At 44.1% G+C, this 72,089-nt stretch overlaps 2 protein-coding genes and 1 pseudogene across 2 annotated transcripts; 1 reads left to right on the forward strand and 2 right to left on the reverse strand.

The window, feature by feature from the left end:
• Positions 1 to 1,751: 1,751 nt before the first annotated feature.
• Positions 1,752 to 3,092, reverse strand: LOC134383634 (voltage-dependent anion-selective channel protein 3-like). Its single transcript, XM_063104892.1, has one exon. It carries the CDS (start codon positions 3,035 to 3,037, stop codon positions 2,186 to 2,188), a length of 852 nt encoding a protein of 283 aa, XP_062960962.1. The 5' UTR covers positions 3,038 to 3,092; the 3' UTR covers positions 1,752 to 2,185.
• A 14,074-nt stretch (positions 3,093 to 17,166) lies between these two features.
• Positions 17,167 to 18,151, forward strand: LOC134383282 (transcription factor JunD-like; annotated as a pseudogene).
• Positions 18,152 to 24,039: 5,888 nt separating this feature from the next.
• Positions 24,040 to 33,661, reverse strand: CD244 (CD244 molecule). The gene is made up of 8 exons (XM_063105890.1): positions 33,349 to 33,661; positions 32,989 to 33,279; positions 31,476 to 31,580; positions 30,924 to 30,991; positions 28,504 to 28,563; positions 26,618 to 26,683; positions 25,182 to 25,238; positions 24,040 to 24,120 (listed from the first exon to the last, which is right to left on the reverse strand). The coding sequence occupies exons 1-8, from the start codon at positions 33,659 to 33,661 to the stop codon at positions 24,040 to 24,042; spliced, it is 1,041 nt and encodes a 346-aa protein (XP_062961960.1).
• Positions 33,662 to 72,089: the final 38,428 nt, after the last annotated feature.

Consider the following 72,089-nt stretch of genomic DNA (forward strand, 5'->3'; position numbering starts at 1 on the left):
GGGTTTGCATCTGGTGATGAGGGGTTCCTGATAGGCCAGGAGGGTGGGCCGTGGTAGCCAGGTGTCTCCTCCCTACTGTCCTTGTGGATGCCCTCCCGAGGTTGTCATGTGTCCCAGCCAGCCTTGTGTGGAGCATCTCAGGAATCCTGTTCCTGGACTCAGTTCCTCCTCGGGTTTCTCTTTCAAGGACTGCTTTTCTACCTGTCCTAGTGAAGTGGAGAATCAGACTCACAAAGTCTGATCGTTCCCACATTTTTAGAGCCCCAGATGCCATCCCCCAAGAATGGAAGGAAGCTAGGATATCTGAGGCTGGGGGTGGGAGGTCAACAGTTCTCTGTATGAAGTGTTGGTTATCTGAATCCTCTCTCCTTACACACTATCAAGATGAGGATAAGTTAGGTCCTGGGTGAGCTGGAAATCATCTGAGGCAGCAGCGAGGAGAACCAGCACTGGCCTGGGGGGTAAGAGGTATGACCTCTAGGTTTTGCTCCCCCACTGACCCACTGTGTGGCATTAGGCTAGTCCCCTCTCTCTCTGAGTTCCAGTTTCCCTTCTGTCCAGTGAGGGAAGAGGACTTCGTGTTCTTAAAGGATCCTGCCAACGCTGACCTTCCGGAACTTCGTGACTTCGCTAACACTCCTCGTGGACACCTTTGCTCACCATGTTCCCTGCTTCTGGCCCCTGGGGATGACTTCTTTTGCTTTATGAAATTCTCTTTAAAATGCTGACCTATCCCACTTTGCTGATGAAAAGAGGCTTTCCAGAGGCCAGGATGGCTCCAGCAGCTAAGCTCCTGCAGGCTTCTGGTGAAGACATTTGTCTTCTCCATGACCTCCCCTGTGTATGTTGTTGGGACAGGAGTGGAGGGCAGTGTGTGCCTTGCCCTGAGACTGATTGTCCTGGCTGTGGGAACCCTTAGAGGGGAGCCTCAGATCTTGGATCCCACTAGTTGGGACCATCTGGGAAAACAGGCAGCCACTGTTGGCACTTGATCCAACAGAAACATGCCGAAGAGAGAAGCCTCAATAAGACGTAGAGTGTGAGAGCCCCTCAGCAGGAGCAGGACCCCTTTCTTTTTATGGAACCATCAAAGGACAATGGATGAACAGGAGGCCTGTGCATATCCCATCTTGCCTCATACCAGGGTCCTTTGATTGGGAGCTTCACAGGGCAATCTTGGTGTGAGGCAGAGCCTTTGTAATGCTGTGAAGGAAGGTGCCTGCATCTGTACAGAGCGAGGTCAGGGAAGTCTTTATCTGGCCAGGTCTCTGGGTCCTTGGTCAAAGCATGAAGGAACATCTGGCATAGGGACCAGGTGTGGGAGAGGTTCAGCCCTAGTGATGTTGCCATCTGTGGGCAAGGGCGGGAAGGCGCGTAGTGGGGGGTACACAGGCTTTGACACAGGCCTGGGGCAGGCCCGCAGGAGACTGGTTCACTGCCACAGCAGAAGCCCGGAAGGAATTTCTCCTGGGAGCTGTGGGTCAGCCCTGTGTCCCCCAGGGAAGCCAGCCTTGAACTCTGACCTGAGGGGATGGTGGGGTGAAGGGGCAGCGTGCTTTAGCACAACCTGTCTGCCCTGCTAGCAACTAGCAGGGCACACCTCCTCTCGCTTAATCTTCCCAAGTCATGTAAAGTAGGCTCTCTATTCTGTGGATTTCAGATGTGTACATGAAGCTGTCTCTGGTAGTGGATTTGGACTGAGGTCTCCCTGGTCTCCATCTCTTTCTTCATTTTCTTTTTTTTTTTTTTTTTTTTATGTTCCAAATGTGATGGGTTTATTTTATTTTACTCTGATGCAAAACCAAAGATTCCACTACAGCACAGAGACCAATATATTAAAAGGTCATGAAAAAGGTGTGGGACATGCAGGACGTGATGTACAACTGGAGAGTCGGGTTGTTTCCTTTAACATGACACTACATTGTTGCTGAGGAACACATTTAAATTAACACTGCAGAACTGAACTGAAATGTGGCACAAACATGACAACTTCCAGGCAGCCTTCAAGTACCTCCCTTAGGATGGACTTGCAATCTCTAGACTTCAGTGTGGGGAGGATTACAATTCTTTGGAAGCATAAAAAGTTCACACTTTTGAAATTTCACAGAAGAATTTTAAGGCTAAAACAGTGGGTTCATTTCTCTTCACTTCCAGGGACAAACCTGATGCTTTACTCAAAACCACATTAAGCTTCCAGTTCAAATCCCAACCCAACTTTGTGGCCTCCTGCATTGAAGTTCTTTCCATCAATTAAAGCTGATAAGGTCAGTTTGACTCCTGGTCGAAGGGTCTGAGTATAACCCAGTCCAATCAGGCTGGCATTATTTACTTTAGCAGATAGAGAAGTTCTACAGTCCAGCTTGTATTTAGCAGCAATGCCAAAACGGGTGTTGTTACTGCCAGCTGTCCAAGCAAGGTTTATTGATGTTTCAATCTTCTCATTCACCTTCTGGTAGATAGAACCTCCAAATTCAGTGCCATCATTCACATGAGTGTGCAGCTGGAAGTCTGCAGCCTTGTAACCCAGGGCAAAATTATTCTGTGACAGTTTGGATTTGGCCGTGTCAAAACTCATCTGATATCCTGCAAGCCAACCTTCAAAGGCCAACACAGCCCAACCATAGATGGTTGGTCCTGCAAAATCTATATCAACGTTACTGCCAAGACTGAAACAATCCCTTCTATAGGAGGCCTTCAATTTCCCACTCTTCTTTCCTGTATTCGGTACAAATATGGTATCAAGAGTCAGTTTCAACCCTTCAGCCAACTTATTCTCCCAAGAGATTTCTGTCCCAAGAGTATTGTCTGTGTTCCATTTTTGGGTGAAGGTAAGTCCATAGTTACAGATCTTATATTTGGTCTCTAGGTTGCCTGATGCTTTTCCTGTATCAGTGTAAGCATGACCAGATGTAGAAAATTCCACTCCACTACAAGACTTGGTTCTCAGATCTATTTCGACCATGCCAAACCCATATCCTTTGTTGAAGACATCCTTGGCAGCCTTTCCTAGGTCACAGTAAGTCGGTGTGTTACACATAGCTCCAGTCGCAGGGCCCGCGTCCGCTCCGCCCCGGCGCCGCCGAAGGTCTCCTCCACCCTCTTTCTTCATTTTCTGATGTGCTTGTTCACTCAATAAATGTTCCTTGTGTCCCAGCACTGGGCCAGGCACTGTGCTGGGTCTTGGAGTATCAGCAGAAGACCAGACAGAGATGGCCTCTGCTCTCAGGGGTTTAGGAATTGGGGAGGGAGCAAGGTAGCAATAACCCAGAAAACATCCCTAGATGGTGGGGGAAAGGGAGTAGGTAGGGCCTTGGGAGCCCAGCTCAGCAGCCTAACGGGGTCAGGGAAGGCTCCCTGGAGGAAGGACTGTCTAAGCTACCATCTATGAGCTTCTGTCAAAAGCCTACAAATAAGATGAATCTGGATATTGACAAGGTCTAGAAAGAAGACAAAAAAGTCCCAAGTGTGCCTGTAGCTGCAGGTCCAGGTGCCATATAGATCAGGGCCACCCCCTCCTAGCCCCTGACTTGGGCTGGTGAGTGGCACACCTGCACTGCTAGCACTTGGGCAGGTGGGTCCCTTGTGAATGCCCACTAGGTAGACCCAGACTCCACCTGAGACTTCTGGACTGGTAGCAAGAAGGCCTGGCTCTTTGGAAAATAGCCACAATGCCTCTGCCATTGGCTGGAAAGCTCTGCTGCTGCCTGGTGTGCAAGTGTTAGGGCATGCCCAAGTGACAAGGAGGACCTTGGGTCTTCCACCACCTCCTCGGGTGTGTTTCCAGGTTGGGCACAGCAGGGAAGGGAGGAAGGCCCTCCTGCAGTGAGACCTGTGGCACAGGCTTCTCCCTTTAGGACAGTGAGTCATTTCTCAGTACCTGGCCCATTTGGCTCAGGCAACTTTTGCTCTGAAGCTGGCAGGCATGGCCCTGGCGTGACCAAACAAAACTGCTTCCCAGTCAAGGGGTTGGGGACATCCATCTAGGCCACAAGCAGTTTTGCAGTCCTTTATGAAAGCCCTTCTAGAGATTGGAGTCTGTTATCAATCTTCCACAAATGGCTGGATTTCCCTCCACATGTGCTTTGATTTCTAACTCTGAAGGGCCATTCCCCAGGGGGCCAGCAGTGCTTGTCTCAGGGAGACCAGGAGGCCAAGTGCTATCTTCTTCTTATCTCCCTATTCTGCTTTTTTTGTAGTGACTGTATGCTGCTTTTGTTATTAGGAAAAATGATAAAAGAAAAATTAAAATTATAAAATTATTATTGTCATGGAAAAAATTAAATAAATAAATGGGTGATGCTTTTGTGCTTCCAGGGAGTCATTTCAGGAACCCAGAAAATTAGCTACCTTGGTCAAGTGCTGGATTCCTGGAATCCTTGGCAACGAAGTTTATCAGGCATATGGGTCTTCCCTGAGATGAGAAAACCAGGAACAGAATCAATGCTACCAGCCCCAAACCTGGCTAAGCCAAACTTAGTCTTTGTCCAGAGATCCCCTGGACAATGAGGAGCAAGGTAAGGTATGATAAAGGTGGGATAGGCTCATTTTTTCCCCAACTCTTGTTATGAAAATTTTCAAACATTCAGAAAAACTGAAAGAATTTTACAGTGAACACTCGTTTGCCTACCACCCCGTTGCTACCATGAATGTTTTATTTTTTTATTTTACTTATTGTATCACCATCCTATCCATCTAGCCATCCCTCTAGCCATTTACCTATTCATCTTATTTTTTAAAAGATGCTTCTTTTTAATTCACTATTTTTTTTCTTTTTACAATTTGTGACAGCTTGCTTTTATTTAATCTTTACCATATTCCTTGAGAAAGATGGTGCAGGTATGAGCATCTCATTCTCATAGATAAGTGACCTGATTATCAGGATAATTCAGAAATTCACCCCAAAACACAAAGCTAATTCCCCTGTTGGAACAGAAACCTAGAAGATCTGTTTTACCAATTATTGTAGCTATTTTCATGGGAGTGAGTGTTTGGTGAATTAATTAATAACTTTGCTAGGCAATGGGCCTAGAAAACGGAGAGCAGGAATCTCATTTCATTTCTTAGCATCGGGCATTTATGCCCAATACATGTTTCTTGAGTGAATGAGTGAATGAAGCCTGGCTCGGAGTCCAGCTGTTCCTCCAAGGCCCTCCTTCTCTCTCTCTGCTGGACTAAGAGCCTCTGAAAAGAACTCAGCCCCAACAGTGGTGTCAGAGATCCTAGAGGGTTCCATGACTCTCTCACTAAACCTCTCAGTAGACACAGAGATTGAGCATGTCACCTGGATTGGTCCCCCAAATGCTCTTGCTTTAGCATGCCCCAAAGGAGATGTAACCTTTATGGTCAAAAGCTACTAAAGCTGACATCAGAACTTGACCCTGAAAGATGCAGGATCCTGCAAAGCCCAGATAAACCAAAAGAATTCTGAAGTCACCACTGAGGAGGAATCCACCCTGCACATCTATGGTGAGTTCCAGAGAGCTTGTGCAGACTTCGATCTCTTATTTTTTTCAGATTTAAAACAGATTTTCTTTTTCTCAAGGAATTTACCTCTCCAGGATATGACTACTACAGGTCATTTTCACCTAATTCCATATACACAGATGTCAAGTGGAAAACATAACCATAAAATCCTTACACATTATATAATTGCCATAATTGATATAACTAGTCTCCTACTTGTAGACATTTAGGTTGTCGCCAATATTTTCTCTCACAAACAATGCTGTAATGAATTTTCTTGTGCACCTATTTTTTTCACATGTATGTGAATAGGTTATATTCTGAAGGATAAATCTATAGAGTATATTCATGAAGTCGAGATGCTGAGTAAAAAAAGTGGATGCATTTTGGGGCTGGCCCCGTGGTTCACTCAGGAGAGTGCGGCGCTGGTAGTGCCGTGGCTGTGGATTCGGATCCTATTTAGGGATGACCAGTGTGCTCACTGGCTGAGCGTGGTGCTGACCACACTGTGCTGAGGGTTGCGATCCCTTTACCAGTCAAAAATAATAATAATAATAATAAAAGTATATGCATTTTTAATACAGCTAGATATTGGCAAATTTCCCTCCATGTTATTAAGTAACCCTCCCACCAGAAATGTTGAGTGCACATTTCCCCATATGATAATGGTGCATTATCTAATGTTTCTATCTTTGCTAACCTGATTAGGTTTAAAAAAAAAAAAAAAAAAGGTAAAAAAATAAACTGATTAGGTAAAATAGTATTTCATAGTTTAAATTTATATTTTTCTTATGAGTCAGGTAAGCGTCTTTTCATGCGTTTACATCCATTTGTATTCTTTCTATTCTATAACTCTCTGTTAATATCCTTTGCCTGTCTGTATTAGCTTGCTAGGTTTGCCATAACAAAATACCTCAGACTAAGGGATTAAACAACAGAAATTTATTTCTCACAATTCCGGAGGCTAGAAGTACAAGATCAAGGTGTTGGGAGGTTTGGTTTCTCCTGAGGCCTCTCTCCTTGCATTGTAGATGGCCACTTTCTCATTGTGTCCTCACGTGGTCATCTTTCCATCTGTGTTGTCTGTGTCCCAATCTCTTCTTATAAGCACGTCAGTCGTATTGTACTAGGGCCTGTATTAGTCCATTTCTGTTGCTTGTAATAAAATACATGGAACTGGGTGATTTTATAAAGAAAATGAAATTTATTGTTTACAGTTTCTGAGGCTAGGAAGTCCAAAGTCAAGGGAACACAGCTGGTGAAGGCTTTGGTGATGACAGTGATGGCAGAGTATTACATTGTGAAAATGGTAGAGCAGAGAAAGCAGAGAGAAAGACAGACTCTCCTCTCTCTTCTTCTAAAGCCCTAGAACCATGCCCCTGACCACCATTTTTAATCCATTCACTATGGCAAGGTCCTACAATCCAATCACCTCTTCAAGGCCCCATCTTTCAATTACCATAATAGGATTTCCCACCCTCAACAGTTACAGTGGGGATTAAGCTTCCAATATGTGAAATTTGGGGGACACAATTCAATCAATCTACAGCAGGGCCCACCCTAATAACCTCATTTTAACGTAATTACCACTTTCAAGGCCCTATTTCCAAATACAGTAACATTCTGGGGTACTGGGAGTTAGGATTTCAACATGTGAATTTGAGGAAGAACACAATTCAGCCCTAACACTCTGCCTCCCCTAAATTCATGTCCTTCTCAAATGCAAAATACATTTACCCCATCCCAACAGCCCCCAAAGTCTTAACCCATTCCAACATCAACTCTAAGTCCAAAATTCTCATCTAACTATCATGAAAACCAAGTATAGGTGAGACTCGGTGGTACAATTCATCATGAGGCAAAATTCCTCTCAGTTATGAACCTGTGAAACCAGACAAGTCATCTGCTTCCAAAATACAATGGTGGAAGAGGCATAGGAAAGAAGATAGGGGTCACAGGTCCCAAGCAAGTCTGAAACCTAGCAGGGCAAATTCTATTCAAATTTATATCTGAAGAGTAATCCTCTTTTGGCTCCATGCTCTATCCTCTGGGCCCACTGGGGTGGCAGTTCTGCCTCCTGGAACCAAAGAGGAAACCACTCCACCCTGCCCCACCTTTAATGTCCACATTTCTACCAACATTCTATTCATGATGATACATGTATATATCTCAGATAATAGAAGCTTTTTCTATGACTCTTCTATTTTCTTTCTCAGCCCTCGCCAGAATCGTCTTCAACATCCATATTTCTACCAACAGTCTCTTGAAAGCCATCTGAGCTTTTTCTAACATGCGTCTCAAAATTCTTCTAGTCTCTACCCATTAGCCGGTTCCAAAGCCAACCCACATTTTTAGGTATTTGTTACAACAGCACCCCACTTCTAGTATCAAAATCTGTACTTTGATTATTTGATATTTGATTATGGGCTGCCATAACAAAATGCCACAGACTGAGTAGCTTGAACAACGTAAATGTACTTTCTCCCACAGTACTTTCTCTTAACAGTAATTGCCTCCAGGAATAGTAATTCTTGGGGAGAAAATATAAGTAGGCAGCTGCGAACCAGAAAGCTTTTTTTTTTTTTTACTAAGTACCCTTCTGTATATTTTCAATTTTTTGTGTGTATCACCTATTCAAAAAAAAAGAAAAGAAAGAAAACTTAATTAAACATACACTCACACATACACACACACACAATGAACAGAGGAAATAAAACAAAAGCCATGGAGATGGCCAAGAAGAAGGTCTGAAATCACAATGGATCCTAAATGTAGACCAAATGTAGGGCATCTCAAGTTCCAGAAGTGGAGCTCCCTACTTCCTAGTGCTTGGGGCTGGGCATTCATCCATTTATTCACCAAACATTCATGAGTGTTTTTCATGGGCCAGGCTGAGTGTTAGATGTTCCTTGAGGAGTTCACATACTGGTGGGGGAGAGAAATAGTCAGAATATTAGTGACTTGGGGTCATGGTGATAACACATGTACATGTCATGAAAGGACATGTATGGAAATTATGGAAGTGTATGAACATGTACAACATTTTGGAAGCACAGAGAAGAGGCACTCAGTCTGCAGAGAAGACATCCTAGGTCATGCTGGCCTCTCCCGGCTGCTCCAGCTCCTCTATCATTGCCACCTTCTTCTTTCAGAACTTTCCTGCTGGAGAAGGGATCTGAGTGTCTTCCTAATGCCATTGTCCCTGCAAAGCATCTGCAGGCACCCTGAGTCACCATGAAGTCTGTGAAGCTGTATGAGAATGCCTCCTGTAAAATCAACCTGACATGCTTTATGAAAGAAGCAGGAAAAGCTGTTCTGTACAGTTGGACCCCAAGGGACCCCCATGCTTCTGAATGCTACAGAGGCTACAGTCTCACCATCTCCTGATGCCATGTGATCCAAAGCTGCCATACCCTTACTTGCACAGCCTGGAACCTGGTCAGTCCCAGCAACTCCCACCCTGTCCATGCCTGGAAGTTCTATACAGGTAACTGGCTCCACTTAGACCCTCCAGGGGATTCCAGAAAGTATGAGCAGCTGTGGGGTCTAAACCCCAGGGTTCTGTTAGGACACAGATCGGGTGAGGAAACAAGAGGACAGGACTGGAGACCCCTTGTTTTCTACTCCCAGGGGCCAGAGAGAGCCTGGCAGGACTTGAGAACTCCCAGGGTACCGTGAAATTGCAAGGGAGCAGAAGAAAGTATAGAGGGAGGGGTCCAAATTGATCTTTGCTTGGATGGAGGAATCCCCTGGGGTCTCCTTAGAAGGGCAGAGAGGGCAGGAGAGGCCAGTATGCAGTGGGCCAAGTGAGGTGGAACAGGTCATCATGGGAAAGCAGCAGGGATGCCTCCTCAAAGAGGAAGCTGGGGAGAAGAGAACTGGCTGAGGATCAAAGGAGTAGGGAACAGTGGCTGAAGCTGCAGTGTCTCTTCTCTGCAGACCCAGGAATGTGCAGAGGAGGAACAATGGGGGAGACGATGGTGGAGAACGCAGGAGAGCCAGTCACCCTGCTCCTGGCACTCCTGGCCAGTGAGGACATAGAGAATGCTGATCTGAATATTGAACACATCTATTACCCACAAAGAAAGTGCCTGAGTGTGAGCTAACAGTATAGTGCCCACCAAACTGAGAAGGTATCCTTAGACCAAAGAATGAAACAGACAACTCCATATGCTTTACAGGAGTTTACTATTATATTGTTGTTGCTGTTGACAGGTGATTACTTACAGGGATAGGGCAGAGTATCCATCCAAATGCTGTGCTGAAGAGTAGATGCACCCCCCAGCCTCACTGAGGCTTAATCCCCACTGTTGAGTGTTGATGGTGGGAAATTCTGTTATGGTAATTGAAAGGTGGGGCCTTGAAGTGGTGATTGGATTGTGGGACCATAATGTAGTGCATGGATTAATAATGATAGTCATGGGAGTAGTTCTGAGGTCTTTAAAAGGAGAGTACATGGTGAGCTATCTCTCTCTGCTCTCTCTGCTTCCACCATCTTGCAATGTGAGACCCCTGAGTCACTGTCACCACCACCAGATGGACTTTGGACTTCCCAGTCTCAGAAACTGTGAGCAATAAATTTCATTTTTCCTTATAAATCACCAAGTTTCAGGTATTTTGTTACAAGAAACAGAAATGGACCAATACATGCCACGTAGCTACTTTCCCTGCAACCCTGCAGGGAAGGAGTTGAAGCTTATGGGGGACTTAGGGACGAAAGTGGAGCTATGCCAAAGAGAGAGAGACCACAGAAGTGGAAGATTCCCAAGTGCCTCCCCTTGCTTATCCCTGGGGTTGCTGGCATCATTCCACTTATCCTCACAAGCATAGCATTCTGTTACTTTCCCTTCCTCAGTTGCTAAGCAACCTGTACAGGGGAAAGATCATAACTATTGAAAACAGAGCTCCAAAGGCCACAAGGATGGAGTGAGTTCTGACCAGCATTTATACAGAGTAGGAGGAAGCAGCAACAGCAGATCCGTTCATTAAAGCCAAGGATCCTGACAAGAACGGGGTGTGCATCTCTGGCCAGTACTACTCCTTGAAGACTGGCCAACCAAAGATGGAGGACGCTGGTCCTGCCATGCTTAGAGGACTCTAGAGTCACCAGCCCAAAACATATGACTCTACTCTGCTACCATGAGTCTCTGGACAGAGGACCCTTCATTAGATTCCTTCCTTGAAAGGTTTCTCCTCTGCTGACTTCCCCACCTCCCTCTTTTCTCAGGCCTCTCCTTGAACCAAAATGCTTCAGACCACTAGGACAGTTAGTTCATACCAGTCAATTCACAGGAGGAAACATTACAACTAGCAGCTGGGCAAAAATCTACCTGCCAAGGTGCCCCTTGCTCTAGGCTTCCAGTGAGGCCTTGACCACCCATTTTTCAGTACCTGCCCCTGTCCTTCTGCATTGATTTCCAAGTGGGACCAGGAACTCTCCAACCTGCATGTTATTGAACATTAAAACTCTGTGACACTAAGTAAGCCATAAACCTCTCTACCGTGTCTGCCTTATGTACTGCTATAACACCTTGCCTAGAACAATGCTTGCTCAAAAAATGGTTGTACAATGAATAAATGAAAAGAAATATTTTCTGAAAAATCATGGAACTTTAAGAGGCAGGTAGGATGGCCATTATGTTCTGTCCATTGTTTGCTCCAATCTCTTGTCATTGTTTGTATTAATATTATTCATTTCCTCTTCAAAGGGCCTGAAAGAAACATGAAGCTTTGGGTTGGGATCTCCCTGATGGTTTCCAACCTTCTCTGCTTAAAGCATATAAAAGGAGAACTATTCTGATGTAGGTTGGGGTGGAAGCTGAGATACCTGCTCTCACTCCCCCACGCCCATCCCACAGTGTCCTAAATTACTCCTTTGCACTCTGAAGCTCTGGAGTGCTAAGGAATTCCCAAACTCTGCCCACTCAAACAAAACCCTGCTTTAAAAAACCCTATGTCACCTGTCATGGAGGGGATTTCCCCGAGGAGATGGAATCAGAGGAGGAACTGGCGGGGAGGGGTGATGGGGGCTCAAATCACCTGACAATGAAGACTTTTTTTTTAACATAGCGAGATATCGAGTATGGGACCCAAGTGTAAACACGAAATTAATTTTGTTTTGTATGTACCTGTACACACGGACTGAAGGTAATTTTAAACAATATTTTAAATAAGTTTTTGCATGCAACACAGTTTGTAGGGAATCGATCTTGCCATGTGCAGAAAAGATATGTCTCAGCTGCAGGAAGGCTGAGAGGGACTTTTTCTCCTTGGGATGCTGAATAAACTGTGTTGTGTACTTGCATTTTAACTGCAATCCATCACGTGAGGTCAGGTGTGTAATTTTCCACATGCATGCAGTGTTGTCAATGCTCAAAAATTGGGGGACTTTGGAGCATTTCAGATTTCTGATTTTCAGATCAAGGATGCTCAACCTGTGCTCTACAAATTTGAATGAAATTTCCCATTTATTTGATTGCCAAAGTGGTATTTTATCTGTTACCTAGTAGCCTTTACTAATTTCAGGATTAAAGTATAAGTATTAAGTATAATATTTTGGAAATGTAATTTTTTTTCATCAATAGGCATAATCTCTTAAATTTCCAACACTGCAGTATAACCAAGAGAAAGGGGGCAAGAAATGGGAATGAGGCTGGATTACACAGTTTCCCATCAGCTCCCTCCTCACAGCTGGCAAGATGGAACCCTCATCTCTTCCAGCCTGAGCCCTCCTTCCCTGGGCCCCCGGCAGAGATGGCAGAGTAGAAAGGTTTTGGGGCCACCACCATCATACTGTCTCTCCTCCTTTCCTCAGCACCTCTCCTCAACTCCCAAGGCCTGCTTCTTTCATCTCTCTACTATCTCTCCAAGGTCTCCTCTTCTCTAGAGCCACTGCTATGGCCTTAGTTCATGCTGTCACCAGTTTTTACTTCAATTGAATAGGTTTTTTTTTTTAATTGAAAAGTCATATATTCACATGGTATACAGTTAAAAGTAAATCTCCTTCCAAACCCCAATCTCCAGGTTCCAGGTCTCTCCCTCCAGAGGCAACCATTGTTAAGATTTATGTATATCTAAATCCTTTCAGGGAATTTTAATATATTTACAGGCATAATAGGTGTGTGTGTGTGTGTGTTCTTTAATTTCACATACGGGAGCAATCTATAACACTTTTCTTAACTTTGCTTTTTAAACTTAACAGTATATCCCAGCATTACTAGCATATATGGATTAAAACTGACTACCATTTATTCCATTCTACAGATTAATTTAATTTATTTATTTAACCAGTGCTTATTAATAGACATTCCTACTCCTTGTTACTTCTTACCTAAAATACTATAAATATAGTCTCCTAACTGGCCATTTCTTCTCAAGTTTCTGTTTCTATCCTTTCTGTTCACCACTTTACAAAGCTCGACTCCTCTGACTGTTCTAAAGCCATCAATGGCTCCTCACAACCTTTGTCTGTTGTTCAAAAGGCAATATAACCTACTGGTAAGGTCTATGGGTTCTGATGTCAGACAATCCTGTGTTCAAACCTTAGCTCTCTTCCTTATTAATGATATGATCTTGAGCAATTCAGTCTCTAAGCCTCAGTGTCCTTACCTTGCAAAAGGGGGGTACCTACCTCTCAGGGTTGCTATGAGGACCACGTGGAGTAATGCCCACAGTGCTCATTCAATAGGTGGCAATTACTACTATCCCTCAGTACTACCCTTTGTCTACTCTCTTCCTACACAAAACCCATAGGGGGGCAGTATTGAGTCGTGGTTAAGACCATCAGGGACAGGCTACCTTCATTCAAATCCTGGCCCTACCACTTCCATGGGGAATTGCTTAAGCTTAACGTTCTCCAGTTTCCTCAACTGCAAAAAATAAATAAGGATAGTTATTGTCTATGCTTCCCCAAAGGAAGGATGCTCAGGTTTTACATCTGCCTTTAGTCATGCTGCTCCCTCCACCAAGAACACCCTTTTACTCATCAAACTCCTGCCCCTACTTCAAGGCCCACCTCAATTCAGTCACCTTCATAAGTTCCTCCATCTTCCTTACCAGAGGCCATCTCCTCTCACCTCTGTACTTTTGTCACACTTTCCACATGACACTGGCCAGAGCTGGCTTTACATTAATTGATTTATATGGATCTGACCTTCCCAGCTAGACAGTGTACTCCCTCAGGACCAGGTCTAGTTTAACTTTGTGTTTCCCCAGAATACCTGTCACAGTACTTGGCATGGTCTATCCAATGTGGCCAGTGCCGCTCCCGAGAGTTGTTGAATCCATCACATGTTGTACCAGATGAATGCTTATCAAATGAATGAATAAATGAATGCTCAAAAGGAAGGAGGGAGGGAGAGTGAAATGGAACCCCCTAAGAGAAGACAGGAAGAAACCTCTCCTCCAGTTCTCTAGGCTCATCTGGGTTAAGACCCAGAGCAGGTTGGGTCTATTAGGCTTCATGGCCAGTTTAAGGCAACTGGGCTGGGCTGGAAGAAATGCTTCAGAAGCCTATGCCCTAACTGACCAGACATTATCTGACCAAAAGGGCTGTGTCACCTTGCATACCACTGACTTTGAAATTGCCCACTACTCTGCCAGAACCCTCAAAGTCTTATAAACCTCTTGTTTTCCTTTGTTCGGGGGAACTGATCTGATTCAGTCTCCCCTCCATGTTGGTGGGATAAAGCTGCTTGGCAGAAATAGCACCTGGCTTGGGGGTCTCTCTCTCTCTCTCTCTCTCTCCCCATCCCTATCTCTATCTATCTCTATCTCTATCTCTCTCCCTTTCCTCTGTCTCGCTGAACCTAACAGGGTCCTTGTAGTGAAGCATGAGAGAGGTGGAGGCTGACACCCTTTTATCAACCCTGCACAATATGTTCCAGAACCCATGGCTGACCACACACTATACACCACACTTTCCCAAAGGTATGAAACTAGACATTGCCCCTATATTAGTCTGTTTCTTTTGCTTATAACAAAATATACTGTCAAGACTGGGTATTTTATAAAGAAAACAAAATTTATTGCTTACAGTTTCTGAGGCTAGGAAGTCCAAAAGTCCAAGGAACACAGCTGGTTAAGGTCTTGGTGGTGGTGACTGTGATGGCAGGGTATCACATTGTGAAAATGGTGGAGCAGAGAGAGCAGAGAGAGACAGACTCTCCTCTCTGTTCTTTTAAAGCCCTTACCACACCCCTGACCACCATTTTTAATCCATTCACTACTGCACGGTTCTAAAATCCAATCACCTCTTCAAGGCTCCACCTTTCAATTACCATAATAGGATTTCCCACCCTCTTAACAGTCACAGTGGGGGCCAAGTTTCTAATACATAAAACTCAGGGAACACAATTCAAGTGTTGGTGAGTTTTGGAGGGACATAATTCAATCCACTACAGCCTCTAAGACTGCCAGACAATGGCCCAGGCCCACCTCAGACAGCAGCTTTGACAGCAATGTCATAATTAAGGAGAGGATTGAGATACATAAGCCTGTCAGTGGACGAGATGAGGTGTGTGACCTGGTCTCTCAGGACACAAGACATGACTTGGCCTCTGAGGTGCAAGTAGAGTGTAAGCTCATCACTCCAGATGGCACAGTAGCTGAGTATGAGGTTGAGTGGGGCAGAAGGCTGGGCTCAGAACCTGGGGCATATTGACAGGGACTGGTGGTTCTATCCATGTTTACCAAACCTTGGGGGCCCTCCAAATGGAGGAACTCATCCCTCATCTCCCATTCTTGGGCCATTAATAACGGAGGTGTTGAGGAACCACAGGCACTGTCCCCACTGCACAAAGGCAGCTCCCCACCTTCCATGTGAGACTGGAACCTGGTGGGGTGTCCCCTCTCTTCAATGGTTAAGTGTGAAACTCTGGAAAGCTCTCATTTGGTGACTAAGGCTAGTCTGATGTTGATCTGTTACAGAGAAAGACCCTGAGGGAATTCAGGAGATTTCATATCGTTGGGAAAAATATAGGAAAATGGCCAGGGTCCCTCAGATGTTGAGAATCTTGCCTAGCGTTTGATGCAAATATGCAAGTGTGCCCAGGTGTTCTTTGGTTGTCTAATGTAATTAAACATGTGCACCCAAGTGTCCTGGGTTATGGACTTAAGCATAAAGGATGAGTGGCTCTGATCCATGGCGCCCCCCACCCCCGGGATGCCCCTGGGGGGCAGGCCATGGGGAGGCCGCTACTGCTGCTGGAGGCTGTTGCTGCCAGTGTCCCCAGGACCCTCCAAAAGTCCACCGCCACCGCCAGACCTGTAAGCTGCTGCTGCCATTGCTGAGGACTGAGCTAGTGTCATCTGCCAACAGCTCCCGGGATCTTTCCCAATTACCTAGCATGGACCTGTGTGCGAAGGGCTGGGAACTCAGCCTGGCATGTGAGGGGTCTGGGGAACCAGCCTGGTGTGTGAGGGGTCTGGGGACCAAGTCTGTACAATGGGTTTGATGGGTCTCAGCCCTAGCTCTGACAATACAAATGGAAACTTAGTATAACTAAAATAATGAAACATTTTGGCTTTAGTTATATGTTGCCTTACTCGACAACTGTTGTAGTCATGTAGCTTTACACGTCAAAATATGACATCATGGTATATTGAGTATCTCTAATTAAAGGCCCTTAATTAAGGTAGATGCCGGAAGAGACTTTTCCCTTATCTGCAGAGTGTGGGCCAAATTGATTTCCATCACCTCCCTGATATTCATTACCAATCACAGGAAAGGCTACTGAGGAATGTAGCCACATCTGGTCAGACCTTTTCACAAGTTAATGTCTGTTCTCAGGCTCATTCAATCCAAAGGAAACCATTTACAGGTTGATTTCTGCCCCCCCCCCCCCCATTCATTCTCCGTAATAATCACTTGTTGCCTCTCAAAGGAATTACCCACATCCCCATCTCTTCCCCTCCCCTGTAAAGACTTCTGTACCCCCACTGGGTTAGTAATTGCTCTTTTGTGACTTTTACCCCGTGTTAAAATAAACTGTGTTATTCCCTCTCTCCTATTAATCTTTTTTTGCCAGATGATTTCAGTGAACCTTCAGAGGACCAAGGGGAAGTTTTTTCCCTTGACCCCTGGAATCCCAGTTCCTCAGAATAGAGCTCAGCCACAATTTACTGCTTCATACAAAAATTTCAGACGGTGAGAACAATTTTCTCTGTATCCCAAGGCCCACAAGGTAAGAAACTATTTCCCAGACCATTCTAACTGAAAGTCGTAGGTTCCCATGGCTGAGGAGCTTAAATAATTCTACCCACTATACACCCCTCCACCTCCCCCATGCACTCCACGGTCAACAGAGATTCTTAAACAAGTATTCCTGACTTGCATCTGTGTGACCAAAGGCTGAACATTCTAATTGATTTACTAATCTCTTGTTCATTATTCTTAACACTAACCAGAATGAGAGGCCATAAACTCAAGCACTGTGTGGTACAGACGTATAGACAGATAGAATAATGTATTTCTACATCTATCTCTAACCCTAATCCTAATCCACCAAATTAGCGATTTCCCAAAACAAGTGGAAATTAGTCAACAACTTAATGTCAGGAATTTGAGGTCAGGAGCAGCCTCCAGAACAGAAATTCCCTTCTATGGCTATAAGACGCTGAGCGGCCTGGGAAGCGGGGCCAGCGGCAGCTCAGCGTCCCCGGGCCGCCTGTCACCCGGGCGCCCCCGACTGCGGCGCCGGTAGCATGATGAAGACGGACGTGCTGCTGCTGAGCCTGAGCGAGCAGGAGACGGCGTTGCTCAAGCCGGCGGCCGCTCCACCTCCGGCCCCCTGCTGGCTGACGGAGCCCGCAAAGCGGCGGCGCCCCGCCTGCCTGCTCCTCTCGCCAGACCTGGGGCTGCTTACGTTCGCCTTCCCCGAGCTCGAGCGCCTCATCGTCCAGTCCAACGGGGTGGCGGGTGGTCCACTCAGCACGCCGACGAGCACGCAGGTCCCTCTACTCCAGTGTGGCGGCCAGCGACGGGCAAGAGTTCGCAGAGGGCTCGGCCAAAACCCTGGTCGATCTGCACAAACAGAACCAGCTGGGCGCGGACGCGGCCGCAGCAGATGCTGACGCCGGCCGCGCTCAAGGACGAGCCACAGACTGTGGCCGACGTGGCGAGCTTCGGGGACAGCCCGCCGTCGTGGCCCGTCGACCCGGACACGCAGGACTACGTCTAGGCGGAGTGCGAGCGGCTGCGTAACCGCATCGCCGCCTGCAAGCGTCGCAAGCGCAAGCTGGACTGCATCCTGCGCTCAGGGGAGAAAGTGAAGACGCTCAAGAGCCAAAACACGGAGCTGGAGTCCACGGTGCGCCTGCTGCGCGAACAGGTGGCGCAGCGCAAACGGAAAGTCTGCGGCCACGTTTACCGCGGCTGCCCGCTTAGCACCAGCGGCGGCCGCACCCAGCCTGTGCGCGGGGCGCATGCGCGGTCTCCTGCCCGAGGGGCGGGCTCGCCGGGGGGATCGGAGGTGGGTGCCATGGACTCGGGGAGGGTGCGGCCCTGGGGACGTCCCCGAGGATACCCGGGACTCGGAGGCACCCCGGATTCCGCAAGCTGGACCCCCTGCCCCTGGGAAGGCGAGCAAATGACCTCACTCTGCCTCTGTCCCCCGCGCGCCGCCGCCCCTTTGCACGCATCTCCGCGGAAGGGGGCTCCGATGGGATGCAGCCTCGAGCCCTGCGTTAACTTTTCTTTCACTTTTTTTTTTTTTTTTTGCCTTTGGAAGAGAACAGTATTTCCATTCTGCACTAATTTTGTTTCTACTCGGGAACAAACGTTGGTTGTGTGCTTTCTTGTGTTGGTTGTGTTGGGGTTCGGGTTTTTTGTTTTAAGAAATGGGAAGAAAAAATCCTCCTCACCTTTGCTTGCTCTCGCTACCCGCATTTCTGTCCTCCGACATACGCCCCGCCCCTTGGTTCTGTTTGATTGTTTTGCTATGAGGCTGCATTCCTGTTTGTAAACCTTGGTTCTGCCGATTTTCTGTTTTCTCTAAAGGGTCCTTACGCCAAAAAAAGTAAAAATAAAGAATTTTTGAAAATATGCTGTTAACTACAGTGTTAGAAGATCTCTTAAGGGTAAATTTACCATTAAATAATAAGAATAACTAATTTTTATATGAAGTTTTACACTTGACAAAACATCGACAAACATATTCCCCTCTGAGCCTAGTAACACCTCTAGAAATGTGTTGTCATCCACATTTTATAGCTGAAGAAGCTGAGATTGGGAATCTCGCCTAAGTTCACATAGACAGTAGTTGGAAGTTCCAGTGTTAAGAACCACAAAGAGTTTTAAAATAATCCCCAATAATCCTAAACAATTAACCTTGATGTGAATCAGACTGTGCACTCCATTTTTACTTTCCCAAAAACATTGGGTCCATTCATACTTTGGTTTCCAAATCTCCCCCAGATTCTCTCCCTGTAACGCATTTAAAAAATATCTTTTTAAAATTCTCAGTGTTTTTCAATTTTGCTACTTCTCTGTGATTGATGAATCAACGAATAGATATTTATTGAACATATTTTGTTTGCCCCACACTATACTAAGTGCTTTGGTGATTCAGATATGTTTAAGGCACTGTCTCTGACCGTGAGAATTTGTTATCTATCTTGGTGGATGAGAGGTGAGTTGATTCAGTGACCAGGAAAGGGAGAGAAAACACTACATGACTTCTTAATATATTATGTATGCGGTTCCCAAGGATTTTTCAGATATAAGTGAGAGAATTCACTGCAGAGAGGAAAGACTTCATGAAAAAGGAATTTGAGTTGGACCTTAAAAGATGGATAGAATTTGCTCAATAATCACTTGTTCACATATGCTGTTCAGTTCAACCATCATCTGCCTGGTCCTGACTTCTAGATTGTGGTCTAATGTTTTGCCAGCTAGGGACTTCACCTTTGGACTTGAGGCCAAATCTGTACTGTTCACTGCCTTTCCAGAGCTGCTTTCTACTCCAGCCTGGGCCTTTGTGTTTGGGTGAGCACTGGTCAAATTCAAAGTCATGTATATCAGTCCCTGCTCTGAGTTTCAGAATGACCACAACATGTCTGGTCAGTCTTGCAAGGCATCCACACTACCCTGGGGACTTAAGACCCCTAAAGCCACCCTCACCTACACTGTAAGTGGAAATCAATGCATTTCCTCAGCCAAGCTCTTGACAGAATTTATCCCTTATTTTTAGAATTTTCAGAACCAGGAATTCTGGTTCAGGGTCTCTTAAGGCCATTATTGCCCACTCGATCAGGAAATTCTCAACCATACTTTAGTTGTTATTTTCTGACATACACCTCTGCACAGTATCTCAAAGACGGTTTATGCTATTCTCAAGCTGTTGCTGGTACCTAATCTTTCTCTCTTCTGTGTAACAGTTCTGGTCTCATCTGCTCTTTAGAACCTTCCTTGAATACAAGGAATCCTAAGAACCCTTGGAACGTGAAGGTCTAATGGTCTGGACCATTACTTTGTAACTTAACCACTACCATCTGAATTATCTGTATATAAATATTTGTCTTATTTCTCCAGCTAGGGCAGAGATTGGGATCACTCAACAGTAGCTTCTTGAGGGCAAGACTTTTCATTGTCACTTTTGTGTCCCCTGGATTTGATTCACTAAACTGTCTGGTATTGCCCAACGGCCTTTACCATTAGGTGACTCTCCATAAATGCTTGCCATCAGCTTGGTCAGCTGCTCAATTGCTAAGCCAGTCCACATGACCCTGCTTCTATAGGGTGGACCAGTCATAGCCAGGCCCCGCCTTCCTCTCTCTCACCAGCACAGAGCTGAAGAAACCTGAGTCTTTCAAAGCTTCGTTAATCATATTCTTGTGTGTTCTTTTGGCTCACAGGTGGCGCCACCACCACAACAGAATGATCTTGAGTTTCCTGAAATCCCTACCTATGAATATTTCACTTGAAAAGAAAAGCAGCCGCAATCTCTCTCCTGGGCCCCTGGGGTTGGAGAGGCAGCTGGACCTCGTAGGGCCTCCTGCAGACAGAAGCATGTGAGAATTTCCTTCAGGGTCTCAGAGTTGCCTGGATTTGACCCCTCCCCTTTTTTCACCCCCATATCCTCCCAAGCCCGTTAATAGTTCAGACACAGGCTCTTCTTGGAGCCTACGGGCTTCGGATATCATTGCTCTATTTGTCTATCTCCTTGCACAACCATATTGTTTCTTCCTCTCACTCATATGTGCTGCCTCAAAATTCTGCCAAGGCTGCTCAAGTGTTGTTGGAGGGCGCCCAGACTGACCATCCTTCACACCATCTTCTAAACAGCTTCTGAAATGAACCCAACAGATATTCTCACATGTGGACACAGAGATCTGTATAAAATGATGCCCGCTGCAGTATTATTTAAAATAAAAGGTGAGATATAACCTAAATGTCCATTTAGTGAGAATCCAGTTAAATATGTGATAGTCTATCCATGCAATGGCAAACCCTACCCCTTGCAAAGAAAGCAAAATGAAGAGTGATGTATGCTAATATGGGAATGAGCTCTAAGATTGCTGAGTGGAAAGAACAAAGTTCAGAATAGTGTATTGTATGCCACCAGTCAGATTAGAAAGAATGTATGTCTGTGTGCTTATCTAGCCATATAAAAGTTCCAAGAGGAAATACAAAAAAATTTATTAGTGGCTGCCTCCAGGGTGGAACTGGGAATCTCAAGTTAAAAAGGAGACAATTTTTATTGCATACATTTTTGTACTGCTGGATTTTTCAAAACTGTATGTGTCTATTACTCTTTTGATAGTTTTTAAAAGGTTTAAAATGCCTCTTTTCTATAAGCTTCCCATATTTACCCAAAATAACTTCCTTCCTCATTATCCAGTCTAGATACAGAAGAGCCGCAGTACCTCTCGTCCCCCGCCCCCTGCCAAAGTGTAGCTAGATCCCTGTCCCCCTGCCTGTAAGATGCACCATACTTGATTATATTCTGATCTTCTACTGTACACTGTGTTACATGCACTTTGCAGCCCATTTATGTCCTTCAACGTTGTGCTTTTATTATCGTCCCTTCCTACACATGGGCCTTGTAGTCAATATGGCTTCTGTGGCCTGCAGAGTACTACCAGGGAGTCAGGCAGTGCTTCATACACAGCAGGAGCTTAATTACTGCTTGTTCATTGACTAGATTGCATGGATAATTATCTTTGTGAGGCATTATCATGGAAGCTCAACAATCAGACACACAATATGATGATGCTGTACATACTCATATTACACTCCAAAACAGAGCAGCCCCAAAAGCCCTGGGTCCATAGGCCACTTCTGCTCCTTAAATAAATCTGGCCGGTTCAAGATCTACACAATGCAAGACACATGCAAGGCCAGCAGCAGTCAACGGTCAATGTCTCTGGTGCTCATCTGGACCGTTTCTGACCATCATTTCCTGTTGTCTCTGCTCACCAAACTCCTTGATTCTGCAACTCAGCCTCAATACCTGCCTCAGCCCCCCAGACTGCTCTTGAATATATTTACCCGGTTTTTACCCCTGACACTTGCTTTAAAATGTGATGTATCCACAGTTCTCTCAAGCAGGAAGCCAGCCTGGCCAACAACACAGTCTGCAGGGTAGAGGGACAAGGCAGGGCATTACTAAGGGCATGCCTTGGCTAGCCTTCATGAGACTGAATGGGCCCTGGTATCTGGTTGCCTGCTATCCCATTGTGAACAGGCTCAGTGACACTGACAGTTCACTGGCAAGCCCTCTCCAGCAAAATTTAAACAGACATGTATTTGTGGATGGCCCACAAGTGCCCTTTGGCTGCTATAGAGAGTAAAAATGCAGAGTATGGAAAAGATACGTGAATTTAATTCAGGCAAGAGGTTTACTTGTTTTAGCTGACACATTCTAATTGTACATACTCATGGGGTAAATCCAATGTTTTGATACACATATACGTTGTATAATGATCAGGTCAGAGTATTTAATATATCAGTGACCTCATTTATTTATCACTTCTTTGTGACAAAAACATTCAAAAGCCTCTCCTCTAGCTATTATGTAATATATGAAATTTAACTGTAATCCATAGTCACCCTACTGTGTATTAGAACACCAGAAATTATTCTCCTATCTAATTGTAATTTTGTACCCGTTAGCCAACCTCTCCCTGTTTTTCCTTCCCCACCTCCCTCCCCAGTTTCTGGTAACCAATGTTCTACTCTCCAGGCAAGGGATTTAGACTGCCTCTGTATAACACCACAATTTTATATTAAATTCATATGTTAAATACAGGGTGGGGCAATTGAAGAACCAGGCTTCCTGCAGTATCACCTTATAGGGTCTCTGAGTCCTCTCTCAGTTCACCCTCGTCCCTTTCCTGGGCTCAGCCAGAGTCTCAGCCCTGCTCCCGACAGCTTTGATGAAGGATCTGGGCTGAAGGCTCAGGGAACCCAGCCTAATGTCTAGTTACCAATTGCCTTATCCTCAGCACTCAGTTGTCAGAGCCCTCCCTCCTGATGAGTATACCATGGGGAGCACTCATCAGGACTCAGAACTTAAATAAAATATGGTTTTCGAGGGGCTGGCCGGTTAGTTCAGTTGGTTAGAGCATGGTGATGATAACACCAAGGTCCAGAATTTGATCGCTACACTGGCCAGCCAAAGGATTTAAAAAAATAAAAATAAAAATAAATATGGTTCTGAGAAGGCTCTTCTTCTATGAAGAAGCCAAAATATATTTTTAATGTGTCTTTGTAAATCAAACATCATACTGTGGACAAAGCTGGACTCACCAGCCAGTTGTCAGGATGGTGTGTGCTCTGGGTGATTTTTCTACTCAGAGATAGGCTTGCTTTGTACCATCTACTCTTGCTTCTGCCCAGTGTCCTGGAGACCAACTGTCCAGAGGTAAAGGAGTGAAATGTGGGGGAAAAGGTTTTCCTCTGTGTTTAAGTAAAGCCCAGGCCCTGGACCCTGTGGAGAACACAGCAGCCAGCTTACAGCCAGTTAGTCCAGCCTCACAGAGGAGGAGTGTTCCCTCTTCCTCTGAGTGACCATTATCATTTCTTCCTCTGGCTTTGGAAGATGGGCCTGAGCAAAATGATGGTCTAGAAATGCAGTCATCCCAGATCAAGGAGAAGGGGCAACAAGTAAGAGACAAGAAAACCAGGGATGGAAATCTTTCTGTTAATAACAACACCACCCTACATTTACATATCACTTTATAGGGCTGGCCGGTTAGCTCAGCTGGTTAGAGCACAGCCTTATAACACCAAGGTCATGGGTTTGGGTCCCTGTACCCATGAGCACAGTCACCAGCAACAACGACAAAAAACCACAATGTACCTGTCATTTTATAGATTGCAAGTACTTGGAATGTGGTCTTTTGTGTATGACCCAGCCTCTCCATCCATTTTTGTCTTGTCTGTAAGTTGGGAGATACTATTTAATAGCCTTGCTCTTATAATGGCTGTTAGAAATCATTTTCAAAATTAAATATAGACCTTGAGCAAACTTCTGTATCCTCTCCAGACTAGGAACTGTTCTAAGTAGCACCATCCACTGTGCCGATTCCCAAAGCAGAGGCTGAAGCTAAGAGAGGCAAGAATGGCTGCAGCAACTAGAGATGCACATAAAAACTCTCCAGCTCTTTGCGGCTCAGTCGAGCAGGGTTCTGGGCTTTGGGTTGTCTCTTGCCAACCTGCAGAAGAAGAGGAGAAACTTCAGACCCTCCCACTAGGAGATCCTTGTAATAATCTTGTGGGGTATGAATTATCTGCATTTTACATATTAAGAAATTGAAGCTTGGAGTCATAATACTCAGGGTCAATGACTAGTACAAAAGGAGGGACTTGGTCCAGTTCTTCTGATTTCAATTCCAGTGCTATTTTAACCACACAGCCTTCTTCATAACCCTCACACTGCCTTGGCCCACACCGTGTCCTCTACAACCCTGGACTGTCCAGTTGGCTTTAATGTTAGGCTACAGCTAAAGTGCCAGGAATCCCAGTGTGCACACACCCTCCCTCTCCCTTGTGACCAGTGGCAACATCCTTATCAGACCACAGGTAGAGGCTCAGGTGTAGTATGAGGCTAATGGGGGTACTCTCCATGATTTAATTTCTCTGGGTATAAATGGGAAGTATAATCATACTTACCTTACAGCATTCCGTGAGGATTAAATGAGATAATTCATGTGCAAACACTGGCAGGCTTCCTTATACATAGTAAGCCCCCAATAAATATTTGGTTCCTCCTTACACTCCCTAAATGGCCTGGTGGGAATCAATTCACTCACCAGGCTCAGTGGTCACCTTTGAACAGTGTCCTCTGCAGCAGAAGCTTAAGGCCATTCAGGTGTTTAGAATGGTTTTCAATGACTGCTAATTTTACAAAATCGTTTAGAGTGACTACCTGTCTGACCCCTCCCTCGACACACACACACACACCCTTAGAAAGGAGAGATGTCCAATTTGTGGCCCATAGTCTGGGAACTAGCTCAAGGACAGACCTCATTTAGAACTCAAGCTGGTTAATAAAAGTCAAACTTGAACATATGGTAGACCTCGGGTTAGACCCTCACGTTCCTTGGGCCTTAGTATATTCATCTCTAAAATGAAGATTTGGATTACAGAATTCCTAAAATCTCTACCACTCTGAGACTGTGCAGATGACTTTTTCATAAGTATACCCTTCCATGGCTGGACTTCAGGGCTGTGCTACAGACACTAAATCCACTCAGAAGGAATTTGAGCATCTTACCTCTTCATAGACAGTGCTATTGAAGGCAGGGCTGGGGTTCTTCTTCTTGGATATAGACTAGAAATTCAGAGGGTAAAGAATGCTTAACTTCAAGATAAGAGATGTTCCACTCCTAACTAATGTAAGAGGTCCCAAAAGATACTCAGGGCCCAAAATGCCCCTGATGTAGCCCCAGCCAGAAAGTGAATAATATCTCCTATGCCAGGAGTATACAGTGGTGTTTATGGTCTCCAGGGAAGGCACAGTATATACTTGCCTATGATATGACATTTCTAAACCAAAGTCAGAGTTTAGTATCCCTTACCGACATACCCCTAAAATCCACACATACCTACATTCCTAGTGCACACACACACCCTTACACATACACACATATCCCTCAGGCAATCCTAATACAAATACTACCCCAAACCATGTATCTCTTCAACACATAGCATACACACACCCCTAATGTAAACAATTCTAGCACATATATAAGTGCCAAACTTAGCATATACCCTAAACACAGTGCTTTTGTGAATCACTGGAATTAAGAAGCACTAGCAGCATGTACAGTTTTCATAACATAATATCAAAGCATGTGAACGTGGTACCTGTGAACATCTATTATGTCCTCATATTGTAGCATATAATTAAAAATAAATATCTCTCATAGTGGAATCCAAGTTGGTTGAATGACTTATTGGAAAGTTGAATGAAAAGTTTGAAAGTCTGCAAAATTCCCTTCAAACACATGGTCTCTGACCTACATGGACTTCCACAGTTTTGTGGATTCCCAACTTCTACCTACCATGTTAAGGCTTATGGCCTCACACTATTGCTCCAGTCTTGCGAATCCCATTCTTCCCATCCCCTCCCACACAAGGTAAAAAGGATGACCATGGGCACCAGGGTAGCCACCTCTGTGGTTCTAGGTACACAGGAGAGCTATAAGCTCAGCTTGGAGCAGAATTTCAGTGGACCCAGAGTCTGGAGGCCTCCACCAGCAGGTGATTGGCCAGAACTTTTGTCTGGTCCCTGAAAGTCAACACTGTGTCTCTCTAGGTCCTCCAGCTCCAGGCAATATGCTCCTGCCTTGGAACCCTCTCCAGTATCTCTTGTCATAGCCTCAGCTGGCCTTTTAAGGACCCTGTGGTCCCTCTGCACAAGCCACCTCCTTTCTATCTTTGACTGCCCTTTGCTTCCCACAGAAACTCCTGGCAACCCCTCTAATACATTGCTCTCTGAGTCTCAGAACTGTTATTTTTCTCTGGGCTGAAGCAGAAAGGTTTTTCTCATGGGGCCATTAATATTTAAATACAGTCATTTAAACAGATACACACAATGGAGGACAGCTAGTCGGGACATGCACACACACTCTCTGTAAACATGAGCCTGCACATGCAATGCAAAATACACATCTGCATCAAAAGCACCCCTGGGAGGAAGATACTCACCTTTCGAGAAGGCTGTATGTACGAATACAATGTATTTGCAGTTTGTCGTGATGTGGAAGCAGAAGACTAATGAGAAGAGAAATAAAACCACTTCAGAAGCATAGATCAGCACAACCCTAGGGAGGTCATCTCTCCATCTCTCTGCCTTAGCCCTGCCCAAATGGAAGCCTTAAGTGGTAATGAAAAGAACCCTGGTCTAACCAGGAAAACAGACAACTGAGTCCAGTCCCACTCTGTCAATGACAGCTACTATCTGTTGAGCATTATTTCACCCATGTATTCTCCCCTAACCCTTATTACACTCCTACAAGATGAGAGTGATCATAATTTGCCCTGTGCTACAGATGAGGCTCCAGGAGGGTCAACAGCCCAAGCCAGACAGTATGTACACAGTAGAAGTGGGATTCAAACCCAAGACTCTGCAGGGCTCTTTCCTCAGCCCCGATGCCTCCCTTTGGCAATGTGCTTTCCTTCTCCACCCCTGAACCAGGTGTCCTCTAAGGCAATAACCACCCTCCTTTAAGATGCTCCAGAGGAGGAATCTCATTCTCACTCAATACCCTAGTCTGAGAGGAGCTCTTTCTTGCACTTATTCAAATTCCTCTTATTGGACTTCAATGTGACTAAAGCCAGAGAACTGGAAGATATCAACCACTCTTACAATCATATTTTCTTTGCCCCATCCTTAGCCACCAAGCTGAGGATGTTTCTGCTTCAGGTCTTCATTCTCTTTTTCAAAAGGCCATTTTTATCAGAATTTTTTCACCATTGGCCATCAGGAGGCAATGTTTTCCTTGGGAGAGATCTCCCAGCCTGAGTTATCAATAATGTCATCTTAGCTGTCAATAATAGAGGATGCTTTTCTAAAGAAGAGGATATCTCTCCCCACAAAGCCCATTCCAGAATAACAGAAAAAGAATCTGCTCTACTATAATATTGGGGGACCTGAACACACCTCTCAGCACTGGACAGATATCTAGGCAACAAATAAACAGAGTAGCTGTTACTCTTTCAGAAGGAGAGAAGAAATCTAGGGTTATCAGAGGTGGGAGGGGGGAGAAAGGATGGATGGGGAGAAATTCAACCAAGGGCATAAAAAATAAGTACAATTTGTAATAATATATATGCTAATAATATTGATTTAATCAACATGTGTAAATGTTAAATTACAAAAATATGTACAATCAATTATGATTCAATAAAAAAAGGGGGGGATGCTTTTCTAGTTCATGGGTGAATTTCTATAATCCCAGAAAGTTAGAGGCAGGGGAGGGGGAGGGGAATGGGGACTCGGAAACAATTTGGCTCAGCTTTGCCACTGCTCAGCTATGTGGCCTTGACCACTTAGTCAACATGAGTCTCGGTTTCTTCATCTGTGATAGGAGACTTGGACCACATCTAAAGTATTAGACCTACTTCATAAGTCTGTTAGGTGAGATTTATTAAGAAAATAGACATTATCATTAAGTCACTCTAGTACAAAAAGGACCAATACAGATCTATTCTTTCCTGAAACAGGTATAATAGGGGATGGAGATAAAAAGTACAAGAGCCCCATGAAATAGAGCTGCAGGGAGGGAAAACAGAAGTTGAATCCCCTAACAGGTTCCTCCTCCTCTGAACTTTATCCGGGCGAGACCTTCTGCCAGGCATAGAAGGAGAAGAAATGACTCTATTGGGCTTTCCAGCTCTGCTAAGATGCACCAGAACCACAATGATCTTTTCAAATAACTTGTTAATGCAGCTGAGGCCAAGCTGTCTTCTGGACCCTAGGAGCATGAAGAGCTTATTCTGCCATTCAAGGTTGTTACTTCTGGGGGGTGACAGGGGATACTAAGAAGCCCCATATTCAGGTATGGAATGGATTAGAGAAACCAGAGTGGTACCTGGGACTGTATCGTGGAGTAGATGGTGCTCCCTTCTCCAGGGGAATTCTGCTCCTGCTTCTGCTCCTGCTGCTGCTCCTGAACAAGAAATAATAAAGGCACATGTGGTAACATGAACAGACAGCCAGGTCTGTCCAGATTTGGACTCAGTAGGGAAAGACAGCACAAAGAAGAGGAGCTCCCGGGAGCCTGGGAGGGAGGTGGCAGAACTGGGCAGAGCCTCATCATTGGTCACCCCAGGATGCGGAGAGACAGGAAGAAGATCGGTTCAATTCACAGCGGAACAGCTAGTGGGGCGGGGGGAACCACCCAGGTGGAAAGGAATTGAGCAACCTTGCCCAAGGGGGCTCCTGTCACTTCCTTCACTTTGGTAACTTAGAAACCCTTCCTTGCCTTTGCTGACTTCTCTACTAAATGTGCTGCATAACCACTGAAATGAGCAGAACTCTGTGTAGGGCTGTGATACAGCCTTACCTCAAAGCACTGAGATTCAGAAGGTTTAAATATTTTAAAGGCTGACCACATTTAAGTCCCCTCTCTAGATCCAGCCTTTGTGGCCAGCTTGCCCTTAGCTTCAAGCCAGTCCCCTGGGCACTTGCGATGCAGGGTGGAGCCCTAGACCCAAGGCCAAAGGCACAAGACCCTTCCAGTTTCCCTCCTCTCATTCCTGCCCCACAGGAGATTGGGGGTGGAGGTATTTCATGCTGCTCAACCTTAAGCACAGATTGCCAGTTTGGGCTCTGGTGGACAGCCAGAGGTGGCCAGCAGGGTTCATTAGACAAGGTGGAAGCTGAATTCTCAGGAAGCAAGAAGAAGCCAAGAGGAGCAGAGAAATGTTAGCTGTTCTCAGAGGCTGGTGAGTCAGGGGCATCTGTCAAGAAACAGGAGTTTCTTGCTTTTCTCTCCCATCCAGACCCATGTGAAGTACCTCCAGAAAGGTTAGAACTCACCCCAAAGCAAGACCACATGAAACTCAAGATTTAGGCCTTCAAACCAGAACCTGGAAATGGGAAAGAGGCTGGGGAGGACTGAGGCCAGGCGGGGAGGAACTCCAGAGTCAGAAGCAGGTAACAGACCTGAAACCCCAAGAGGTTTATTTTGCTCTAAATTATGATTTCCCCCTATGGTCTCCTAATCTAAAGTCATCCTCATTTTGGTTAAAAGGCTGTTTTTAGCAGTCACCTGGGCATCAGTGTCTGTAGGTAGACACATGTGCTCTCAGGAATTTGTACCAGAGCCTGGTAGCAGTGGGAGACACAAGGTCTCCTTTTATTTTTCACACCCCAATATTTCACTGCTGGGGCAAGGAAACAGGTGAAGGGAGCTGCCCTGATTCCCGCTGAGCCCAGACCTGAGGGAAGGTGCTTATCTGTTCTGTAAGGCCTCAGAGGGCCTCACCCATGTGACCAGGGCGGAAGGGGCCCTCCACGTGTGCTTCCTGCACAGTGCTGCACCTCCTCCGGCCAAGCACCAGGAATGGCTGTGGGAAGAGGGCACCTCCTCCCCACCTCCACCACCCTGCCCCCAGGCAGTTCAGTAGGCACTGCCTGACTGATCAGAACCTCTCCCCTAGGCTTGCCCTAGGGACACATCTTGCCCTGCCCAGGGCACCGCAGCAGGGGCATCTGCAGCCCCTCTGCAGTTCCTCCTCTTCTACATCCGTGATGACAGGCAGAATTAGCCGCTGCCTGCACAGAGTGGCAAAAGAGGTTCCAGGAGGATCTGCTCTGGCTTATTGTTTTTGTGCCAAGCTGGTTACTCTCTCTAGCACCTCAGCCAGCTTCTTCCCAAAAGGCTGTGAACACAGACCACTGAATGAGCTACAAAACCATTACATTTTGGCTGGTCACACTCCCTGGCCTGAGTAACAATTAAGGGACCCACAAAAGTAAGCTCTGACTTGCTAGGGAAACAAGAATGTGTGGTCAAACACAATAAATACAAGACGACTGCAATCCTCCTGGCACTCAGCCCAGCTGTTGAGACTAGGCAGAAATGCGGACATGAGGGTGCGGCATGAGGAGGCGGCGGCTGCATTCTGCCCCCTGCTGTTGATTTCTGCTATGCTCCAGCCCTTCTCAGCAGGGGCAGTTCTGCACCAAGATGCCCCTTCTGCCTCCCTCTCATCTTCCCTCTCCCTTTGTCTTCTTCTTTTCCTCCATGGCAAGAGCTAGGATGTTGATGGAGAAAAGACAGGTGTGTGTGTGTGTGTGTGTGTGTGTGTGTGTGTGTGTGTGTGTGTGTGTGTGTGTGTGTGTGTGTGTGTGTGTGTGTTGGGGGTGTGGGGAGGGGCTGTGAATCACTTTGAAAGGACAATTTTCTAGTTCTCTCTGTTCCCCTACTCTGAATGGCCATTCTCAAAAGAGCATCTTCCAGTCCTGTTGAGAGATGTCCCAGTCCCAGCCCCTAGGATGCCATACTTGATTTCTCTGGGTTTGCAGGTCCTTGACATCTTCATAAATTGTCAGAAATTCTCTGGGGCTGGCCTCTGCAGGAAGAAGGAAGCAAAAAACAGAGCTGCAGAAATCTCCAGAGGGCCTCTTGTCCAGGCTTCTGCTTCTGACAGGTCCCTCCTCTACCCCAGATGGCCACGACCTTATGAAAAGTTCTAGAAAGGAGGCAGGTTAGTGCTCTTCCCAGGATACCCAAAGAGCACAGAGGCAGCAGCCACCCCTGACATACCTCCTCCATCAAGCTGGGAAGTACCTCCATTAAACCAGCCACCTGCAGATAAATCTGCATCTTGGGGTTCAGACCATAAATATTTGGCAGCCAACACAAAAGGCGTGAACTGGGAGAAAGAAAGCCCTTGCAGCCACTGCTGGCCCTCCCCCAATCACACATACACACATCCCCACACTCCCTGAGGAAAAGGAGGTGCTGTGTGCCCAGGCACATCCCACAGGGCACAGGGCCCAGTCACTGGAGCCGATGCCTCAGGCAGCAGCAATCCTCAAGGAGCTTCCACTTACGTGACTGCTGCTTCTTCCTCTTCCACACACAGAAGGAGGTGAGGGTGCCAAGAAACAGTGTGATTAGAATCATGAAGGTCACCAAAAAAGGCCAAAATCTGAATTCTGAGGGATAGAGAAGGCATGAGCTCCCAGCCCTTCCCTCTCCTTCCTTCCCACCTGTCTGCTGCAGGGGCTGTCTCAAAAACTACTCTCCTCTCAGGTGTGGCTGGCCTCCTCACACCCTGTGAATTCACCACCAAGGCTGTCTCTCTGTTCAATTGGGTGAGTTCTCCTAAATGATGCCAACAGCATGGATGTTGATACCCGACAGACCTCGTCCAAATTCTAATCCTACAAGCTCTGTGCTACTTGATTAACCTCTCTGAGCCTTGGCTTTCTCACCTGTTAAAAGGGGATAAAGTTACCTACCTACAGGGGTTAATCACGTGATCTAATATACATAAAGCATCTAACACAGCAAATGTTACATCCATCCATTCATTTGTTTTTAACTCTACAAATATTCATTGCACACCTACTATGTGCCAGGCAAGTCTTCCAGTTCACCTTCCTGCTACTCCTGCCTCACTGTTCTTCCTCATTTGAACTTCCACACTTTACATTTGTGTCACACCTGTAACCTGACATATAATCCGGCCAACAAAAGAAGAGAAAGGAAATAAGTGTTCCAGGTGCTGCCTGACTAGGCTTTTTACAAACATTTTCTCATTTAATCTTTACAGCAACCCAATGAGGTACTTATTATTATCACCCCCATTTGACCCAAGAGAAAAATTGAGGCTCACAGAGGATAACGAATCTTCCTGAAATCACAGAGCCAGTGAATGATGAAACCATGGTTGACATGACCCAACAGCCAGTGTCTGTCACTTCACATTGCCTCAGTTTTGTTTATTTCTCTTTCACCCACAAATATTTACTTTTGTTGCCCCAATTTGGCTATAAGTTCCTAAGGACAGGAGCTACATGTTTGTTGATTTTCCCTATAATGCCCATGCTGATGGCACATTAAGTCTTTGTCTAATATAAAGGGATGCAAACTTAACTCAGGTAACTCTCAGATGAGCATGAGCAATAAACAGGAACTCTTCTGGGCACCCCTGTGATCCCACTGAGCCAGGGTACTGTTGTACACTGAAGTTACCTCCTGGAGAGCTATATGACTCGGGGAAAGTTATCATTTGGGAGGAGGAAGCAGGTCTCCTTCAGTCTCTCAGAGGAAGAAAAATATTGTCAGGAGCTATTATTGCTGGACTGTGACTCACTGAAGAACTATGCATTCCCTATGTGAAGGGAAATCTCACAGAAGAAGATGGGGATAAAATTCTTCCAAGACTAGGACAGGCCTGGCTTTATAGGAACTGTGTACCTAGAAGCCAGGATGCCCCTGGCTACAAGGTACCAGGGGAGGAAGCCAGGAGATCTCATACACAGGTTTCTTTAGCATGCGAGCCTGGTTGCAGGGTACAACACCTTCAGCCTCTGTTATAGCCCAGAGTCCCCCACTTACCCTGGTAGGCTCTTAGACAGCTCTGGGTGAGGTTGTGGGTGTCATTTTTCCAGCTGACAGGGTTGCTGACATTGCAGGTATATATGTGCAAGCCATCAACATCAATCTCCTCCTCCCAGGAGGTGAGGTTCCCTGCTGTCTGGATCAGCTCACTCCCTCTGTACCAAGCATAGCTCACATTGCCATCCTTGGAGACTGAGCAGTTCAGAGCCACTTGGCACTTCCCTGTGTCCAGGACCTTCACCTGCACCTGCAGGTGGGGTTTCTCAACAGGATCTGGAAGCAGAGATTCTGATCAGAAAGGTGCTAGAAATACATCCTACAGGAATCAGAGGGGCAAGTGAGGTCCTTGTGACTCACCAAATATAAGAACCTGGAACTGGGTTCTGCAAACTTTCCCAGATATATCAGTGACTTCCAGGCAGTAGAGGCCACTGTCCTGCTGCTGAGCCGCCTTGATGAAAAGAGCCGAGTCCTTGATTGTAAAACTGAATTTATTGTCAAAAGAATCCAAAGTCGAAGATTCATTGTCCAGATGGGAACCATTCTTCCAAGTCCATATCACACGATATTCTGAATGTGAGGACAGCCTCACCTTCCATTGAACAGAGTGTGCCTTTGTCTGAGTGTTGCGGGGCCGTAACCAGAGGGGCTCTCCAGAGAGGCCAACCATAGGGTCAGTAGAATCTGAGCATTCTAGGAAAGAGAACCCAAACTGAAAGTGGCAGGAAGAGTGTCAGACCTAAGCACTGTGTGCAGTTGGATGTGACATCCCTTCAGCCAAGAGGATGGGGGCAAGTGCGAGGAGCCCAGAGCCTAAGAGATTCTTAAAGTGTACTCCCCTTATCTGCCTCCCCTCCTCCCCAGGCACTGTGCCCTAGTCTGAAGGAGCCCACAGACCAATAGGAAAAGCTAAAATCTCTTAAGTATTTACTATGTGACAGGCAGGTTTCAAACACTTTACATGTTTTAGCTATTTAACTTCACAATGACCCTATGAGGATAACCCCACTTTACAGGTGATGAAATTGAGTTAGAAAGAACTTGGCAACTGGCCCAAGTTACACAATGGGAATGACAAGCTTGAAACCCAGTCAGTTTGGTTTTAGAAGATGAATTCTTAACCACAATGTTATAAATGCCACAGCTAATGTGACTGTCTCCCAGGGGCACTGAGGCAACTACCAGTGGCCAGTGATGACTGCCAGAAATTCTTTCTTTCTTTCTTTCTTTCTTTGTTTGTTTATTTTACTTCTCAAAATACAATATAGTTGGTTTTCATGCCCCTTTACCCGTTCCTCTCCATCCCCTCCCCTTCACCCCCCCACCCACATTGTCGCTGTTCACTTGACTTAAATAGTTCAAGGGATTTTTGTGGTTATTCTGTCTTCTTTCCCCCACCCACCCTTTATTTGTTTGTTTGTTTGTTTTTAGCTCCCACAAATAAGTGAAAACATGTGGTATTTCTCTTTCTGTGCCTGACTTGTTTCACTTAATATAATTTTCTCTAAGTCCATCCATATTGTTGCTAATGGTAGTATTTAGTTCTTTTTCATAGCACAGTAGTATTCCATTGTGTAGATGTACCACAGTTTCCTTATCCACTCATCAGATAATGGACATTTGGGCTGGTTCCAACTCTTGACTGCCAGAAATTCTGAATGGCTGGACCCAGTAAGACTAACCCTCCAAGCTGACCTCACGGCCCCTCATCTGTCCTCCCATAGAGCAGGATTCATAATCCTCTCTTGTAGCACATGGCAAATTGGATTGTAGTCATAACTCATTAATGTTTGCCAATATTTTAGTGGCCAGAAAGTCTCCAAGAAAGAGAAAAATAAAACTACACTTCCCAGGCATACCCCAGTACTTATCTCTCTAGGGATTGATATGACAGCTAATGAATATAGGTTGTGACACCCTAGAGCAGCCCAGTGCAGTCAGTGGAGAAACATGGAAGTTCCCTTGACCATATCTGGCAGGGAAGCTATGTGGCATGGCCCAGCAGGGCAAGAAATAAAGTCTGTCTGGGTGGGCTGGGGAGGGTCAGGGAGTTTGGAAAACAGAATAGGAGATGGGGATAGTTATACAAATGGCTCTGTTAAAATCAAAGACATTAAGAGGACAGCAGTGGAGAGGGACTTTTAGATATTCACGTGCATTCTAAATACGCTTACTCTCAACCACATCTTCACCCTGGCATTTCCTCAAAAGACTGAGTAAATAATTAAAGGACTTAATATTATTTGGTTGATTAAATTATAGTATTTGGTTAGCGAAATGTGTTTATTCAATCATGGTTCTCCTAAGAGTAAGACATATGGGCTTTCCATTTATATTTTCATGACTTACACTGGCTTTGCTCATTACCAAACCAAAAGCTTCTCAAAAGCAGACACTGTGCCATGCATCTCTGTGTCTCTGTCTCTCATCGTCCCAGCACTATTTATGAGAACAGGTCAGCCTACCAATCATTGCACAAAGACCTTGAGGACAAAGGTGAATGGAAAAAATTAATTACTAAACCTACAAAACTACATGCACTGTCGTCACCAATTATTCAGTCTTTACTGAGTTCCCACTGTTAACCTAGACACTGAAGAGGCAGGACCTCTTCACATATAAGGCATGGTTACTGACTCCAGGGAGTTTGTGATCTGGAAACAGAATATGGGGTGACTTAAAAAAGCTCATGGAAAGATTTGTATTATCTTTAATTCTATTTTCCACAAACTTTTTGAAGTACCCTTGTATACTTCATTATGCAGTATGCACTTAATGGTTGAAATAAATAATCATCTAAGGAATTCTAATTCTGGTAATGGACAACCAGATTAATACATGCTAACCAAACTTCCCACTGAAAATAACTGGAATAGAAATGAGCAAAATATACAAGCATGTTGTTAAAGGGATCAGAGATGTAGTGGATTGAATTATGTCCCCCCCAAATTCACTGAAGCTTGAATTGTGTCCCCCTAGTTTTATGTATTAGAAACTTGGCCCACACTGTGACTGTCAAGAGGGTGAGAAATCCTATTATGGTAATTGAAAGGTGGGGCCTTGAAGAGGTGATTAGATTGTAGGACAGTGCAGTAGTGAATGGATTAAAAATGGTGGTCAAAGACATAGTTTGGAGGGCTTTAAAAGGAGAGTGAATGAGCAGGTTTGTCTCTCTCTCTCACTCTCCCTGCTCTCTCTGCTTCCACCGTCTTACAACGTCAGACCCCTGGGTCACTGTCACCACCACCAGATGGACTTTGAACTTCCTAGCCTCAGAAACTGTAAGCAATAAATTTCATTTTCTTTATAAATCACCCAGTTTCAAGTATTTTGTTATAAGCAACAGAAATGGACTAATGTAAGAGAGCAGTGAAGTGTTATAAAATAATATAAAATATTATTAAAGTAGTGAAATATTATAGGGCCAAGATCTGGAAGAAGGAAACTCAGAAGTAAGACCAACACTTTTGACTGCTGTTCCCTGGAGGCATCTTCTGATTTCATAAAAGGCAGCTGAGAGACTTCCAGTCAAGATGGAGGAATAAACAGTCCCCAGCATCACTCTGTCCCACAAATCAACCAATTTATAACTATTAAAAATCAACGACAGCCAAGCTGGGGCTGCTGGAACTCAGGGGAAGAGGAGGAAAGACCTACGGAATTCATGAAGGCTGGAGAAGCCACAATAAGAGAAAGAAAGTGTTGCTCCCACCATTTCGAGCCCAGGCACCTTCCAGCTGGCCCTGGTGAGCACACGGAGCAAGAGATGGCAAAAGCGCAGCTGTGCCCTTCATATGAAGTTGCTTGGAGGTTGCAGGGGAGAAAAAAGCCTTGGTGGTCCCCAGGCCAGCAGGACAACTAATAGGGTTCTGTAGACGCACACTGGAGCAACTGGTCACAGATGACTGAAAAAAGGAGCCACTCAGAGGCCAGTGAGTCATCCCAAGGGACCAGCACATGGCTTATCCCTTGGGAATTATTTAGAATGAGGGTGGTGAGAGACGGGCCCACTGGGGGAATACTGGGGCACAGCAAGGACAGCTGATCTGCCCTCCAATCAGCACAGGACCACTCAGTGGAGATTGGTCAGGAATATAGAACTGCAGAGTGCAGTTTGCCAGAAAGACTTAGGCCCAGACTAGAGTTTCCACAAAACCCAGGTGTATCAGACCTCACAAGACCTGGAAGAGCTTACAAGGTCAACAGTTACAACCTGAGCTACACAAAAAGCCTTCTCCAGCGAATTGGCAGCAAAGCAGCAATTTAGCTCAACCACAGGGCTCCAATGCTGGTTCCCACAGGAAGTTCCCCCATTTTAGAAGTAACCAGATGACAGCAAATTAGTTCCAGTATAGGGTTTAAGTGGTGGGAACAGTGAATAATACAACACAGAACTGAAAGAAAAAACAAAATACCCATAGATCAGAGACAAAGTTTGATACTAACCAGTAAACTTCTAACACCACCAAAGAGCGCCTATAAACCCTAGAAGGACCAAAAGCCCCCTGGGCTCCCAAGCCAGGGAAGGGGGAGGGCCACGGGCCTCGTCCACGCCCCCCTGACGACTGCACCCAGCCCAGTGACGACCACTGAGCCACTCCACTGCCAGAAATGCCCCAGGCTCCCAAGCCGGCCCAGGCTCCCAAGCCAGGGTGGTAGGGGGCCTATGGCCTCAGCCATGCCTCCTCGATGTCTACATCCAGCCCAGCAATGACCGAGTCACTGCTAGAAGCCCCCTGGTCTCCCCTCTCAGAATTTGGGGGGTGCCCCAGGACTTGACCATGCCCCCCTCCTTCCTCCTCCTTCCACCCTATTTTCCTCCCCTTTCTCCTCTCCTCTTCCCCCACCAACTGCTCCACAACATCTTAGAATGTAAAAAAATGATAAACATTAATTTAAAATAAATGTTTTTTTAAAAGGCAGCTAAAAGGCTGAGAAGCTGAGCAGAGCTTACAATAAACTCAAGGAACAAAGAAAACATGGAGCTCAGGGCACTCCATTTAGAAAGCAGGTGTACCTGTAAAATCCATCAGATTTGGGATTTTTACCACACAAGGCTATACTATACATACAGTAAGAGTGAACGAGAAATGACCAGCCCTTACAGGGACTGAAGATCAATCTTGAATCATCATAACCCTGGATTGGACCAGGTAGTTCTCATCTGGCTGCCTACTAGAGGCAAAGAAATTATTCCCGGAGGAAAATAACATCAACCAGAGCATTAAATTATTTCTAGAATTTTTCAAACACAATCTCCAAAAGGAAATAAAAAGTAAAAAAGCATAAGAGGAGCAAACATGCCCAAAAACCAGAAGAAAAAATAGACAATAGAAACAGACTCATGGAGCATATAGATGATAGAGCTATCAGTCATAAACCTTCAAGTAATTATGTTTACTATGTTCAAGGAAATAAAATATGTTTAAGAATTTCCGCAGAGAACTAGTGTGATAGAATAAAAAAAAAGGCCATGTCCTTGCAATGTGACTTTGTAGCTCATTTGTATCATTAAGGAATGGGGTCCACTTCCCTGTCTCTTGTAACTGGGCTGGCCTTCTAAATAGAATGCAGCAAAAATTATGTTGTGCCAGTTCTAAGCCTAGGTCTGAAGAGGCATTGCACATTTCTACTCATTCTCTTGGAAATTTGTCTAGCTGACATGCAAACAAGCCTAGGATAGCTGACTGGACAATGAGAGATCACACAGGGCAAAGATAAATCAACACAGCTGAGGCCATCCTAGACTGGCCATCCCCAGCAAAGCTGGCAGCTGACCATACGGGCATGAAAGATGCAAGCTGAAACCAAAAGAACCACTCAGCTGAGCCAAGCCCAAATTGCCAACTAGCAGAGTCATTGATTAAATTGGTAGCTGTTATCTTAATTTTGTTGTCTGAATTTTGGAGTGGTTCATTATGTAGCAATAAACCTGATAAGTTGAATTTTTTTAAAGAATTGAATGAAAATTGCAGAAGTAAAATATAAAATAACTGAAAAACAAACTCAATTGAAGGCTTAAAAAAGCTATTTAGATGCCACTGAAAAGAGAATTAGAAAACTGGAAGATAAGTACAGAAAAACAAAAAGATGGACACATACAGGAAGGAGTGTAAGAGACATCTGAGATATGGCAAAAAACTCTAATCTAAGTGTAATTGGAGAGCAAGAAGAGGAGACAGAGATGGGGCAAAAGAGATAACATAGGAGAATTTTTCAAAACTAACAAAAGCCATGAAGACAAATTTGTAGGGGCCGGCCCGTGGCTCATTTGGGAGAGTGTGGTGCTGATAACACCAAGGCCATTGGTTCGGATCCCATATAGGGTAGGCTGGTTGGCTCACTGGGTGAGCGTGGTGCTGACAGCACCAAGTCAAGGATTAAGATCCCCTTACCAGTCATCTTTAAAAAAAAAAAAAAAAAAGACAAATTTGTAAAATGTACTACAAACCCTAGCCAATATTAAAACAAATAAACAAACAAAAAACAACTGCTAGACACATCGAAAAATAATGGAAACCAAAGACAAATTTTTTAAAAATCTTAAAATAGCCAGAGTAGAAAAAAGCCAAATTCCCTTCACAAAAGAAACAATTTACAGCTGACATTTCAACAAAATGACAAAAACCAGAAGATGATGGAATGACATCTTCAAAGTACTGAAAGAAAAATAACTGCCTATCTAGAATTTTATACCAGTGAAAAAGTACTTCAAAAATGAAGATAAAATAGATATTTTTGGAAAATAATCCAAGATGGAAACACAGACAAAAAGAAATGAGCAGTAGAAACAGATTAACTAATGACAACATACTGTGGAGGATAAAGCTGTACAGGAGTTTCTGTACATTGTCGAAGCTGAGTTAGTATTAATTCGAAGTACACTGATATAAGTTTAAAATGTCATTGTAATCCCTGAGGTCACCACTAACAAAATGACTAAAAAATGTACAGGAAAAGAAATAAGAAGGGAACCAAAATGGCACACCACAAAATATAAATTAAACACAAAAGAAGGCAGTAATGGAGAAATGAAGAACAGAAAAGATATAATACATATAGAAAACACATAGAAATAGAGGGAAATTTTATAATCATAAAAGTCCAATTAAAAAGGAACAACCATCTTCAGTTTCTATGCATAAAATAACAAGTTCGAAATCTCTAGAACAAAATTTGACAAAACTAAAGGGAGAAATAAACAAATCCACAATCATAGTTGAAGTTTCATTTCGTTTACTTTTAAAAACACATTTATTTGAAATCAATGAGCTTTGTTCTCAGCTCTTTTCTGCTCCATTTTTCCCTAAAGGCTTACTCTACTGTTCCCTTTACAGACTGTTCCTATTTTTTTCATGATATTTATTTTAGAGGATGACAATTTTCCCCTCACCTCCCCCTCAAAAATCCCCACATCCATCTCATACAAATGTAGATGACCAAATTCTAATGTAAAGTGACTGTGCAATGGATTTTCAACCCCTAAATAATAGAGACAACTCAATCTGAAAAAGCGGATGTAAGAGTAAAATGTCTCCAAAGTTGAAGGGTACTTTTGGTTTTCAGACAGAACAGGCTTGTTCATGAGTACTGTAAGCCTTAGCCGAGTGACCAGAATCCATTTTGCTCTTTTTGTTCAGGACTGTCACTCCATTTAGGATATCTTTGGCATCCCCTTCTTGAATGGCTATGCTCCAGGGCTCCTCCACTCCAGCAAATTCCAGAGGCTTTCAACTTGCCTTTATTTATTTATTTATTTTTATTTTTTTTATTTTATTTTTTTTGTCTTTTTCGTGACCGGTACTCAGCCAGTGAGTGCACCGGCCATTCCTATGTAGGATCCGAACCCGCGGCGGGAATGTCGCCGCACTCCCAGCGCCGCACTCTCCCGAGTGCGCCACGGGCTCGGCCCTCAACTTGCCTTTATACTCAAAGCAGGCCCTCAATGAATGTTTGCAGAATAAATGAATGATGAAAGAATGATTACAAAAAAGTGTAAGGCATCCTCACAGATAATTACAATGTTTTACCATACCACAAAGCCTCCCACATCCATTTCTGTTGGTCCAGCATATCACTACTTACTTTCCATTAGGCTGCTTTAAGGATGAGAAAATACAGAAGGGGTGGGAGATGGTCTAAGACAGTTTCTTTGTGCTTCCACATTATCTGAGAGATCACAAAGGCCGGGTGTAGGGCTACCTTATAGAACAATACAGCCTCAGTGCACTGGATGTTTACAGAAAAAGCAGTCAAAAATAAAAAGGTTTTTTTTAAAGCAAACGAATATTACAGATGCAACACTAATAATCATTGGTGCAAAGTAATCGTTGGTGATTATTTTGTGCCTACCAGGAAATGACTGCTCTAATTAGACCCACCTGGTCATTAGGAAACCCAGGCCCACAATCCTCAGCAGATGATTTTTAACCCCAAAGCACATACATGTTCACCGTGCTGAACAGCACTGGGAAATAAAAAATCAAACACTAAGTCCCTAACCCTACCAAAAAATGGAACTGAACCAAGTAACAATTTTCCCATCAGATATTACACATGTCAAAGAACATCTTCAAACTTTTGGGCAAAATATCCTTTTCTGTGGCTCAAAGTTCTACCTAGTAGTTAGGTATAATGAAATTTTCATTGTTTACCATCCATGGAAATATAATAGCTTAAAGATGCCCAGACATCATGGGTTTGAACCCCCATATTGGCCAGCTGCCAATAAAAAAAAAAAGATGCCTGGACAATGCCATAATACTTCCTGATTTCTCTTGTATTTAATTAAATCTGAAACAGGACCATACTCCATAGACAAAGTTTGTAGATACTAAAATTTTATTTCTAGATCCCATAGAAAATTAAAGGGATTTGTAGAGGTTTGGGGGTTTTTTCTCTTTTTTTTTATTGATTATGCAAATTCATGGGGTACAAAGCTGACTGTCACCACCTGTGCCCAAGATATGATGATCAGATCAATACTAGCAGCCTGCTCATTATCATTAATTGTGATTATTACCTGTGTCCCCCACCCATTTAATCCCTGACCTCCCTCCCCCCAACCCCACACCCTAGGTATGTTCTCTCCCTCTGCAAGTCCTCCGCACCACGGTGGACTTTCTTTCCTTCTTTCTCTCTTAGCTCCCACTTATGAGTGAGGACATGTGATATTTTTCCCTCTGTGCCTGGATTATTTCACTTAACATAATTTTCTCCAAGGTCATCCATGTTGCTATGAATGGCAGAAATCCATTCTTTTTTATGGCAGAGTAGTATTCCATGGTGTATATATACCACATTTTCCTTATCAAGTTATCTGCTGATGGACATTAAAGTTGGTTCCACATCTTGGCTATTGTAAATAGAGCTGTGATGAACATGGGAGTGCAGGTGTCCCTTTCACATGATAATTTCCATTCCTTTAGGTATATTCTTAGGCGTGAGATTGCTGGATAGTATGGTAGTTCTCTCTGTAGTTGTTTGAGGAATCTCCACACTGTTTTCCACAGTGGTTGTACTAATTTACAGTCTCACCAACAGTGTAGGAGCGTTCCCCTCTCCCCACATCCTTGTCAGCATTTGTTGTTCTCTGTCTTCTTGATTATGGCTTGTTGGGGCCTTGAGGCCACACACCTCCTCCCGGGGCAGAGAACTAGCCACGACCCCACCCACATAGGCGTATGTAATCTGTTGAAAACATTCACTGGACAGGAGAGATAAAGATGGCGCCTGATGAAAGCCACAGGGGAGTGACCAAGGAAAGACATAGTTTAAAATTATTGGTTAAAAGATATTTCCGCGCTCGTGCTCACCATGTGATTGCAATAGCAAAGCATTAGAGCAAGATGCATGTTCACATGACCTTTAAGATGATAGGTTGAAGTTAGGAAATCCCCTTGCCATAGGCTTATAAAAGCAGGTGCTTGTGTGAAAATAAACGGAACTGCTTGACGGAACCCCTGCCGTGTCTGAGTGTCTCTCTGTGGGCTGAATAGGCGGGCAGCATCCTCACCTTCCTCCCGGGCTCTCCTGGCCACTAGGGTGGCAGGAGTAATCCTACCGGTTCCCTCTCTTGCTCATTCCGTGGCGGGGGGATAAAAGGGGCTACTGGGAGGTTCAGCCGCTGCCCCTGAGCCCCTGCAATGGCTAGTCTAACTGGGGTGAGGTGATATCTCAATGTGGTTTTAATTTGCATTTCCCTGATGATTGAACATTTTTTTAAGTACCTGTTGGCCATTTTTATGTCATCCTTTGAAAAATGTCTATTCAGCTACTTTACCCATTTTTTAATTGGATTGTTTGGTTTTTTACTGTGTAGTTGTTTGAGTTCCTTGTATATTCTGGATATTAATCCCTTGACGGATGTACAGTTTGCAAATATTTTCTCCCATTCTGTAGGTTGTCATTTCAGTCTATTGATTGTTTCCTTTGCTGTGCAGGAGTTTTTTAGTTTGTTATAATCCCATTTATTTATTTTTCCTTTTGTTGCTTGTGTTTTGGGGCTCTTATTCATAAAGTCTTTGCTTGGCCCTACTTCCTGAAATGTTTCCACTATCTTTTCCCTTAGTAGTTTTACAGTTTCAGGTCTTATAGTTAAGTCTTCAGTCATTTTGAGTTGACTTTGGTATATGGTAAGAGATGCAAGTCTAGTTTCATTCCTCTGCACATGGATATCAAGTTTTCTCAGTATGATTTATTTAAGAGGCAGTCTTTTCCCCAATGTATGTTTTTGTTGCCTTTGTCAAGTATCAGTCAGCTGTAAGTCTGTGAGTTGATTTCTGGGTTCTCTATTTTAATCCACTGGTCCAAGTGTCTATTTTTATGCCAGTACCATTCTGTTTTGGTTACTACAGCTTTGTAGTACAATTTGAAGTCAGGTCTTGTTATTCCTCTGGCTTTAATTTTTTTGCCCAGGATTGCTGTGGCTATTCTAGGTCTTTTGTTGTTCCATATGAATGTTAGGATTGTTTTTTCTATTTCTGTGAAGAATGTCATAGGTATTTTGATTGGGATTGCATTGAATCTGTAGATTGTTTGGGTAGTATGGATATTTTTACAATGTCGATTCTTCCAATCCAAGAGCATGGAATGTTTTTCCACCTTTTTGTGTCCTCTTTAATTAAACTAAATTTAAATTTAATTTTAATTTAATTTAAAATTAAAAGGATTTGTAGAGTTTTTTTAAAAAAAAGACATTAGATATAATGGAAAATCCATTCCTAGAGGACTCAAGAATAGAAATATTTACCACTGCAAATTAAACTAGTTTCTATTAAAACAGGGGGAAAAAGTGTTATTAGAACACTTTGTCTAATCAAACTATAATTCTGACTATTTCAGAGCTTCAGGTAGAATTTCAAATAATATCTACCAATTAACTAAAGATGAGAAATTCAAATTAGACAAACACTCCATTCCTGATATTGATGATCTACATTTGGTGCATCTGCCTCAGGAAATAAAAGTGACATAGGAAAACTACAGTGGTAGCGAAACACTGATCAGGCTGTCAATGTGCCATCAGAAGCAGCCAGTCACCTGCAGTCACACCACAGCAGAGGACAGTAATACTGTTTTGGGAAACCACTCAAGTCTATACTAAAACGAGGACAGCTAGTGAAGTTGCCGGTACAGGACTGAGTGCAATGGACTATGAGCTCACATTCAATGAATTACATGCAACACCATGGTAACTTTCACAAGGCTGAGTATGTAAGTCTTACATATTGCAAGGGTCTAAAATTCCAGCTACCCTCAACCTAAATGGCCTCCAGACTTGCAAGTTACCAGCTAATGCTCAAATTAAAGCAAAATAAAGTTAAGTAACCTACTAGAAACATTTCCCAAGAGGTATAGGTGGAAAAAAAATAAAAGAAAAAGAAGAAAAAGGGCAGTGTAGACTTCATAGTCATGCATACATATGTGTTACGGTTACTTCACACACAGCAATACTAAAAAGGGAGATTATGAAAGGATCTGTGTGACAAGAATTCAGGAAGAACCTGAAGAGTCTACAACAAAAGGGAAAAAAGTTAATATTTAAAAGCACATAAACTTACCATGCTGTATTTCATGGCAAAGTGACAAATTTGATTCAAGGACAATCAGCACCATGACTCTCTTGACATTAAAAAGAAAAAAAGGGGGCTTCCAGTCAAGATGACGGAATAGATAGCCCCCAGCATCACTCTCTCCCACAAATCAACAAATTTACAACTATAAAAAAGCAACAACAGCCAAGCTGGGGCTGCTAGAGCTCAGGGGAAGAGGAGGAGAGACCTACAGAGTGCATGAATGTGGGAGAAGCCATGATAAGAGAAAGAAAAAACTGCTCTGACCATTTCGTGCCACAGCCTCCTTAAGGCTGGAGCTGCTGAGTGCATGGAGCAGGAGCTGGCAAAAGCCGCAGCTGTGCCCTTCAGATGAAGTTGCTTGGAGGCAGCAGGGGAGAAGAGGGCCTTGGTGGCCCCCGTGCCAGCAAGACCACTAATAGGGTTCCTGTGGACCCACACAGGAGAGAGGAGAGACAACAACTGAAAAAAAGAAGCCTCTCAGAGGCCAGTGAGTCATCACAAGAGACCGGCACATAGCACATCCCATGGGAAGTGTTCACAGCATGGGCAGTAGGGGAGACAGGCCCACCAGGGGAACACTGGGGCACAGCAAGGACAGCTGACCAGCACCCCAGTTAGTGAATGGACACTCAAAGGAGACTGGTAAGGAGTATAGAATTGCATGGGGTGCAGTTTGATGAAAAGACTCAGGCCCAGATCAGAGTTTCTACACAACCCAGGTGCACAGGGTCTCTGGAGAGCCAGAAGTACCTACAAGGTCAACCATTAAAACCTGAGCTGCACAAAAAGCCTAAACTAGGGAATCAGCAGTAAAGCAGCAATTTAGTTAAACCACACAGCTGAAGTATTTATCCCCACAGGAAGTTCCCCCATTTTAGAATTAAGCAAAGGATAAAAAATTAGTTCCAGCCCAGGCACACCACCAGCACCTCAGGCCTGCCCAGGGTCCTGAGGTATGGAGACAGGGACCGGACACCCCCACAACCAGACACACCACCAGTGCCAAGGCGCATGCCAGAAACATCATCAGTGGCCCACCACAGCCACCACAATAATCACAGCCTCTGCCAAAGTGGCTAGATGCAACAACCACCACGCAGATGGCCCACCAGCCACTGGAGTGCATTGACACAAGGAGAGTTACCAGCAGAGACCAAAGAAAAGAAGAGGATGTCTCTCTCCACACAGCCCATTCCAGAGTGACAGAAGAAGCATCTGCTCTACAATAATATTGGGGGACCTGAACACACCTCTCAGCATTGGACAGATCATCTAGGCAACAAATCAACGGAGTAACCATTACTCTTTCGGAAGGAGAGAAGAAATCTAGGGTTATCAGAGGTGGGCGTGGGGAGGGCGAGGGGGATAGGGAGAGATTGGACAAGGGGCATAAAGAATAAGTATGATTTGGTTGATACGACAAGCAAACAGAAAGGACATTGTTGGGGGGGAGGGAGAAGGGAGGGAGGTTTTGGTGATGGGGAGCAATAATCAGCCACAATGTATATCAACAAAATAAAATTTTTTTAAAAAATAAATAAAAAATAAATAAATAAATAAAGCTGTGTCCCTAAAAAAAAAAAAAAAAAAGAATAAGTATGATTTGTAACAATATATATGCTAGTAATATTGATTTGATCAAAATATGTCAACATCGAACCCCAAAAATATGTATAATCAATTATGATTCAATAAAAATAAAATAAATAAATATATATTTTTAAAAGGCTAAAAACTGAGCAGGAAGGTATTGCCAGGGGACCTCCAAAAAGCTTGAAAAACTATATATTTTGTTTATCTGATATTTTTGTGAGGTTCCCCTTTTTCTAAACAAGAGATGCAATTTGCACTGCCACTGCCACAGGGAGCATACCACCAACCATGTTTGCAAGTTCTGAGTATGAGACTAAATCTTAAACACAAAGAATAAATGAGTTACTGAAAAGCTGTCATAGCTAAGAGTGACAGACAGGATCCAAAGTGCATATGTAATACTTTGTCACACATCAGTTCAACATACCATCACTGACTTGTGGCAGTAGGCAATTTCTTTCCTCTCCAAGTTACAAGACGAAGAAACATGAATATGCAGACACGGGACAGCATGGAGCTTTCAACTTTCAACAGATAAAAGCTACACCAGAGAAGGAACATGGTATAGATTCATGCATCCAGTTTAGAATCCATTTTTTTCCTGGAACATTTCAAAGGTGTCACACAGTTGGAGATTTTTATTACTCCTCTCTCTGTAATTGATATTAACAAGGAAACAAAGAAATCAATAAGGCTATAAGAATTTGAACAACATGATTTACAAATCTGATATAATTAACATATGCAGAACACTACTCCCAACACCTGTAGAACACACATTCTTTTCAAGTGCAAGTGGAGCATTAATCAAAATAAATCATATGCTGTCCACTAAAGCATGCCTCACAAAGTTCGAAGTATTGAAATCATACAATTATGTCCTCTAAGCACAGTGGAATTAAATTAGAAAACAGTAACAGAAAAATAATCAGAAAATCCCCAGATGTTTGGAACATAAGAAGCATATTTCTAAAAATCCACGAGTCAAAGAGTAAATCACAATGAAACTTGTGAAATATTTAGAACTACATGATAATGAATATCAAATGTGAAACACAGCTAAAGCAGTTCTTAGAGAAAAATTTGTAGCTTTAAGTTTATATATGAGAATAGAAGAAATTTTGGAACCCAGTAATCTAAGCTTCAATCTCAAGAAACAAAAAAAGGAATAGTAATTATAATAGCCATGATGGTAATAACTCAAAGAAAGCACAAAGAAGAAAATAATAAAGTAAGAGCAGACATCAATAAAATAGAAAGCAAATATGCAGTGAAGAAAATCAATAAAGCCAGAAATTTTTCAAATAAAAATCTCAAAATTTATATTTCTCTAGCAAAATCACAGAGTAGCACATGGAAATGACATGGTTTAGAATGACAAGAGCAGGGACCAGGTGCAAGTTACCAAGTACAAGAAGTACAGGGGGTCTAAGACATAAGCAGAGAGGAACTAACAGGGTAAGGTTATGATTGGTATTTTGTTCTGAAGGCAAGAGAGAACTCCAGGAGGGCTTTAAGCAGGAAAAAATGACATCGTCAGATTTGTGTTTAAAAGTTTACCCCTAACAAGAAGAATAGATTAAAGAAGAAAAAAAAATGAAGGTGGTAAAACTAGTTACGAGGCTGAGACAACTGTCCAGGTGAGAGATAAAGGTGACCTTGAAGTGGATGGTAGTGGAGATGATGGGAAGAAGTGAAAAGATTTGGGGGAAAACAAAACAAACAGAACTTAATATCCAATGGGACATAGGGGAAGAGTCAGGAATGACTTTCCTCCTGGTATCAGTCTTGTCTGACTGGTTGGAGGGTCATTTACTGGAGACAGAGAAAGGAGTTTGGAGAGAAGACAGATGACGGATTCAAATATCTGTGGGAGCTCAGTTATCTACGGGGCATCCAAGTGCAGATGCCAGTAGGTTTCCGGAAAGAAGCCTGGACTAGAGACCGAGATTTGGGAGGCATCAGCCTGTGGCCAGCAATGAACGCCATGGGCCCAATTGAGACTGTGCAGGGAGACTTCCATCCTGCAGCCAAGCCTGCCCCGCTCATTCCTCCCCTGGGTCAGATTCTTCACCCCAAGCCTGCACCAGAAGTATAGACATGACTGAGCACCACTAAAAAGGACCTCGTAGCAGCTTTTTTGTACCCCCTTTGGAAATTGAGACATTACTCTCTTGTGACTCCCACATGCTTTGCCCCTTCCCAGTACATTAAGTAATAAAATTTGTTATGCCTTTTCTTCATATTAGTCTAAATTTTGTCAGTGATTTTTATTAATAACCTTCAGGGGTGAAAAAGGAAGTTTTCCCTTGGCTCCTACAAGGCAAATTTACGGATTGATAAAGAAAATGTCCTAAACCTAGGTGATATGTACATCTACAAGAATAACTGAGACCCTTTGAGATGATGAGACTACTCACTCCTGTAACCAGCAAGTATTTACTGAACACTCACTATGTACCAGGCATTGCTCTAGGGCAAGATTTCTCAACCTCAGTACTTGCCATTTGGGGCTTGATAATTCCTTATTGTGTGTGCTGGGGATGGGGGTGTGCTGTGCATTGCAAGGATGTTTAGCAGCAGCCCTGGCCTCTATCCATTAGATGCCAGTAGCAGCCCTGCCCCCAGTCTCCACAAACAAAAACGTCTTCAGATATTGGCAAATGTCCCTTGGGGCACAAAATTGAAAACTTCTGCTCTGGACCTTGGGGTATGGGCTGAGCAAGAAGGACAAGGTCCCAGCTCTCAAAGAGTTAAAAATTAAACAAAATTCTTTCAGAGAGGCATACATGCTATGAAGAACGTTTTTAAAGGTGATATGACAGTGTGACTGGTGGAGGGCAGGCATTTCTTTAGATCTGTGGCCAGAGAAGATCTCCCTGAAGAGCTGATATCTGTGCTGAGAAATGGAAGATATGAAGGATCCTGCCAGGGGAAGAGCTAGAGGAAAAACATTTCAGGTGGGTAGAACAGCAACTTTAAAGACCCTTTAGGGACAGGGAACCAAAGCAGAAAGTGTAAACCTTAAACAGGATATTAGAGACAGAAGAACTAAAAGTGATGGTCTTAGTGATTGGCAGCACTTCCAAGAAATAGACACATAAAACTTCATTTCCTAGAAACAGACCATCACTTCCATAGGCTATAGAAAAGGAAGATGAGGCAACCGAATTACATTCAAGACACTAGCCCAGGCAAGTGGGGTGGGGGAGAGTTTTTAATAGAATGGTACACAGAAAGACAGTCATGTCCCTCATATGCTCATATTACAAGCAAGTGGTAAAGGGTAAAGAGATGGAACACCTAAGACTGGTTAATTGGCAAAAGCAGTGTCAGCCATGTGAATGATCAAGGATAAATCCCAATATCCCAATAAGAGGGAGCCACATCAATGAATATACATTTCATTAGCTAGGCACTGGGCTAAGAGGCGTGTATTCAGGTCTCCACCTCACTTAAGGCACTAGTGGGCTGAGACTACAGATGGATCCTGAGTACTTCACAGGAGGAAATGCCAAGAGCAACAAGTCAAGCCAAGTCTGAACGCTCCAGAATGGGAGCCAGAAGTGCTCACCACAAAACCAAAAGCCATAGGTCAGAGCAGGATTTTAAATAAGAAATGGAAACCAAATCATAACAAGAGAAGAGCAAAACCAAAACAGAAGCATGTAGGGATAACAGCTGAGAGCTGCGAGCAGCCAGCATGGTTGGTACATGCATGGGTGCATCTTACTGGCTCGAAGGCAGGGCCAAAGTCCAGCCAGTGCACACCAGTAAGGCCATCAGGTTGTCCCAAGCTGGCATCTGCTCATGCCATATCTCTAGGTTATTTTTAACATGAGTCCTATTTTAAAGATTGGGGTTATCAAGAACACTGGGTCATGACATAAAGGAAAAGTTTTAATCCCCATCAATGTGCTTACAGTCTAAAGGAAGATTCATCTATAACAGCCAACTAAGATGTGATGTGAATTGTACCATGGAGGTATGCCCAAAGTGTGCTGCATGCCTTCCTTTGCCCTGGGGCATTAAGAGTGGCTGCCCAGAAAAGGTGGCTAGCAGCTGCCATTGAAAGAGTCAGGCCTGCCTGGTAGGTGGAGAAAGGAATAGGGAAGAAGTTATTATGGGCAGAGCAGCAGCATGAATAAGGGCACCCACGCTCCTGGCTTATGGGCCTGGTAAAGATGGTAGCAAAGCTCTCTCCAGCAAGTTTGGAAAGGGGGTGATAGGATATAGTTTAAGTTTTTACTTGTTTTTTGGTGGTTTTATTTTTACCTTTTATAAAATCATAAGAGCTAGCAAAAATATTAAATGGTGCTTGAAACATAAATGTACAGTACAATGAATAATTTATTATAAAGTAAACTCCTGTATAACCAACAGCAGATCAGAATGTAGAGCCCTACGTAGAAGAATGTAGTTCACTACTACAAAATTGAATATGGATTATATAGGAATTTAAATTAAGGATTTGACTAGGCTGTTAAATACGTAAAGAATCAAGTGTGTGTTCTACAGTCCTGACCCTGTGCTGCCTTTGAGGTCATTTTTAAAATTATACCATTATATTTTATTTTATTTTTATGTATTTTGTATTAGTTTATACACTTAAGATGGGTTTGTCTACAAATAAAAAGGAGCTAGGAAGAACTCCAGGTTTGTTTTGTTTTGTTGTTTTGGCTTTTCAAATGGGAGGAAAATGAACTAAGGATGAAAAACCAGCAGAAAAGGAGCAGTTGAAGAAAGATCAGAGATGGCATCATGGACCAAGCAGGTCCCAGATGACCTCCTGGAGAAAGCGATGGTGTCCTGAGCACATAGTGAAGCACTGGCCAAGGACAGGACAAGACCACCCTTGCCCTAGCAGAGGTGCACATGGTCATTTATGGGAACAGATGAGGTAGGTAGATGTTGGGGAATTGTGGGCGGCAGGGAGAATTTCTAACTGATGCCTCCACTTTCTCTGAGAATGAGTTTGTCGGCTGGTAGAGACTGTGGTGGTGGAACAGGGCCTTGGAGAGATGGTGAAGGTTTGGAATCACCTTCTGGGGAATGGAAGAGGCTGTGGACCAAAAATAAGGATTCCCAGGACTGAAGGCCCAGCTGTGGTTGGAGGCTGTGAATCTGTAGCTGCTCTTTGTTGTTGACTTTTATCCTGCAGCCCTCAACATTCCAGTGTGGAAAGGAGGAAGATGGTTGGCATGAGCTTCCATGGATGGGCCAAAAGTGGATGGGAATGTGGGTGGATACAGTGAAAACTAAGTAGGTAAAAGGTACTATGGACTGGGTAGTGTGACTGATCCTCAGTCCCTGTCCCAGAGAGATGTACATGCCAAATCGGGAGACAAGGAATGCAAGTATGAAAAGATAACTTCAACCCAATTTTTCACATGCTTAGTGAGAGAAGAAAGAGGGGCTGACAAACGAGAGCAGGTTATTCAGAGGGGAGAGATCACAGCAGATTCCGGTGGTCAGGGAAGGCCCCAGGGCTACCGCCCCTGCTGTTGCTGCTGCTCGGCAACATCGGGGGCCCTTTTCCGGTGGTTAAGAACAGATGGGGTGAAATAGTAACTCTGCAGAGGCAGGGCAGAAGACAGGGGACTAACTCTATTGCAGCTTCAGGAAGAAGGACGGAGGATGGTGGGAAGAGACAGTCTGACCCAGCAGTGAGTCCTGCTCAGCCCTGATCCCACGTGCAGGAGCTACAAGCACCAAAGCTGCGCAGGGTCCAGAGTCAGCTCAGCTTCCTCCAACCTGCATCTGCCGGTCAGAGGAAGGTGTGAGGCCTGAGAGCCCAGGAGGGGGATAGGGGAGAGTCTCAGAGCAAGTATAACTACCACAAGCCAACGAAAGGATGTTGAGGTTTTCTCAGCTTGAGCCTGTGCGACCAAATTTGGGGTGAAGGCTGGAGACTGTGAAGAGAGCTCAGTGAGTTCCCAAAAGTGCTGCGGTAGGGCCAGCCCTAGTCAAGGCAAAATGATAAAGCAGATAAAGTATTCTCCAAGGTCCACATCCCTTTTCTCTCTTCCTCTCAACTTAGCTTCATACAGATCATACTAATTCCTTTCCTCAGGCTATGCAGCTCTCTTACCTCTATCAACATTTACCTAGCTAATGTTCCACTACTTGTATCAGTAACTGAATCATCTCCTTTATAACACGGTAGTCCCCTCTTATCCGCAGGGAATAGTTCCAAGACCCCCAGTGGATGCCTGACAGCACAGGTAGTACTGAACCCTACATATAGTATGTTTTTTTCCTACATGTACATACCTATGAGTAAGGTTAATTTACAAATTAGGCACAGTAAGAAATTAACAACTAATAATGAAATAGGACAATCATCACAATATGCCAGCATCACCACTCTTGTGCTTTGAGGCCATTATTAAGTAAAATAAGGAGTAACTTGGAAACAAGCACTGCGATACTGTGGAAGTCAATCTGATAATACAGACTGAATGGCTCACAGGTGGGTGGCCTATACAGAGTGGTTTCCCTGGACAAAGTGATGACTCACATCCTGGGCAGGATGAAGTGGAATGGCACGAGATTTTATCACGTTACTCAGAAGGGCACACAATTTAAAACTTATGAATTGTTTACCTCCAGAATTATGCACTTAATATTTTCCTGCCCTGGTTGGCCACAGATAACTGAAACCTCTTTCTCCAAGATAGAAAGTGCATTTGCCTTTCATGTTGCACATTCAAATCCTGCGTTTTCTCTGCTTTTGTTTGGGCTGTTTCCTTTGCTTAGATCATCCTTCTACCTTATCCCTATCTCTTAAATTCTTATTTATCCTTCAAGGCCAGTTCCCTAGTGTCCCTATCTAGAAGGAATCTCTATCGTCTTAGTTCCCATTTTACTCTAAATGTATCTTGTCTGTTGGTGATGCGTAGCATTTTCTATCTTCTCTAATAGCTGTTATACACAACTATTTTTCTCTGTCTGAAAATTTAGGGATAAAATCAACATCTGTCTCATCTTTGTTTCCTGCACAAAATTCTCAAATAGTTTTTGGAACATAATAAGGGCTTCATGAATCTGTTAATTAATTAATTCAAGAACGCATCTCATTTAACTCCCAAAAATGACTCTAATGGAGAAATTTCATGCAAAATACCAGAGAAGCCACAGAAATGTGGTTCCTTTGGCTTTGACCTCTCGCCTTACAGGCTCCACACCTCTGCAATTTTATTTACTATTTGCAGGCCCTCAGAACAAAAAGCCAGTGTCCCTGAAGCAACAAGGAACCATTGTGCACTGCTTGGTTCAACGCCTTTGGAGAACAGTTTGACAGCATCTGCTGGAGATATATACACGTAGTGCATGATCGTGCTCCTAGAGATATACCCAACAGACATGCATGGACAAAAGACTCATAGCAGCATTAATATAATAACAAAAAGAAAAAGAAAAAGAAATGGAAACACCCTAAAGTTTCATAAATAATAGAATGAATGAATAAACTATTGTATAGTCATATAATGAAATACCATACAGCCATGAAAATGATCAGCTACAGGTAATAACATGGATAAATCTAATCAGATTTTGAGCAAAAGAAGCCAGGCACAAGACTGTATATCATATGATTCCACTTATATGGAAAAACTAACCTGTAATGTTAGAAGTTAGAATAGTGGTTATATTTGTGGAAAAGGGGGGTAGGTAATGAATGGAAGGGAACATGGTAGATACAAGGGTATGTCTTGTAACAATAACTCATGGAGATGTGCATATATAATTGTGTGTGCTTTTCTGTACATGTGTTGCACTTGCATAAAAAAAGGTTTGTTTGTAAAGACGATGGCCTGGCTTTCCCTAGAGTGATTTCTATAGAGCTAGTTTCCTTTCACGATGGTGTTGCAGCCCAGGATTCTCTGAGACCCAGTCTCTCTCTGTGCTTGGCTATTTCGCCATTCACACTTTGTTTGAGGGGAGGTGCAATGAGGAAGGGATGAGTAAAAACAGCTTCGGCTTTCTTAGGGCTTACCTGGATCCCAACCAGAGCAATCCCTATTAAAGACTCTTCTCCTAGAAGTGAAAGTCTCAATATGATCTATGTAAGCAGCTGCAACCCTTAGAGCTAATCTGGGCATGACAGCCCTGCCATTTTTTTTTTTTTTTTTTTGTCCAGCACATCTCATCCCAGATCCCAAAGCCTCTAGCATGTCCTCAGTCTCTAGCATGTCCTCAGAATGGACAACCAAGGCCTGAATTTAGGGTCCAAAATGAACTGTAGGGCCCAGGCCCACTCTGGTGGGCAGTGATTTGAAGGTCCCTGTTTTCTAATATATCTGACCCAAAAATCATTCTGGCCTGCCTCTAAGATGCCTGAATATAATTCACTGATTCCCTCGACAAACATGTTTTGTGCATCTACTGTGTTAGGCACTGCACTATGCAATAGTCACAGCTGTAATGATGTATTGATTCGGGTGACAGAGGGAAGGCTCCATGAACAAAAGGGTCACTGAAACCTCAATACCCAAGCCCACTACCTGGTACAGAGCTGCTCAAAACACATCCTAAGAAGGAGTGGGAATAGAGAGCGGGGTGTTGAGAGAGAGAGTGTGTTATGATGAAAATATTGTGAGGAGCAACTTGTGCCAGGTACTGTTCTAGATGCTGATACAGCAGTGAACCAAACACAAAAGCCTGGCCTCAAGGATCTTAAATTCTAGTGGGCTGAAGAAGAGAACAGGAGATAGAAAATAAAATAAATAAGCAAGCATTATATTAAAATGGAGGTGAGTACTATAGAGAAAAATTAAGTGGAGAGACATGAGAGTTTGCAGGGTGGCTGGTTGTCATTTTCAGTGAGGAAGGCATCATTGGAAAGGTGGTATTGAGCAAAATCCTGAGGGCATGAGGGAGCAAGCCTCGGGGCCAGTGAGGGACAGAATTTCAGATAGAGAAAACTGTGGGTGCAATGCCCTAAGTGGAACGTGCTAGCGAACCAGCAACCAGCACGGCTGAAATACAGTGAGCAAGAGGAGAGACAGAGCGGAGTGGCCGGGAAGCCGGGTCACCTAGGCCATTGTAAAATGTGTGGTTTGACTCTGCACAGAGGCCTTTAAAAGACTTTTGCAAAGCTGAAGAGTGATATGTGTGTCTCACATAAATAGTTTGCATATTAAATTCTTCAGTAAACAAGTTTTTAAATAACATTTTACTGCCATCATATGTCCCCTGATGGTATGCACTGAGAAAGACACACCATCACTTTTGTGAATTCCTGCCAAATATGCATCTGATAACCTGAATCACATGAGGAAACATCAGACAAACCCAGATTAAGGAACCTTCTGCAAAACAACTGGGCTGTACTTTTCAAAAACACCAATGTCATGAAAGATGAAGGAAGGTTGAAGAAAGATTGCAGATTGCAGATGACTAAAGAGATAGAACAACTGAATGCACTACATGATTTCTGATTGGATCCTAGGTCGTGAAAAAAAATTTCATAAAGCACATCATTGGGACAAGAGGCAATATTTGAATATGGACCGCATATTTTAATCTATCAGTGTTAAATTTACTACATTTGACAACTGTACTATAGTTATATAAGAATATTCTTCTTTATAAGAGATGTGTGCTAAAATGTTTAAGAGTAAAGGGGCATGATGTCTGCAACTTATCCTCAAATGGTTCAGCAAAAATAATTATTATTATGCATTTATACACACTTACACATAAATGGAGAGAAAGAGAAATACAGCAAATGTGATAAAATGGTAACAACTGGTGAATCCAGGTGAAGGAAATACAGGAATTCTTTGTACTATTCTTGCAACTTCTCTGGAACTTCACAATTATTTCACACTAAAAAGTTTTAAAAAATAAATAAACAGAGCAGCTTCAGTCAGATAATACCAGGCCAGCCCCACAGGCAAGGTCATAGCAAGAGAAGAGAGGAGCTCAGGAAGTCCACCCCTCCCTGCTCACCAGCATCACCCTGCAATGGGCCTGGCATAGCTGTGCCCAGAGATGGTGCTGAAGCCTGGGCCTGAGGATGGAGGGAGCGTCGTCCTCCAGTCACACAGGCTCATAACCTCAGGGTCAGCCCCAGCCTCTGTCATGCTCATCGCCAAAGCCAGACATCAGATCCCATCAGCCCTACTTGAGCGTTTCTGAGGCCCTTTGGAGGCTACTCAGACCAGGTCCCAGCTTAGCTCTCCTGCCTACAATCCTGGGCCATGGGCACCAACCAACCCGCCACGGAAACCCAGGCTCCACTTCCCTCCCTGCTCCCTGTTCCTCGTCATGCTCTGCCCTGTGCTGCCTGTACTTCTTACAAATGTCGAGTGCACCTGAGCCTAGACCGTGTCTTCCTGAAGGACACGAAAGTGCCCGGGAGCTCTGTAATTGAACTGAGTACCCAGGTATGGGATTTTATCCCATATTGGGCTTCTAACTGCCCTGGACCAACACTCCCCTGTGCCTCAGTTTCCTCCCATTCTCCCATTGTACTCAGAGTGTGCCGTCCTCCCACTCCACTCCCATCCATGATGCCCCTTGCAGAGTCCTGATCTAAAATGCAGGCTCCAAGTCGCAGAGAGCCCTGGACCCCAGAGTTGGAGCATCTTTCTCCAGCCCTCAGGTAGAATCCCCCTGAGAAAACATTAGATGGCTCAGTGCCCAGCTGACAGCTTTAGGTTTGCAGTGGGGCTTCTTCATATTGCCTCCTCACACCTCAAAGCAACATTTCCATGCTAATTCCCAGGCTCCTGTGCTCTGGGTTGCTGGAGGAGCTGAGGGACTAGGCCATGCAGGCAGAGCCTCTGTCCTGACCATCGGCCCCATCCCCCCAGCTCTCCTACCTCAGGGATCTACCTGTCTTTCTCTGAGCTCCAGAGCCACCAACTTCCTTGGGCTGCTTCCCTTCTCTGCTGGGGAAGTGCCACAATTAGAGGATGAGGCTTCCTTTGTCTTTTTTTACAGGCAGCTGGGAGGAGGCTTTTGTCCCCACTGCACAGAAAGGTAAATTGAAACCAGTTGGAAAGAATCTCCTTGCCCAAGGCTGCCTGGATTGCTGACAGCAGGGCCGGATGCCACCCTCAGGAACCCCCCGACTCACTGCCAGCCTGTCCTGTCTGACTTCAACTGTCAGAGCTGTCAGGAGCTGAAAGGAGTCACAGCTCCAGGTGACTGTGTACGTGACACAGTTAGAGGTTCTGGTTCTGAGCTCCCTGAAGGCCACAGCCCCTAGTCCATGCTGGCCATCCACCCCCTGCCACGCCGGGCTCCTTACCTTGGCTCCAGTGCCCCTTGAGGAGCAGGAGAAGTGTGAGGGTAACAGTTTGCTTCAACATCCCCACAGGACAGAGAGGTCAGGTGGCCCCTGTCCTCCACCAGATGCTGTGCGGTGCACGGGCTCAGCAGCTGCCAGTAAGCAGGACGGCAATGGGGAGCAAAACTGCCTTGCTGCCTGTCCAGCCACAATTTCCTCAACTTGAGGCTGTTCACATCTGCTGTGAGCTAACAAGGCAGCTGAGAAAGCCCCAGTCCCTGGACCTGGTCTCACAGTTCCCACAAGCCAAATTTGTGAAGTTTGCCTCAAGTGGGCGGGTGCTCAGAGTTCACAGTGACTCATAAAACCAGCTTCAAAATTTATCCTTTGCTCTGTCCCAGCCTGGCTGCTTCATTCAAAGGGCAGATGCCCAAGTTTTCCAATTCTTTCCACCCTACTGGCATTACAGAGAGACCTACCTGGGAACCAGACAGCCATTATCCCAGACTGTCCCATTCAACAGACATTATGGAGGTGGAGGGGATAAGGGTTGGAAGCAGGACCCTGGATAAGCTACAATAATGGGAAAGGAGTTGCTGGGGGGATAAACAAAGAGACCTAAGCATTGAGGGCACTAGAAAAATCTAACAGGCGCAGGGATTTTATGCAAGTTGATACCAAAGTTTAAGCACATGCAAATTAAATTATTTTCACAAGAATTTGCTTTTGCTCCAAATTTTCTATCTGTACTTCTATATTCCTTCCCTTCCTCTTTTCCTACTTTCCTGTAGTAGTTCTCTCTTCCTTCTCCTGCCTTCTCCCAGAAAGAACAAGGACTCATTTAGCTGCCCTCCCCCATCCACACTTGGATTACACCCTCCACAAAGGCTTTGCATCTCCTCAGGCCCCCGTGGAGGGCAGGAGCAGCGGCATCCCACCTCCACTAGAATACCCCAGGGTTCATGCCTCTTTCTTTCTTCTGCTTCCCCTTTAGTAGCAAATACTTTCAGTTCCCTTTAGGTTTGCCTTTCTTCTCTTTTTCCATCCTTTGATCCACTTCCAGTCACCTTGTTTGAACTGGGTGGGGGAGAGGCAGAAAGAGACCCTCAGCTGCCAGTGGAGGCAACAGTGGTGCTCTGGACAGACTACCAGATTTGGAATCAAAGACTTGGACTTGAATTCCACTTCAGCAACTTAGGACCCATGTGATCCTGGACAAGTTACATTCTGAGCCTGTAGGGTCAACAATACTCCCATACCCCTCTTCACAAGGTAGTTTTCAGGATCAAATTTAAAACTGTACCTGAGAATATGCATATAAAAAATGCTGGCAATGGTGAGGGCTTTGTATTTTGGTTTTTTTTTTTAGCATAGCTCTGCATAGCTTTTTCCAGCTGGTCTAATGGCTATCATCTCTTCTCTCCTTTGCTCCTTCCAAGGGCAGCCCTCAACCCTGGTGAGCTTCCTTAGAGTTGATCTGGCTGTGTTCTTGACTTTGAGAAGTGGGGCTCAAGACATGAGTTTACAAGGAAGGATAAACGTTCTCACGTGACACATGGAGGATAAGGCCCAACTGTTGGAAGCAATCAACAAACAACGTGAATTAGGAATCTGCTTCATTGATCCTGGTCCCAACACCAGCTCCATCCTCCCTGTTAGGCATGGGGATGACCTACTGTCCCCTGGAAACTTAACAGGAGGCAGCTGTGCCACTTCATGTGTGTCTTTCTTGTGGTCCTCAACAAACTCCACCACATAGTAACAGCTATTTGTTCTACACACTGCCTTCTGCATCTCTGAGCTCTTCAACATAAAGTCTGTGCTCTCCTTAACTTGGTGTTTTCAGAGCCTGGCCCAGTGCCCTGTTCTTCAGAGCTGGTTAATAGATGGTTGAGTGCCGAGGGAGTAAATGAATTCCCTTTAGAAGGCACTTCCATTCCCCCTGAGATACAGTGATAGCTAAGCCAGCATGGTCCCTGCCCTCACTGAGTTTGTATTTTCTCAGCAGAGTTGTTGTGCAGAGAGCCTTTCAGTGCAATTCAGTCACTTTAGCATGAAGACCCAAGACCCTACAAAGTCCACATAAACTCAGAGACTCCTGTAGCCCCATTTCCCAAGCATTTTCCCCAGGACTCTGTAAGTCTGGGTCAGGGGGACTGAGAAAGGGGCATTCGAAGGTCAGCTGCCATGTAGGAATCAAAGGTTCATCAACCCCTGCCCTCTCATTCTTCCTTTCCCCAGATCATGCTTTCACCATGTTTTAGTGAGTCAGGATCATTCTAGTAAATCCCACTTCTGATGCCAAGTGAAATGTTCACGAGTTCCCATGATTACTGCTTCTGAGACAAATGGCAAGTTTGGGATCCCTAAGGTCACCATCAAGTTTGATAATTCACTAGAAAGACTCACAGAACTCACTGAAAGCTGTTTTGCTCATGGCTACAGCTTATTACCACAAAAAACACAGAAGAAAATGAACCAAAGGAAGAGGTACATCAGGTAGGGCCCAAGGGAGTCCCAAGCAAAGGGACAATGCACAGACCTTCTGGTTGTCTTCTCCCAGTGGAGTTGTGCAGACAGTGCTAACTTCTCCCAGAAACTATGTGTGATGATACACAAGGAGGATTGTCAATCAGGGAAGTTCTCCCAAGTCTTATATTAAGAGATTTTACTGGGGCTTGGTCACATACACATGACTGACCAACCGTATGGCTGACCTTAGTCTTCAGCCCCTCCTGAGGTTGAGCTGATGCTAAATGGCCCAAAACCCCCACCATAAATCCCATTGCTTGCATAAACGATCTGGCTTGGCCCAAGGTCCCTGGTAAATGAAGACCCTCTTATCAGGTAGGACCTTCTAAGGCTTAGAGATCAACTCCCAGGAGCGAAGGGCAAAGGCCAGGCCTCTCTTTGGGCAAGGTTAATCCTTTACTGCACACCTGAAAAGAAGAAATTGTAAAAGCAGACAAAGATGAACCCTTTTAAAAGGGCTCAACTGCATTTACAGGTATGTTCAACCAATCTTTCAAGAATTCAACAAATAATTTCTGTGATACTAGACGCTAAATGAGAATTCATTGCCTCTGTTTCTAACTATCTGAATATTATCTGCGTTCCTGTTTGAATAAAACCATGACCAGGCTTGCAACAAGCCTAACCATTCTTTTTCTGTCTCTCTTTCCCAGAGGGCTAGAAAATTGCTTCCCCTTCAATGCATATTTCTCTCCCCAGGGCCTCCACTTGCCAGAACAGAATCAGCCAGTTTTTGTTTATTTATTGGTCATGATGACTTTCAAGTTCAGGTTAAAGGGGAGAGATGTGATATTCCCATAAAGAAGATGGAGCTTCTTAATACATGGGACACCAAATAAACTGGTGGACCTACATCTGCGTCAAGGAGCAGGAGCAAGTGCTGAAGAGTGCAATTCACATCATGACTCATGTCAGAATTTCGGCATAATGAGGAGCTTGCTGCTCCCAGCTTCAGCACAGAGAAACAGCTCTGACAATCAGAGAATTGGAGGCTGTCCCTGCCGGGCACTAGCCATATCGTATAGGAATTGGGGACTAATCTCTGCTTCCTTGTGCTAGAACAAGGTGTTTCTACAAGAAAAAAGACTGAAAGAATTTTCCTAAATTGCAGAAGAAATGCATCGATGAATTACCTTATACAATTTAAGGTAATTAAATATAAATTTGTCATATACATTTGTACCTTTTATTATATAATACAAATCAGAATTTGATAGATAGTATCAGAATATTATAATCCATATCAAATTATGGATTATATCTGAGATTTTTGTGTTTGACATATTAATACATGAAAGTGTTTTGCACAAAAACCCCCCCAAAACAAAAAGAAAACATAATAACTTCTAGGTGCTCTGCCACCTAGTTCGTGAATTTTACCTAGTTTGTGAATTATGAATATGAGGGTTCTTCAAAAAGTATATGAAAAAATAGTTATCAGATAAAGCAAACCCTTCCTTGAACTTTTGGAAGGACCCTCATATAAATGATCAAAACTGAGGTTTTAATGATAAGGTAGTTTGTGTAAGCTAATGTTTCTTTTAATTTTTCAAGTTGTGATACATTGGCACCACTAAAAACAGGTACATGTGATCAATTTTTAGTATCGTAATCAGATAAACTTACAACCAAGTTAAATTGTCATTCAAATGATGTGAACATTTACAATTGAGCACGTGAAATTGTTTTGAGATGGCAAAACTTCATTCTGAAAGATTTTATTCTATTTCACATTGCTGTTTATCTGTCACGTAGAATCTATATCAGTGCTGACAGTCAAATCTACCACACGGGTTGCCTGTGCCCACACGTCCACACACAGGACCATAAAAGACAAAGGGCCTAGATCTGACTTCCTGGTCCTCTCACAGTTCCCCTTCCTCCCTGCCCCTATTTCACCTCCCTGAACGACTTGTGAAGTTCTCTGAGTTTTTCTGACACACCCTCTCCTTCTAGTTGCCTCTGATAGTTTTCCTCAGCACATCCTTCTTGTGAGGACAGGTCCTTGGGGACCATGTGTTTTGACCTCCCCTTGCTCCACTCTCTTCATCCATACCTCATTCCTGCCTCCATTCCAGCCAGGGTAACCCAGCACATGCACTGGCAGCTAGATGCCCTACAACAGAATGGCTAAAGGAATATCAGCCACATTCTAACTGATGCTTTTAAAGCATCATTTCAGATTTAAAAGTTTTTAGCAGAGACTTTTGTTGTCTTGTGTTTTAATTCTAGGAATACTTCCCAGCCTATATCAAAGGCCAACTTTTGGTCTTGGACCCTAGAAATTTTATTCCATTACCTTCCTCAAATCTGAAAAATACTATCTTTATCTTTCACATTTAGCCCTTTCCTCTGTTCTAAATGCATTGTTTCCTCCTGCCTGGTCTCTCTTTTTTTTTTTTTTTCCCCCCCTAGTTTGTCAGATCTTTAAAAATCTGCTTTTTCCTGGCTACAGTCCATTTACCAGTTCTGCATACACAGTAATTCTTTTAGCACAGTAGCGCTTGTCATGTATCTTGCATCCTGGTGTGTATGCTTATACATACATGTAGTGACACAACATACATTTATCTTCCAAAAGCAGCTTCCTGAGCACTTGTTTTAAGTACTTAAAACCTTCCACCCCACCTGAGGGAAGAAGAAGTTATGATTCCACCGGCCTGAACTTTTAGATACTATAGATAAAATAACATAATCAATATGCAGTGCTTAATGATTAAACAGCAACGGAATTTCCTGTTTTTCTATCATTTCAACCGTTAGTGACTTCCAAGACTTAGTTGTATTTGCCTCTCAAGGACTGAAAGCTACTGGATTCTAACCAGAGGAAGTTGTCCAAAAAATCACAGAAATCTTGGTAGTTGAGTTATTTTCCCATTCTTTTTTTTTTTTTTTTTCTTTCCACTCCTAATCTTCTCCCCCCCACACACACCCTCCCCTCCCAGCATCTGGTAACCATTATTCTATTCTCTACTTTTTTTTTTAAACACACAAAGGTTAACATTCTTATTGCAAACAGAACTCTTAAAAATGAATTAGAAAAATCTAAACAGAAATTTGGTGAAGGGCGTGAGCAGATAAGTCACACACCTCAAAGAAACACACGTAGTTAATAGTACATTCTAGGATCTGGTTGCAGGCAGTGGAGGGGCTGGCCTGGCCACCTTCTCAGGATCCCTGGTGATGGCTGGTTCCCTAGCTGGCCTAGATGTGCAGAGGGCACGGGGCTAGGGTCCCCTGCTCCCAGTCTCCCAGGTGCCCAGAGGCTTCAGGCTGCCTCAGTAGCTGGCCTACATATGTGGCCTGTTTTCCCATTCTTTAGGGGATTTGCAGTAATATCCTCTAGTTACTCACTTCTTTGAAATTTCAAGATTACTTGAGAGAGAATGTCATTGTTTCACCCTCCTTCTCAACTCCCTATGATTACAAGAGGATTTCAAACTTTCCTTAAATGTATTTGGCATATTCATTACCAGCAGTTTAACCCAACTTCATTTCTCTGAATCATCAAAATCCTGAGGAACATAGAGTGAACTTCTCTGACAACCAGAACTTTTTACAGTAAAGCTCAGCTATTTCTGGCAAAGGGTCCCGAGCACAGAAAATAACAGCAACTAATACAGACTATAACATCTTTTTTATTTCCTAATCCCATGATAATCATAAAAGGAAAGATTGAAAAATCTTTTACATTGAGGACTTCTGTTCTTCAAAAGATAACACCAATAAAGTAAAATTAAAAGATACACAGTGAGAAAACATATTTGCAACTCATATAACCAACAAAGGATTAGTATTGACTAATACTAATATGTAAAGAATTTCTATTAATTGATTGGTCAATAAGAAGATATAAAAAAGATAAATAATCTAAAAGAAAATTTGCAAAAGATGTAAACAAGCATCTCACAGAAAAAGAAACGCATATTGCCAATAAATGCATGAAGAGATATTCAACCTCACTAGAAATGGAAAAATGCAAATCAAGAGAATTTAACTGGCAAAAATAGAGTCTTTTAATACCAAGTATTCAGGAGAATATGGATCAATTGGATCAGTTATATATTGCTGATAGGAGTGTAAACTGGTACAAGTTTTTGGAAATAAAATGATGCTATCTTATAAAGTAGGTTATATACCCATATACAAGAGAAATTAACAAGAAATATACAAGAGAAATTCCGACACATGTGTACCTGGAGATACATTCAACAATGTTCAAAGCAGCATTGTTCTGAATTGAAAAAACAACTGGAAATAAATACCCAATACTCATAATGGAATAGTAGAAAAATAAATTGTGGTATAGTCATACAACGGGATATCAAAACCATTGAAAATGAATGTGGAACAGCATGGAAGAATAGTAGTCTCATAATATCATAGGAAAAAAGTATGTCTCAGAAGGCAATATATAATATAGTCTTTTTATATAGTTTGTCATTTAGGGATGTGTGTGAAGTGTGTGCACCTGTATGTGATTGTTAAAAAGTAATTTAAGTGATAGAATAATAAACACTAATTGAGATAATGGCAATAACTGAAAGGGAAGCAAGGCGTGGAATAATATAAAGGAGAACAGGGTTAGGTATAGGTTATTAATAACATTCTAGTTCTTGGGTTGCATCATGTGTTGTAAGTGTCCATTGCATTATAGGAAGGAAGGAAGGGTGGAGATGGGTGGGCAGGGAGGGGAGGGTAGGAGGGAGAGAGAGAGAGGGCTGACCTGGCTACCATGCCTCTCTGCTGTTTGTTACAACCACAAATGACTACTAAAAACATCTCATCGTTAAACCTTTGAGGTAATTGTTAGTATTGTTCACTGTGATTCAATCTCCTTCTTCTGGGGGGCATGTAAAGGACTGAACTTCTCTTTTAAGTTAAACAGGACCGTGTTACTTGTGTTAGCCAAAAAAATATAAGTAGAAAGTGTCATTTTCAAGCGGAAGCCTTTAAGAGAAGCAGGCACCCGTCAGCATATTCCTTTCTCCAGCTTCAGTAAATACCTAAAGTATGCAACATTGGCTTACTGGTAGGTTTATGGGTGTTGAAGAAACTAATATTGGAGGTTGGAAAGACAGCATTGCATATTATGTAGTAGTGAAAATGTTCAAACCATTGCCTGTGGTAACCGAGGGAGCATGTTATGTACTCAGTGCACTTGAACACTAAGAGAAGACGGCAGGGAAGCAGACATTGTGTCAGCTGCCTTTGGCTGCCTTTGGTAATATATTACAAAAGAGATAATCTCAGGAAAAAAGATGGTCTATTCTGCAAGCGGGAATGAAAGGAATTACTGACTCAATATCTTCGAAAGGTAAATGGTATGAAAAAATGTCATTGATAAATGATCTTTGATAACAGCATGTACACATACACACAAACACACTATAAAAATCTTTCTCTCCATCCACCTCAGTCAAGAGCAAATATTAAGTACATTTGTACTGTTGTGCAACCATCACCACCAACCATCTACTGAATGCTTTTCATCTTGCAGAACTGAAACTCTGTACCTGTTAAACAACAGTTCCCCACTCCCCTTTACCACCCACTGCCCCAAGCAACCATCACTCTATTTTTCTGTCTCTACAGATTTGACTATAGGTACCTCATAAAGTAAAATCATACAGTATTTGTCTTTTTCTGACTGGCTTAGCATAATGCCCTCAGGATTCATCCATTTTGTAGCATGTGTCAGAATTTCATTCCTTTTTAAGGCTGAATAATATTCCGTTGTGTGTGTATATACAGTTCCACATTTTGCTGATCCATTCATCCATCAATTGGACACTTAGGTGGCTCCCACATTTTAGCTATTATGAATAATGCTGTTATGGACATGGGTGAACAAATATCTTTTCAAGACCCTGCTTTTGATTCTTTTGGGTATATACCCAGAAACAGAATTGCTGGATCACATGGTAATGCTATGTTTAACTTTTTGAGGAACCTCCATACTGTTTTCCACAGTGGGTATACCGTCTTACATTCCCACCAACAGTGTACAAATGTACAAGGGATCCAGTTTCTCCACATCCTCGCCAATGGTTGTTATTTTCTTTTTGGGGAGGCTTTTTCTCAGTTTAGTCTTCCCTTCTTTATTAAATACCAACTCTTCCTGCCTAATGAGCTGAGGTTCATTTTCCCTTTCCTTGAGGCTGGGGTGGACTATACAGAAACTACTGCATGTTTAGTCTCGCGGACTTGGCACTACCCACCTGAACCCATAGATTATTACTTGAGACTTCCTTTTGCCCCTTCCTACCCTAACAGCAAGTGCCAGGCCAGTCCTTGCCCCAGCAAATGCCAGGGGTTTCAGGTGAAGAGCAACCGGCCGCAGGCTGAGAAGAGAGAAGGAGAAAATGATTCTGCAGGAAGGAGAGCAGTGCCTCCAGGTACTTGGGCATCTTCACGTGCTTCTGGAAAAAGGACAAGCTCATTTCTGGAGCCTCTGGAAGGCAGATGAAAGGAGGTGGGTAGTGTGGCCTGTGCTTCATGTACTACTGTCCTGGGCAGGTCCACAGATGATGAATGCAGTTCCCAGGACCCAGAGTCACGCAGGGCCGCAGGTGAGCTGTAACCGGGAAGGGCAGGCAGTGCCCATCATTCTCACTGGAGGAAGCCCAAGCTATTATTTTCTGGGTTTTTTGCTAGTAGCCATCCCAATGGGTATGAGATGGCATCTCATTGTCATTTTGATTTGCGTTTCTCTAACTTTTCATGTGATTGTTGGGCATTTGTCTATCTTCTTTGGAGAAATGTTTATTCAAATCCTTTGCCCATTTTTGAATTGGGTTGTTTGGTTTTTTTGTTGTTGACCTTTAGGAGTTCTCTATATATTCTGGACATTAATAGCTTGTCAGATGTATGATTTGCAAATATATTCTCCTGTTCTATGAGTTTTTACTTTGTAGATAGTGTCTTCTGGTGTCCAACATGTTTTAATTTTCATAAAGTCCAATTTGTCCATTTTTTCTTTGTTGCCTGTGCCTTTGGTGTCATATCCAAGAAATAATTGCCAAATACAATGCTGTGAAGCTTTTGCCCTATGTTTTGTTGTAAGAGTTTTGTAGTTTTAGGTCTTACATTTAGGTCATGGATCCATTTTGAGTTAATTTTTGCATATGGTGTTAGGTAAGGGTCCAACTTTGTTCTTTTGCATGTGGATATCCAGTTTTCCCAGTACCGTTTGTTGAAAAGATTGTCCTTTCCGTGTTCTCACTCATAGGTGTGAGCTAAAAAATAAGCAAAGAAATTTTTTAAAAAGAAGAAAGAAACAATAATCACAATAATACATTGACCTTTCAAAAGGAGAGAATAGAACTGAGGTTAGTAGAGTTGGGAAGGGGGAAGGAGAGTGATGGAAGGAACTGGTAAAGGGCCACAAAAAATGATCATATTGTATATTGCTGAATATTGTAATTATCCTGATTTGAGCATCACATATTGCACACAAGTATTGATATTCAACTCTGTACCCTACAGACATGTACAATTAACTATGTTACAATAAAAAAAAAATTTTTTTTTTAAAGACTGTCCTTTCCCTCACTGAATGGTCTTGACAACCTTGTCAAAAATCATTTGACCATATATGCAAGGGTTTATTTCTGGGCTTTCTGTTCTGTTCCATTATTTTATATGTATGTGTTTATGCCAGTAGCACACTGTTTTGACTACTGTAGCTTTGTAGTAAGTTTTTAAATCAGGATATGTGAGTCCTCCAGTTTTTAGCTATTTGGAGTCTCTTGACATTCCATATGAATTTTAGGATGGGTTTTTATATTTCTGCAAAAATACCATGGGGATTTTGATAGGGATTGCAATGAATCTGGACATTGCTTTGGGTAGTATTGACAGCTTAACAATATTAAGTCTTCCAATCCATAAACATGGAATGCCTTTCCATTTATTTATGTCTTCTTTAATTTCGTTCAGAAATGTTTTGTAGTTTTCATTGCACAAGCTTTTGACCTCCTTGGCTAGGTTAGTTCCTAAGTATTTTATTCTTTTTGATGCTATTGTAAATGGAATCATTTTCTTATTTTATTTCTCATATTTTTCATTGTTAGTGTATAGAAATGCAACTAATTTTTTTGTTGAATTTGTATCCTGCTACTTTGCTGAATTTATTAGTTTCTTGTTAGATCCATTTTGTGGATTCTTTAAGGTTTTCTACATATAAAATCATGTCATCTGTGAACAGTGATAAGGTTACTTTTTCTTTCCAATTTGGATATCTTGTATTTCTTGTTCTTGCTTAATTGCTCTAGCTAGAAGTTCCAGTACTATGCTGAATAGAAGTAGCAAAATCAGGCATCTTTGTCTTGTTTTTGATCAGAGAGAAAGCTTTCCCTCTTTGACCAACGAGTATGATGTTCCCTGTGGGTTTTTAATACATGGCTTTTATGTTAAGGTAGTTTCCTTCCATTCCTAGTTTGTTCAGAGTTTTTATCATGCAAGTGTGTTGAGTTTTTTGTCAAATGCTTTTTCTGCACCATTTGAGATGATCGTGTGGTTTTTATTCCTCATGTTGTTAATGTGGTATGTTATAGTAATCAAGTTTTGTATGCTGAATCATTCATTCATTCCAGAAATAAATCCCACTTGGTCATGATGTAAAATCCTTTTAATATGCTGCTAGATTTGACTTGCTAGCATTGTGCTTAGAATTTTTAGCATCAGTGTTTACAAGGGACATTTGTCTGTAGTTTTTTCTTGCAGTGTCTTTCACTGCTTTTCGTATCAGGGTAAAGCTGGCCTTATAGAATGAGTTAGGGCCTGCCCCGCTGCTCGGAGGCGGGCTCAGTCCGGGGAGAGCCGCTGCGGGGCGGAGCCAGCTTAGGGCTGCATGGACGTGCTGGGCGCGCGGGCCCCTGCACGGCCAACCGACTAGCCCCTGAGAGCGGGATGGGGCGCGGCGCCGCCGGGGAGCGGGTGGCCAGCCCTCCGCCCCTCACCTGCTTGCCGCCACTGCGGCCGCTGCTGCAGCTGCTCACGCTGCCGGCCTGCGGGGTCTGCGCCGCGCTCGTGTCCAGCGCAGAGGACCTCGGCCTGAGAGTGATGAGTGCGCGGCCGAGGGACACGGGGGGAAGGAGCGGGTGACCCCCGGAAGGGATTTGGGGGGACCGCGGGCCGGCGGTCGATTACACGTGGCGTCAGGAAGAACACCGTCAGTGCGTCTCCTGTCGTGCGGGAACGCGGGGCGCCCTGGACCCATTTCCAAGGCAGGAAAACTGAGGCTGGGGGCTAAGGCAGAGGCGAGCGCTCCCGGTTCTGGGACCCATGCTTCCAGGTCTGGGAAGGCACTGAGTGCCTTGCCAGATCCCTTGCATATGAGGACATGGGTGTGTCCGGACCTTATTTTTACACAAATAGCACCACGCTGCCCGTGGTCCATACCTCGCTATTTTCACTTAGCAATCTATCTTGGAGGACGTTCCCTATTCGAACGTTTAGATCTGCCTGGCTCTTTCTGTCCCCAATCGTATTTCACTACACAGATGCCACACTGGTAGCCAGGCCCTGGCATGGATGTGCAGCGGTCTCTACTCTTGCTGTCACCGGCACGCTGCCAGAGCCCCGTGCATGCCAGAGTGTCTGAACGATCCAGCTGTGGAGAGGGCCTGAATGTTGCTGTTACTGTTAGTCAGATGGTGGCATAACAGCCATGAGTGTTAGTCAGATGGTGGCAGATTTTGGCAAACTGTCCTGTGAAGTTTCTACTTGGATTTCCACTCCCAGAAGCAAAGTCTGTGGGTTCTCCTCTCCCCGTGGCACAGGCATGGTGGCAGATGTTTGATCTTCCCCATCTAGGTGAGTGAAAAGGTTTGTTGCTGAGATTGTGTGAGGGTAGCTGGGGACAAGCAGGGATGTCAGTGGCCCAGGAGGCCCGAGGGGTTGGAGGGTGGTCAATGGGAGCCAGGATCCTGGAGCACCCAGGGGAGGAGGCAGGGTGGCCTCTGCATCCCTCAGCCTTTGGCACCAGCACCCCAGCAAATCTGTGACCCCAGTGTGCTGTGGTATCTGCGTCATCGCCCTGGCATGTGGCCAGGGATGTCCCTTGCACCCTGCACCTGCAGCTGGACTCAGAACTTCAGCCGCAGGCCCTCCGCCAAAACCAAGACAGCCAGGGATGGTTCAACGGAGCCTTGGTTTTGCCCTGGGCTGGGCAAGGGGGAGAAGAGCAAAGCGCATATCCCTTGCTCCTTGGTGCTCCCTCCGTCCCCAGTGCATCAGACAGTGCCAGCGGCCATCTGGGTGACTCAGGAAATGTGTCCCTCCAACATGGCTCCTTAACACAGGCGGGGGCTCTGGATCCAGGCTGCCCCTCACTAGCTCTGTGATCTAGCAGTGCCAGGCCTCAGTCTCCTCGTGTGTAAAATGAAAGTGGAGAACAGGCTGTTGTACAACCATCAGGCAGTGCTTCTGATGGTTCTGGGTTGGAAAGGGGGAGCAGGTTGTAGAGGATTTGTGCCTTCCTGAGGGACTTCCTAGAGCACTTTGTGTGCACATAGTTTTTGCCTCTTTGTTAACGGTGGATCTGAGCTTCTGGTGAGACACTATCCCCAGCTCAGTGCAGAGCCGGAGCCAAGCACATGAAGTACATGTCACACATTAGCTGTGAGCATGCTGGACACCCAGCTCTGGGATTCAGGTCCCTCCTGGTACCATCCAGCTCATGGCAGAGATGAGACAGGTGGTCTGGGCAAAACCTGGTTTCCCTACCATTTAGAATCAAGTCCCACTCCTTACCTGGCCCCCCAGGGCCCCATACTACCTAGTCCACCTACTTCTCTCATCCCTCCCTCCTATACTTCAGTCGCACCAGCTCCTCTCTGCTGCACTTACCAGACTGGGTCCTGCCTCAGGACCTTTGCATTAGCTATTCCCACTGCCTTGAGCACTCTATGCAGGACTGGTCACCTGGCCAGCCCAAATGTTATACCCCAGGATGTCTTCCCTGAGCACCCATTTAATTAGCCCCTCTGTCCCAGCTCTCACTGCACCTCCTAGCACATCAGTCACAGGCATAGGCCCTGAAGCCAGACAGCCTGGGTTCCAATCCCAGCTCTGTCACTCGCTGGCGGTGTCGGCATGACTAAGTGTCTCAACCTCTCTGTGCCTCAGTTCCCTCATCTGTAAAATGGGGATAGTAGTAGTGTCCATTACATAAAGTTTATTTAGCAGTTATTTATTGAACACCTACCATGTGCCAAGTGCATTTCTGAATCCAACATACCTAACCTCACCGTGAACCCCTAAGGGATGTTGTGAGTATTAAGTAGATTCATGAATGGAAAGTGCTGTTGGAATCATTATTTTGCATGACATAATGACCACCTAGGGCTCATTTATTAGTGTGTTCACGGGTTTGTCATTAGTCTTCCCCATGATACTATCCATTCCAGGTGGACAGCAGCACAGGGTCTGCCTGGGTCTCTGCTGTCACCCAGTACCTGCCACAGAGAGTACTCAGGAAGGATGTGTTGTGTGGACGAACAGACAGAGGGACTGTCAGAGGGAGATCTGGGAGTGTCCCTTGGGGAAGACACCAGGGCATGGGGGTCACCCCAACTGCCAACCAGCCCCAGAGTCACCCTCCAGAGGAAGACAGGTGCAGGTCCCCCCCCACCCCCCAGCCTGAGGCT

Source organism: Cynocephalus volans, chromosome 8, assembly GCF_027409185.1.
Source record: "Cynocephalus volans isolate mCynVol1 chromosome 8, mCynVol1.pri, whole genome shotgun sequence".
Lineage (NCBI taxonomy): Eukaryota > Metazoa > Chordata > Mammalia > Dermoptera > Cynocephalidae > Cynocephalus > Cynocephalus volans.

What these genes read in the sequence shown, in the direction of transcription:
- LOC134383634 (XM_063104892.1), bottom strand. Translation starts at nt 3,037, where the DNA reads ATGTGTAACACACCGACTTACTGTGACCTAGGAAAGGCTGCCAAGGAT.
- CD244 (XM_063105890.1), bottom strand. Translation starts at nt 33,661, where the DNA reads ATGGTTGGCCTCTCTGGAGAGCCCCTCTGGTTACGGCCCCGCAACACT. An exon ending in GAGGAAGAAGCAGCAGTCAC is followed by an intron (nt 30,992 to 31,475) that starts GTAAGTGGAAGC and finishes TTCTTCCTGCAG; the next exon opens with AGGCCAGCCCCAGAGAATTT. An exon ending in TGCAAACCCAGAGAAATCAA is followed by an intron (nt 28,564 to 30,923) that starts GTATGGCATCCT and finishes CAGCAGGAGCAG; the next exon opens with AAGCAGGAGCAGAATTCCCC.